A 70733-nucleotide genomic window follows, 5' to 3' on the forward strand; every position below is an offset into this window, starting at 1 on the left:
TAAATAGGAACATTTAGTGTGAATATCCAATGTATCACTGTGTGTTTAAAACTAACATTTTTTAAATAGATCATTCTTGTTGTAGAACTGTGGCATTAAGCTACTATGAAGGGGGCTCAGGGTTGTTGTAGTTCCTTATATGTGGTTTTTTTCTCCTGTTTCGTAAATTATGCTGCCATATACTCTATTAATTTCTATTTTAAGTATATTTTCAGCAATTCGTAAGTGCTGCTTCAGTGTTTTCTCTGTCTGTTTGATTCTAACAGTCTCTGTATTGGTAACAGTAGCGGGTTTCTGTAACTTCACATGTAAATGAAGCTGATTTCAGGCTTTGTCAACCATCAGAGGATTTAATCCATGTACAATCTGTTCATCAGGAGTGTTTGGTGACTCAGTGTCAGTGACGGAGGGAGATTCTGTTACTCTAAACACTGATCTTACTGAAATGCATGAAGGTGACAACATACTGTGGAAATATGGAGCTGAAAAGAAAACAATTGCTAGAATGAACAAAAAGCAGCCAAACTTCTCGTCTGATGTTCTTGATGGGAGATTCAGAGACAGACTGAAGCTGGACAATCAAACTGGATCTCTGACCATCACAAACATCACAACTGAACACGCTGGCTTTTATGAGCTACATAAAAATGGAGCAAAAACGACATCAACAACATTCAACGTTTCTGTCTACGGTGAGAGAGAGATCATTTGTCAAAATGTTCACATATTCTATTTACATAGTCAAATATTTATTTATTTTATATTTTGAGATGACAGACACATTCAGTGACCGTCAACACACTAAACACTCACTCAACACTAAATCTACAGATTCACTACAATTCACAATGTTGAAAATCAGAGAATGTGTTCATATTCCTCTTATTCTCTCGTTTTCAGCTCATCTGCCTGTTCCTGTCATCAGCAGTAACTCTTCACAATGTTCTTCATCATCATCATCATCATCATCATCATCATCACAGCAGAATTGTTCACTGCTGTGTTCAGTGGTGAATGTGGGTCATGTGACTCTCTCCTGGTACAAAGGAAACAGTTTATTGTCCAGCATCAGTGTGTCTGATCTCAGCATCAGTCTCTCTCTACCTCTGGAGGTGGAATATCAGGATAAAAACACCTACAGCTGTGTGCTCAACAATCCCATCAGCAACCAGACTCAACATCTGGACATCAGTCAACTCTGTAACACATGTTCAGGTACAGCAGCGCTCATATATGTGTTTATTCATTGAGCTGATCTCTGTCTTCTACCACGGTCTCTCTTTTATTCTACTTCAGTTCCTCCAGTTTCTCTGATAGTGTTGATCTCTGTTTCTGCTGCTGGATCTCTGTTGATTGTAGCTGTAGTTGTGATCTTCTGCATCTGCAGGAAACACAGAAAAACTGATCAAGAAGGCAAGTATTATCTTCTCCTTTTAAACAGGTCAAATCAGAAATAATTCTTCAAAATTATGTTCCAAGTAGTCCTAGTCCTATTTTATAATTTAATAAAAATTATTCTCATACTTTTCATTGTTATGATAAATGTCTATGTGTGTATAATGACACTGAGCGTCCAAACTTTAATAATCTCACTCGTACAAAGAAAAAAAAAAAAATAATTTCTTAATCTGCCGAAACAGAAACAGATACTTTGTTCATTGTATCTGATCTTCATTTTATGAACATAATCTTACACGTGTAAAGGTGTAGTTGGTGCTGTAAAATGTATATGAATGATATCTTGTGTTGTGCTTGTTGAACTTAAGTGCTGATGAAATACAAAGATTGTAAAATACTTTGCTTTGTTAAACATCACATTTGTGTTTGATTTATGTATAAATTAATGTGTGATTTATGTGTCTCTCTAGATGTAATGGTAAACACTCTTTTAGAAACTATTTGTGTTATAGGCCTATTGCCTAATGGCTATAATTCAATCTCTTAACGCCACATTAAAAGTTTTTGTTAAATTTGAAGACACTAATAATAACACATAGGCTCTGAAGAACCAGAGTTTTGTTTTAATTCATCTGTTTTTGTTAAAACAGCTGAGACTTGTGAAGTAGAGTTCACTTATGCCGAGACGGCATTCTACAAAAGAAGCGCACAGAAATGGGTAAGACAATTTACTGTTAATATGTTGAGTATTTGTATAATTGGTAACACTTTACAATACGGTGTCTTTTGTGAATATTAGTTAATGTATTACCTAACATGTACAAACAATGAACAATACTTTTATGACAGAATTTATTAATCTTTGTTAATGTAGGTAATAAAAAGTACAGTTGTTCGTACTAACGTACATGTTAGCTCACAGTACATTAACTAATGTTAACACAACTTTTAATTTTAATAATGCATTAGTACATGTTTAATTTAATATTAACTAAGATTAATAAATGCTGTAGTAGTGATGTCCTTTCTTAGTTCATGTTAACTGAAGTAGTCAAGTAATGTTAACTAATGAAACCTTACTGTGAAATGTTATTTTATCATTTTAGCCGAGAGTCCGAGATCAGTGTGTACTTTTGATTTTGTCTGGATAGTATTTAAGTCCATGTCCACCACATGAGAAAAAAATAAATAAATCATGCTCTGGTAAATCATAAAAATGACAGAATTAGTAATGCTGGCATACTAAATTGAAATTCTGAGATTAAAAATTATAATTTAAATGATCAAATATACAAAATTTAAATAATGAGATTATTATTTAAAATGTCAAAATTATGACATGCTAATTTTGATTTAAGTGGAAGTATCTGACTTAAGTGGAAATTTTATCTCAATTTTTACTTTGTATGTCACTTTTTGATTATGATTTATCAGAGCTTTATTTATTTTTTTCTTATTTGGCGCTTAGGCCAGTCATATTAACTACTTATTGTTGGGCAATGTATTGTCCCAGAAATAATTTTGATATTGGCATTTTCAAACCACTTTATGCCACTGAATATATAATGATAATATAACAGCATACTAATGCAAGTAGTGCATGCATAATATTGCATGCACAAGATGCTACAAAAGATAGTCAAACACATCCATCTAATGCACATTTACATAGAAAAACAGCACAGAAAAAAATGCATTCACTCGATTGTGAAAACCCCTTTACGCTACCTATGAAAGAGCACTATTTTGCTCTGTTACATTTACATATGCACCAGAACAGTGAATTGCAGCTTTGGGTTGATTTGGAGATATTCTTCCATACTGGAGTCTGGAGTTGTAAGGAAAACACTATAACGCTTTAAATTATGCCTTTTTTTCACCTGCCGATGTCCGCTCTTTCCATATACAGTATTGTGTGACAAGTTGATATACTGATTATTTTGACAAGCCGCAGAAATGAGCTTTCATAGTATAATGATCTATCACATGAATCTCACAAACAACTGCATCATGTGTTTATAAAATACTTATTACTGTTATTAATATAACTATTATTATATCTTGTGTTATGCTTTTTTTTACAGAAAGTCGAAGAGGAGAGTCAAGTGGTATATGTACCAATCGTGATGAGATGATGACCAAATTTCAGTGTTATTCTAAGTACAAATACACTTATTGTCAGATCATTTTCATTCAGCAACCAGCATTCAGAACCTCTAGCAATGCCCTCAGCCACTGTGGTCTATGGATGAGCATTTTCATGCTTGCAAAACATAGATGCAAACTAGTTGTTAAAAGGTGACAAAGTGAACTCTGCTGTGGTCTGGATTATTTATAACTCTACAGAAATGTGGTTTGATCTGTGCATGAGAATGTGTTTACTGCTGGATGCTTGTATTCGATGGCAGGTTGTTAGTGTGTGACTAAGGTGTTAATAGTGTCTGTTTGAGTGTGTATCTGTGTCTGAGGTGTCAATATTATTTTTTGTGTAAGCGTGTGCCATGCGAGTGTATCTGAGGTGTCTATAGCGTGATGGTGCGAGTGTGTCTGAGGTGTCAGTCTGTGTGATCAGCATGTCGTTGCAAGGATTTTTCATTTATGCTCACACGAACCCGTTGTCTTCTGCTCTACAGGGAAGCCACTTTACTTCAAAATACAGAAAATCAGTAGTGCAGGTTTTTGACAAAAAAGGTCTCAAATCAAGTGATATTAGTATGAAAAAATAAAATATGATATACTTTGTGTGTTTGATGATCTTATACGGTGATCCTACAGTTAAGCAGTTCTACACTCTCATAAGAAGGTACAAAGGTACATTTCAAAAGGTTCACCTTTGTATTTTATTTACCCTTTAAAAGTGCATATTAGTACCTAAATGGGCAAAAAAGGTAATGTACAAGTGAGAGCTTGAACCTTTTTTCTGAGGGTGTAGATTCGATTATTTCTAAGCAGAACTATTCTTGTTTTGTTTTGTTTTCTTGCCAGTGTCTGGGTCATTTATAGAATAAATTCAATGCATGATTTACAATTTATGATTTGTGTTTGATGGTGGTTAATCATTTATTTTATTTGCATCAGCTTTGATGAGATACTAACAAACTAGTTTTTTTTTCTTTCAATAGCAAATCAGGGCTCCTGTCCATAACAATGCTTGAAATTTAGAGTATCAGATTAAGATCATAATCAGACAGAAAATCTCACCTTAACTTTCCACGGATAATGGTAAAGATCAGACACAAATGCGTTGATTGTTAAAGATATCGGCTCCTGCTCCAGTTCCAGCGCTGTAACGCCGCCTGAGGATCAGGGAACAAAACATGAGTGATGGGGTGTAGGAGTGTTATCCAAAAAATGATGCAAACCACTTGTCTTTTTAATTGTAGTGGGAAAAAAAGTAAAGCAAATATGTGGCTATAGTGCTGTGTTCTGGTAAATTGTAGTAGGCCTACCTATGCTAGTGTGGCTAGGTGGATGTTTACTAGTCAAAAGAGCCCAAATGACTGATATAATAGTCTCTGTCAGGTCTGTAGAAATGTCTCAGAGGGACTTTTCACCTGATTCCTCGTCCAGCAGGAGTAGTGAAAACCACAAGTCTGGCCACTTGAAATAACAGCACACCTCTCCTCAGGAACACAGGATGGTGAATCATTTGTGTCTGGAACACAGGACTGAAACTTTTTGCAGTAAGCTGCGTTCATTACGAAGAAAAAATGACACAAAGATGCTATTTAGCCGAAGCCGCCGAGTTTATGAGGTCCCACAAAATATCTCTCAGTCAAATAAAGAGCACCATGTGTCGAGGACTTCACGCTACATGATAATAAAACATTAATACACGTCTGCAGGGACACTAAATGACCCTCCCTGATGTTTATACTAGCACTAGCACTAGCATCGATTCGTCTGCTCGGAGATTTGGGTTTTGTATTTATAAAAACAGGTTGATCTGCAAAGCTGTCGTGTTGTTTAAATGACATGCAACATCAAATCAAATGTATGTGTCTCCACCTAATGTTTCTGTATTATAAACATTAAACCGCCCTTCATGTATAGAAACTCATAGAAAGTAGATATAGCCTACACACCCTCAAAAACGAAACTAAAACAGCATTTGTCCACTAGAGGACGAGTCGAGTTCTTCTTCTGGGGTTTATTTGCGGCTGGCGCATTACCGCCACCAACTGCTATGGAGTGTGGACCAGATTCTAACTTTTTTATATATAACATCTTTTGACTCAATATCTTTTAAATCACACCGAGTTTTCAGCTTTCCTAAGTTTTGTATCAAATGCTTTATTATTATTATTATATTTACAAGAACAGCATCCACACAGTGTGCCCTTGTTATAAATGGCCTGATATTTTAATAAAACATAAAGTGTGCACACCACAAACAGCATGCATACTGTATTAGAGTATCATCTAGTGACATATCTAAGAATCCATCATTCAAATAATTCAGTTTCATATCTGAAACGCAAACCAATACAGCTTTAGGATTTTTTGCTAAGTAAAAAAACAAACAAACTATAAAACCTTCAAATCTCTTCGGTGTCAACACCAAAAACAAATAAACAGGTCATTTTAAATCACTTCATGGATAATGGTACACACTGTAAAGTGCTATGGAAATATTATTCTTTAAATCATACAGACAGAGGTGTTCGTAGAGATGTCATGATGCCACCATCGATACTGTCATTGTGTTTTAGGGCCACTTACATGACCATGGCATTTTAGGGGCCTGAGTAAGCAATGGTTTGAAAATGGTTTGCAAAGTGCGAGTTTTTGAATACAATACCTTCATATTTTAGTTCAAAGTAGCCTGTAGTGGCAGTGGTTCTCTTATGCTTTTTAATGGATTCATTTTCTTTCAAACTGTTATCAGCTATGTCATAATAGCAGGAAATGTTCCACCTACAAGCTAATCATACATGCACAAGATTTCTGTCCAGCTAACAGATGGTGCCATGTTTCTGGGGAAATCAAACCGCAGAAGGTTTCAGTTTGACTCAGGAGTTGAACTTGTAGTGTCACAATTGAATAAGATGGCAGGTGATTCTACCGGTTTTATCACTGTCTATACAACTAAATGAATGTGAAACCTCCTAATGCACACACACAGCATGTGTGTGTGCATTAGGAGGGCCAAACTCTGTTGTGGGAGGATTCATATCAGCTTGAGTGTTTTCAGCGGATATATGATTTTCAGATCAGACACTCAATGGAAAATGTTCCACATGCTCGTTTTGCTCTGTTTGTTATGGAGACAGCTGCTAGGTAAGTTACAAAACCATTTTTAGGTATTCATTTCTTTGTGTTTCAGAACATCAATTGCTGCTTCTGTTCAAATTAGAGATTTGCATCTGCTTTTCCTCTCAGATCAATCAAATCAAACGGAGATTTACTTTATATCCAGAAGATTAGCAAAATTAAAGTTATTGTTTTACGAATCTGAAATGTTGATTTTCCTCTACTGGAGATAACTTAAAACAAACAAACACACGCACACACAAACACACACACACACACACACATGTTGGTTTTTGTGGTTTATGGCAGTGCTAATTTTGGCAGGCATTTTTGATTTAGTCTTAGTCTTTATCTTGAGACGAAAATGCTTAATAGTCTTAGTCACATTTTAGTCATTTGAGTCTTTCATAGTTTTAGTCTAGTTTTAGTCGACGAAAAGTCATTGCATTTTTGTCAACTTTTAGTCAAACTGCAGTTACCAACATTTATTTTGGTAGCTATTTTATATGTAGTATTTAAACAAAAACAGTCATCAATTCTTCTCTCTTTAGACCAAATCAATTAAGCTTAGTTATGAGAAATTTATCAAGGATTGAATTTGGAAAAACTGGAATAAATTTTCATTTTTTGGTAGAGATATAAATTAAACTCTTTTTTCAGATACAGTAGGTTTACTTAACAAGTATACATTTATTTAACATCTTTTGGTGGTTAACATTTATGACAGATAATTAGGAATGCTGTCCATTTAAGACGGAAGGTATGCATGTAATAGCCTACTGACATACATTCAGTTTTCACCCACCTGTTTAAGCACACTTAAACCATAACGGACTGTATTTCCGTGAGATACTCTACATGAGAGACATGTGGACTGCTGTGTGTATTTGAGCGCTGAGAACTGATCGCGCGCTGTATGAGAACTGAAGAAGTGGAGCGCGCGCGAGAGAGAGCACTTCTATCAGCGCGTTTCCGCCTATCGCACCTTCACTGACTTTAAGTTAATCGACAATGAATTGTGACTCCCGGGAAAAACGGGACGTCTGGTCACCCACTCCCTAACCCTTCGGGTGCTGAGGCCATTGTTTCAGATCGCTAGTTCGCGTATTGGTAGCCTATCCGTCCACTGCGGCTGCCATACTGAGACTAGATAATGCAAACGCACCTTATCCAATGACAGAGACGCACATTTTGAAAGACAAGTCAGTTAACTTAAGGCCGTTTCTCAATATGCGTACTTGTCTGTACTTGTGGACTTGTGAAACGTCATCAGTCGCTGCCAAGTACTGTTCCAATTCAAAGTTCACATCTAGCCAAGTCCAGTTCAAATCCGGTCCGTGTACGTTTTGATAGTTTGTTTTCCAATTTGAAACGAAATAAGCAGAAACGAGAAAACGGCACCTTTATTCGTTTTTTCGTTTTTTTGAAAAAAACGAAAAAACGAGATTTCGGCTTGATTTTTCGTTTTTTAGTTCAGAGGCATAAAACGAATAAATGACTTCAAAATTCGTTTTCCACATGTGGGCGGTCCTGAGACGCACCCTTCCGCCGATTGGTCAAGCAAATCTGAGCATGTGACGTCATCAGTAGTCGCTCAGGTCTATTCAACAAAATAATAGTCCTCTAACGTTACTATGGCTACCGATTCTTAAACTGTACAGGGCAGGTCCTGTTGGGCTTTCTTCTGTGCAACTTTACGCGTTTCACAGAAATCTTTACATCAGAAATATTAAATATTAGTCTGCCACCAGCCCGTTTTATTTAGCTGTGCAGAGTTAAATCTGTGTGGTGAAGCTGCGCTAGACAGCACCGAGCGAGAGAGGATCACTGACCAGTGTTCAGTCATTTCCAAATATATTTTATTTATTTGTTATAATATGGGTATTTTATGTCACCCGTCTTATTAGTTTGATTATAGTAGGCTATAGGCGAGTTTTTTTATTGTACTATTTTACTGTTGTTTTTTAATTAACAATATATCATAACAATTTATAAAGATCAAAATCTACAGAAGAGATTAACAAATAACATTGGTGTTGTCATAAGTTAATTAATCAATGGGAAAATTTCCTCACCGGCATTCTTAATGTTGGCTACATGTTACAGATTTAATGTTGAGCACATAATGTTAAAGGCTTCTTAAATACCATTACACTCGGTTGAAGAGTCAAGAAGGATGTGTTAATTTACTGTAGATTTCAATCTGTCATTAGTTGGTGACCCGGTGTAATTATAATAGCATAAATAAAAACAAATACACGTAATAGGCTATGTATGCCAATAGGCAAAACACATCTGCTTTTCCTCTAGATCACTTTACTATGGAAGCCCGTTTCCGCCAATGAATAAAAAATAAAACAAGGTAATTGCGACTTTTTATCTCACAATTCTGACTTTATAACTCGCAATTCTGACTTTATAACTCGCAATTCTGACTTTATAACTCGCAATTCTGACTTTATAACTCGCAATTCTGACTTTCTCGCACCATAGCAAACCACTCTCCGTGTAAGGCTTTTGGACGCGGTTGGACAGTAGCCTACCATTACCGCCGGGCTTTCAGACACAACATTCTTCATTTCTTTATAGTTCTGAGTTTGAGGCAGCTTCTATCACGTTATTTTAATAACAGCTGTCAAGTAAAGCGCGTATTATTGTAACACGAGAGTGGATATATATGAATGCACGCAGGTGGATTTCCTTCACTCTCGCATAAAGCGCGCTTTCATCTCTATGCTCTTGCTATAGAATTATCTTATCTCCTGTATTTAATGTTGTAAGATATCAAGCAAGACATCCCCAATGAAAATTATAAATAAATTAAGGATTCATTAATTTGAAATAAGTTTTTTTTATTATTATTATTATTTAGTCAATTATATATGAAGAGTTCAGATGCAAAAGCCTCTAAGTGCCATCTGAAATTTTATTATAAAATGAGCATTTTTCTCAGGTACAGGTTCTTTTCATTGTCATTAAAACCCTCTGATTGTTTACGGGGTCTTTTTTTACCCCAAATGACTTTTGCTCAATTTTTAAAAAATGTTCCCTTTGTCCAAATGGTATGAAACCTTCTATGGCTCTCAACACTTTCTAGATCTACAAAAAAATAATAATTGGAATGATATCTGTTTTTATGTTAGCGTGACAAAATTTGTGACACTCGTGGCTTCCGGGGTCTCTGGAGACCCCGCAATCAAAATAGACAAAATTCATCATCAAAATCAGAAACAACGCAGAACACATGGACAGAAATGGCACAAATAAAGTGGCACACTTCCACCAATGCAAAAAACATCCACAATGCTAAATTATATTGCTCACAACACACACACACACACACACACATAGAGGAACACATTTTTGAGACTATAAAAACTGTTCTCTTATCATTTGTAAAATAAAATCATCCAAAATGCAGTAGGCTACCACCACAAAAATAAATTGGTGACACTGACACATTGAAAATGTGCACACTCACACACACACACACACACACACATTTGTAAGGCTATAATTTGTCAAATAAAATCATCCAAAATGCAGAACCAACACAAATATAAAGAGGTGACACTGACACCGACAATGTGTACTCACACACTCTCTCTCTCACACACACACACTTATTGTTCCTCGTTGTTTGATTTCTTTTACTAAATTTTATCTTTTTACTGCTTTATTTGCTCACTTGTTATTGCTGTTCAGTTCATGTGTTCATATGTAATATAACTGTTAATTTCTGTTCATTTTTGTTCTGTTACAGTTAGTAACTGAAATATTGATTAAAATTGTAGAATTATATTAAAAATAGATAATTGAAATAAATGATAAAATCTTAAGACTCCAACATTTCTCTTTGTAACATTTTGTTCAGGTTTGATTCTAATCATAATGTAACATTATTGAAAAACTGGGGGTTTTTCAGTACAAAAAATACTAAACTTTGACAAAAAAATATTTTATTTTTGTTATAATTGTGATTTTATAATATTTAGATATGAATCCAACTTGTGAAAAGATATCTTTCAGGTCTCTCAAATAGCAAATAGCATATAGTGGAGCTCTATGGCCATCTAGTGGTTAAAGTGATATTTTTTTATTTTAAAACTGCATTTTCCAAAAAATGGGTATAAATGTTGCATTAAATCATTTAAAATGATCCATGTTATCCCCATGAATGAAAGTTAGAAATCTGGGCCTTTTATAAAGTGAATTTTACATCAAATGCTGTTTTTTTGTAAATTTGGAATTTAAATAAATATTTATTTATTTATAGAAATGTAAAAGATATCATAAATCCTCCAAAAAATGCACAAATGTTGAGTAAAAACATTAACAAACAGAGTAAAATTACATTTGTAAAAAAAAAATGTTACTTGTTACAAAATTAAATGTTATTGTCTGGGGTCTCTGGAGACCCCAAAAAAACTATAGGGTACAGAGATTTAAACCATCAGAGGGTTAAATTAAAATAACTGAATATAAACGAAAAATACTAATTTTAGAAGAGAATTTCAGATGGCATTTAAGCTTTTGCATCTGAACTCTTCATATATAATTGACTAAATAATAATAATAATAAAAAAAACTTATTTCAAATTAATGAATCCTTAATTTATTTATAATTTTCATTGGGGATGTCTTGCTTGATATCTTACAACATTAAATACAGGAGATAAGATAATTCTATAGCAAGAGCATAGAGATGAAAGCGCGCTTTATGCGAGAGTGAAGGAAATCCACCTGCGTGCATTCATATATATCCACTCTCGTGTTACAATAATACGCGCTTTACTTGACAGCTGTTATTAAAATAACGTGATAGAAGCTGCCTCAAACTCAGAACTATAAAGAAATGAAGAATGTTGTGTCTGAAAGCCCGGCGGTAATGGTAGGCTACTGTCCAACCGCGTCCAAAAGCCTTACACGGAGAGTGGTTTGCTATGGTGCGACAAAGTCAGAATTGCGAGTTATAAAGTCAGAATTGCGAGTTATAAAGTCAGAATTGCGAGTTATAAAGTCAGAATTGCGAGTTATAAAGTCAGAATTGTGAGATAAAAAGTCGCAATTACCTTGTTTTATTTTTTATTCATTGGCGGAAACGGGCTTCCATAGTAAAGTGATCTAGAGGAAAAGCAGATGTGTTTTGCCTATTGGCATACATAGCCTATTACGTGTATTTGTTTTTATTTATGCTATTATAATTACACCGGGTCACCAACTAATGACAGATTGAAATCTACAGTAAATTAACACATCCTTCTTGACTCTTCAACCGAGTGTAATGGTATTTAAGAAGCCTTTAACATTATGTGCTCAACATTAAATCTGTAACATGTAGCCAACATTAAGAATGCCGGTGAGGAAATTTTCCCATTGATTAATTAACTTATGACAACACCAATGTTATTTGTTAATCTCTTCTGTAGATTTTGATCTTTATAAATTGTTATGATATATTGTTAATTAAAAAACAACAGTAAAATAGTACAATAAAAAAACTCGCCTATAGCCTACTATAATCAAACTAATAAGACGGGTGACATAAAATACCCATATTATAACAAATAAATAAAATATATTTGGAAATGACTGAACACTGGTCAGTGATCCTCTCTCGCTCGGTGCTGTCTAGCGCAGCTTCACCACACAGATTTAACTCTGCACAGCTAAATAAAACGGGCTGGTGGCTGACTAATATTTAATATTTCTGATGTAAAGATTTCTGTGAAACGCGTAAAGTTGCACAGAAGAAAGCCCAACAGGACCTGCCCTGTACAGTTTAAGAATCGGTAGCCATAGTAACGTTAGAGGACTATTATTTTGTTGAATAGACCTGAGCGACTACTGATGACGTCACATGCTCAGATTTGCTTGACCAATCGGCGGAAGGGTGCGTCTCAGGACCGCCCACATGTGGAAAACGAATTTTGAAGTCATTTATTCGTTTTATGCCTCTGAACTAAAAAACGAAAAATCAAGCCGAAATCTCGTTTTTTCGTTTTTTTCAAAAAAACGAAAAAACGAATAAAGGTGCCGTTTTCTCGTTTCTGCTTATTTCGTTTCAAATTGGAAAACAAACTATCAAAACGTACACGGACCAAATCCCCGGATGTGTTCTTGATCCGCCCCTTTTACCGAGGATGCATCGAGAGGTGACTTGTGCGGACTTGATACGGGCCATAACCCAGAATTCAGTTCGTCCTCCCGTCCTCGAGAGTTCGTTCTTCTGAGTCGAACTTGGCAAGTCCAAACTCGAAAGGACGGAAGTCCAGACTCTGCGAACTTGGTATTGAGAAACGGCATTAGCCTATAGGATGTATTTTGAATGTCCGGTAGTCCTCAAATAACATTTTAGTCCCGTCTCGTCTTGTTAACGAAGACGCGCATAAATTTCGTCATAGTTTTTATCATCAGATATTAGTTTTAGCTCGTCAACGTCTCGTCTTAGTCACAGAAAAAAGGTTCGTTGACGAATATTTTTCGTCGTCGTCTTAGTCAACGAAATTAACACTGGTTTATGGGGACTCTCCATAGGCGTAATGGTTTTTATACTGAACAAACTGTGTGTGCTATTGCCCTACACCAATCCTACACCTAAACTTAGCCCTCACAGGAGACTTTGTGCATTTTTAGATTTTCAAAAAAAACACCATTTAGTATGTTTTTTAAGCCTTTTGTATTACGGGGACATAGGCAGTGTCCTCATAAACCACCTTCATATTGTAATACCTCTGTCATACCCATGTCATTATACAAATTTGTGTCCTCATAAACCACATAAACATGCACACACACACTCACACACAAGTTAAATAATCTGTCCAAGCTCATCTGTCCAGTTATTTAAGTGATATTTGATCTTTTGTGTCTGCTGTTCTTCAAATCACATTTCAAGTTTAGAAACTGATTTCAGGGTTTTTGAACCAACAAGAATCAAAGCCTCTTCATGTTTTTAGGTGTGTTTGGTGCTGAAACAAATGAAATACAGTCAGTGATGGAGGGAGATTCTGTCACTCTAAACACTGATGTTACTGAAATACGTGAAGATGATTATGTATTTTGGACTTATAGAGATGAAAAGTCTCTTATAGCTAAAATCAATAGAGAGATTCAAATGTCCTCCATATATGACGATGGTCTTGATGGGAGATTCAGAGACAGACTGAAGCTGGATAATAAAACTGGATCTCTGACCATCATGAACATCACAACCCAACATGCTGGACTCTATAAACTACGGATAAGTGGAGTGAAACTGATATCAAAAACATTCAATGTTTCTGTCTTTGGTGAGTATCATTTTCCCTGAGGTTCACATTTTGGAACTATTTATAGTGTAAAATACAGAATATTCACTCAATAAACCAAACATCTGTTTATTCTCTGATGTTCTGCAGCTCATCTGCCCATTCCTCACATTACCAGAGACTTTTCACAATGTTCTTCATCATCATCATCATCACTGCAGAATTGTTCATTGTTGTGTTCAGTGGTGAATGTGAGTGATGTGACTCTCTCCTGGTACAAAGGAAACAGTTTATTGTCCAGCATCAGTGTGTCTGATCTCAGCATCAGTCTCTCTCTACCTCTGGAGGTGGAATATCAGGATAAAAATACCTACAGCTGTGTGCTCAACAATCCCATCAGCAACCAGACTCAACATCTGGACATTACTGAATTCTGTCACACATGTTCAGGTATGACAGCGCTGATGTATGTGGTTATTTACTGACCTGATCTCTGTTTTGTTGCGAAACAGATGCATTCACTTATTTTTATCATTATAGCACGAGTCTCTGTGATAGCGCTGATCTCTGCTGGATCTCTGTTGATTTTAGTTGCAGTTGGGATCTTCTGCATTTGCAGGAAACACAGAAAAACTGATCAAGAAGGCAAGCATTAGCTACTGCTTTTAAGAAAACACTGGAAATAGTATATGTGACTTCTGGGTTTTGACAATTTCTGTGGATTACCCGGCATATCACAATTAACTCATCTCAGTTTCTACTTTCAATTAAAATTTGCAACACATGATGTAATTACAGTCCAGTTTTTAATGCATGGTTTTTATTTTTATTTGCTATAGTTCTCAAAGTTGACGATGCAACAGTTCAGAATCACGATGAAGAGATCGTTTACACTCATCTGACATTCTACAAAAGAAATCCACCAAAAATGGTGAGTTATTGTGCTTTATATAATGATCTGACATGCACATTATCCTAGATGGAAATAAGATGAGTCAGCTAACCATATGTGACCCTGGACCACAAAACCAGTAATAAGGGTAAATTTTTCAAAATTGAGATTTATACATAATCCGAAAGCTGAACCAGCTATCCAGAATGGATAGAATAATCTATCCATTGATGCATGGTTTGTTAGGATAGGACAATATTTGGCCAAGATACAACTATTTGAAAATCTGGAATCTGAGGGTGCCAAAAAATCTGAATATTGAGAAAATCGCCTTTAAAGTTGTCCAAATTAAGTTCTTAGCAGTGCATCTTATTTATCAAAAAATAAGTTTTGTTATATTTACAGTAGGAATGTTTATGGAACATGATTTTTACTTAATATTCTGATGATTTTTGGCATAAAAGAAAAATCAATAATTTTGACCAATACAATGTATTTTTGGCTATTGCTACAAATGTACCCCAGCGACTTAAGACTTGTTTTGTGGTTCAGGGTCACATATAATTTTGCTTAGTTAGGTTAGAAAAATAAATAGATTTTTAAAACACATCTGCCATCTTTTGTTGTTGATGTCAACAGGCTGTGTGGCAGTCTTTATTCACTGTATAGTATTTGGGGCAATTTCATTGATGCTGTCTAATAATAATAACATAATATTTGGCAAAGTGTTCATTTTAGCCTGGCAAATCACACTTTATGCTGTTGTTTATGAACTATGTATTAACAATGAATGGTTAATTTTATGTGCAATTAGAAAATGTAATTTTATTTTTGTATCTTGTGTGCTGTTTTTTTTTTTTAAGAGGGCTACAGAGGATAATCATGTGGAGTATGCACCTATCTGCATAAGATGATGAAACTTTCCTGAGTACAAGTCCCTTTCACTAGATGTTTGGATTCAGTGTGTAATCTCTGATCTTTACAGAGAATACAGAGAATTTTTGGGATTGTTGAGAATCCAACCTGATGTGCAGGGGTCTGAAAGCCTGTATTCTGGAACAAAAATCTAAACATTAACATACATGGTATTATGATATAAAAACTACACCCATCCCACTGAGCAGCAGCTGTTTGAGAGTCTGAGTGAAAGCTGTTATCATCTTGCTCATGTTATTATGCATGTGCATAAGTGCCTATTATTGAACATTTGTGGTTTCCGTGCATTTGAGAGGAAGAGCGTCTGCTCTTTTTTCCGTTCCTGGCTCCTATTCTGAAACTCAGCATTTACCACAATATGCATGATCTAACAGATAATAAATTATCTCAAATCAAACAGTGATTAACTGTGAAACCTCACTGTGTGAAATGTTCAAATGTTATGTTTTTCTTTTTGTAAGTGAGAAATTAAATATTTAAGTATATGCTTGCATACCTCGCTTTTAGGCTGCTTAGTTTTTGAACCTTTGGTTTGGTTTCCAAGGCGTCAACAAAGGAATCAGTAAAGACCAGTGTCATTACAATAGGCTAGATCAATCAAAGTAATTAGCATTTTTTTTATTTCATTTAAATTTTTGATCACAAGGTGGTGATGTCACAAAACTTTTTGAGGTCCTTCAGGGTATCGTACCACTACATATCAAGTTTTGTTCATTTATAAAATATAGCATTTTATGACAAAATTCTAAGTGGCGTCTGAATAACATGAGGGTGAGTAAATTTTCATTTTGGGTGAACTAAACTTTGAAGAAAAGAAAAACATCATGGTATGAGAGAAAACGCTTTATCAAACACTAACATTTTTATATTGTTCAGACTTACATGGAAAAACCAACATGGATCTGTGTTGCCTGTACTGGTTCAAAATTAATTTTCCATCAAGAATACAGGATACACTTCATTTCTGAAGAGATTTATCTATGTGTGAACACTAGAGGGCATTCAAAGAGTTCTGGTAGAGTATGAGTAAAAATGGATGGTCGGGAAAGAGTTCCAAGGATTTAAAGAAAATGTTTTGTTGTTATGTTGTTATCCATAATTTAATAGAAATAAAATAACTATTAAGTATGAACAATATTGCAAACAGTAGGCTACAGAAGAATAATTGTGCAAAATATAAGAAAATTGCAAACATTAACAGAACAACCTGTATTTTTACAGAATAAAACTGTAACTTACAAAAAAAGCTATATTTTAAAGCAGTAAATACAAATATATGGAATGTGCACAGTGCCATACACACAAACATGTTAACACACATGATACTAAAATAATGCAAACATTCATTAAACAAATAATGTTTCATAAAACCATAATGTATTCTGGTAATGTCAACGAAGGGGATTCTGAGAATGTCACTTAATGGCTTTTCACAGTATAATATATTTGTTCATTTTAATGCCAAATGGAAAATTATATTAGCTCTATTACAGTTTCCATATATGGAAAGGGAACATTCCATTAACCAATTAACATATCTTTCAAGTCAAAATTACAATTATTTTTAGTGCACTGTAAATGATACTATATATTCCTCTGTGCAATTAAAGACCAGTTGTTCGATTTTTTAGTGAAGGATACGGGACACCCTTTGTACAAGCAAGTTTTCTATGCCACTTCCCTATAAGAAAAAAAAAACAGATTGACATTAGATGAACATAAATACTTAATAACTGAATTACACCGGTATTGTCCATACTACAGTAATACAATATGACTGAATGCTGTTTCTGATGCTTTGTGATTAAAATAATCACAAAATATTCAGGATGAACATTGATGTTTTTAGAAAATGCCTGAAAAGAACAAAACAGCATCATGTGACTTTGCAAGTTAAATTCATTTGCATATGACCGCCTCCAGAGCAAGACACATCACACCATGCTGACATTTGCCTACACTGGATGTGAGTGCTGCGTCAAAAGCTAATAGAAGCCATTACAATTAGTGCCACTGTCTACACTGAACACATTAGGATACAGTGCTCAGTTTCTGAGATACTCCACAGCAGAACAAATGAAGAGTGAAAGAACACTGGCTTTGACGCGTCCAGTTTATACAGTTTGTTTGCAGCTCTGTACAGACTTCAGAAGTATCCCAACGTCGAAACAAGAGGATGCTTTATTTTAATGGTGTCACAGATTGCGTCAGAGGATTATGTTTGTTCAGAGAATTTGACATTGGACTGTTTTGTAACGCTTTGTCTGTAAATGATAATTTTCACACCGATAATGTTTACAAAACACTTATTCGCATACAATAGTGAGCGACCATTTGATACTGTTTCCTATAAACAGATCCTTTCAGACAGATGTCAGAATGAGGGCTGGAAATAAAGCTTTTTTAAAAAAAAATACTTTATTAAAATGATAACTGAACATGAAGGAACATATTAAAATAAATAAATAAATAAATAAATGTCATGACGCCCATTAAAAACCCAGCTATCTTCCCTAAACAACTTGCACATCACATAAACAACACACAGAAAACCAGAAAATCTCACCAGTTACTCCTGCAACCACCAGCATAACACCAACACATACTCCTCCTATACCGAATACATACACAATCCAACCTGGAATTAAAAACATAGTCATTATTACTAGAGATCGACAATTGTTTTTTGTTTTAGATATGTACATATATTTCCACCTTCATCAGTTACATGATATTAAATGAACAGAAATGGCGCTATCTAGTGTTTATTGCCTAAAATGTTATTACAGTGCTAAGGGGTAAACTAATTTATATTATGAATAATGATTGTAACTTTCAACCTGTGAACATGCATCTAGTGTGACTTTGTCAGTAATAGAGATTAGTTAGGCCACACGTTTCAGACAGGCTACAGTGAAAACATAAATACACTGAATTATATTCTAAACCTTATCGATGAAAGTTATCTGAATGTTTGAATTATACTCACTCGTGACATTCTCACTATGGCTCTTTTCACTGATAATTCTGATGCTGTGCTGACGGTGGATGCTACTGCTGTTGGTGATGATCTCAAGATTATAAAGTCCAGAGTCTGTGGTTGTGGTGTTTGTGATGGTCAGAGATCCAGTCTGATGGTCCAGCTTCAGTCTGTCTCTAAATATCTCATCACACTGATCCTCTGTACAGATCTTACTCTGATCCCCAGTGATTTCAGCGATGAGAATGTCATTAAAATACCATCTAATCAGATTATTTGGGTTGTTTATGACACCAGGATCAAACGTAGCAGTTTCTCCCTTCTTCACTGACTTAGTCTTTGTTTTATCCGCCTCTGCAACATCTGAATCACAAATAAACATCTGCTGTATGAAACAAGAAAGAACTGAAAGCATCTACAAGAAAATTAGCATTAAAGAAAAAACCCATTCAAAGCTTAAATTCAATATGAAATATCCAGTTTACTGTTGGGAATGTGTCGTGTCACATCCAGTGTAAACAACATCACTTTTTTTTTCCTGCTTTGCACAGTATGCATTTAGTGGAGACATAGTGTTACACTACAAAATTGAAAATGGTGAATATATTCATACTGATAATTTAGTTTTCCTTTTAATAATTTAATAATGACAGAAAAATCTAATAAAATAATTCATCAAAGAGATATGCTTAGGTCTACATCTGAGTTGCACTGCTGTATATAGGCTAATTTAACAAAAAATCAAATCATAATAATAAAATCATAACAGCAATAACTTATGAGTTCAGATTTAATGATTCTGCTCAACTGGATAACAGGTTAAAATTAATGCAGTTGTTTGAAATGTAACTATTTAATCTATTTCTTTCAAATTATAACTATAATGTAAATTATGAATATTAAACCAACAAAAACATCCCATTGAAGGAAAAATCTTTCCCCAATGGTCCCAATTTTTCATTTCAAAACAAAAACGATGTTTTACGCTAGTATCACATAGCTAGACCTTCAGACTGATGGGAGAAGGTCTGGACTCCAAAGCAGCTTCACTGGCCAAGGACCACCCAGAGGTTGTCTGATTGACACGTAAAGCAAGCAATCGCAGTTCATTATGTTTAGGGGTGTGTAAATGTAACATTAATGTCTCTACAAAAACAAACTGGTGTGTAAAACTCTTGGATATATTTTAAAAAGTCTGTAACGTGATCTTCACATAATTCAAATACTTCGGAGAATCCAGCATTCAGTTAATCCCGATAAGCATTAAACACAACAGCGTTTCTCTTCCATGAGGGGGTCTGGCATCACAGCAGCTTTGTTTCCAGGTGTACTGTTAAAGAGCACGACACGTGCATCTCTGGGAAATCCTGTAGAAATCAACCAATCAGATGACGACTTTTGAAACCATTTCAAATTCTGTGTCCCATATGCATTCAGCTAACAGTCTGCATGACATCTGAGATATAGCCCGGTCTCAAATGGCACACTTCATATGCACTTACTGTCTTGTAGACGTACAAGGGTCACTGTGTATGTGTGTCAGTTAAGTCCACAGGACTGCAGGGCATCTCATTTGTCATTTCAGGTTTCTAACAGAAGCTGCAGTAACGCAATGACTTTATCAATCAGCAATTGGCTCATTTACTTGTCCATCCCTGACCTGAATTATTTGATTTTGCAGTCAAAGCAGCCTTACGTCATGAAAATGCGAACTCGCAGGAAGACCAGCATTTATGATACATTTATGATTGGGACAAGGCATATGATTTCTGAGACTAAGATTATAGTGAGGCAGGCAAGGAAATGGAACTGGAAATCTATTTGAAGCGAGTAGTGAGAACATTGAACATAGTTGAGGAAGAACATTGCACAACTTACAAAACAATACTGGGCATCAAATTGAGGGCAATTATACACAACAAAGCAAGGAGCTAAACAAGACAAAGGTGAAAAAACAAAAACAATGAATTCCTATGATAAACAACTAGAACAAAAGATTCAAGAGTTTTATTTGTCACATACACAATTATACCGAGTATAACCAGCAGTGAAATGTAGGTAACAAAAGAAGCAAGAATGAAACAAAGGAAAACAATGGAATGCAAACTAAAGGTTGCTAGAACAGAAACTGAAATTGAAACCAAATATGCTGAAATGCACTGCGGTAAAAATGAAAACACTGTGACTAAGCATGTATAACCTTAGTCTTTAAACATTCATTAATGACTCACCATAAACAGTGATACTAAAGATCCTTTCACTCACGCTGTTGCTGCTGATGATCTGTAGTTTATAAACTCCAGAGTCTGTGTTTGTGATGTTCATGATGGTCAGAGATCCAGTCTGCTGATCCAGTTTCAGTCTGTTTCTGAATCTCTCAGTACCTTTATTACACTGAACATCTGTACAGACCTTACTGAGATCTCCACTGATTTGAGCAATGCGAGTGGCATTAAAAAACCATTTAATCTTTTCATGATGGCTTGTTTTAGCATTTGTGTTTAGAGAGACCGAATCTCCCTCCATCACAAACACTCTGTCTGTATAAACACCCAATGCACCTGGAGGAGAAACAGATTAAACCACTTCAAAAAAGTATGTTTTTTTTTTGTTGGCTTGATTATGAGATATTGCATCAAATATATGTGTTCACACGTGATGAAAAATTACTACAATAGGCCTACAGTGTAAACAACAAAAGTGCCATTGTTATCCAGAGGGAACTGTGAGTGCAGGAACAAAAAACAGTCTAAATCCATGTTTGATATGTTCAGAGTCAGAAATATATCAAATAAACTACAGTACATCGAAAATAAAAATATGTTAAATGAATTATACCATTGATTAAAGCTACAAGTCCGTAACTTTGTGTTCAGAATTTACAAAATTTATATAATAAGCGAGTACACCATGAATCCATTTTCCAAACCGTGTTTTTGGCTTGTCCTGAATCACTACGGTACACCTATAATAAGTTTATATACTGACTATTTAGACTGGTTCGGGTAGTTACCGCTGCGGAGTAATCCAGTACCTGCGTGATTCGCCATCGACATAAACAGAGAAAAGTAGTTCCGGCGACAATGTTCTTCCGCAAATTCTGTTTAAAGCACTAGAGCGCCAAAATATACGGACTGCAGCTTTTAAAAGGGTACAAAACAAAATATGACTTCATTTACTCTAACGTTCCTCTTAAACGCGTAAGCAATTCTGCACTTCTTTAGTGTTTCGAAAGCTAATTTTTCACCCCGTTTTTTATTATTTATTTTATTTTTGAAGTCTATACCTATTATTGCGTTCATAGAGCGGGTCATTCACAGTTTAAGGAAGTTACACAATAAAATAGTGTTTTATAGGAAGGGCGAAACCAAGACAACAAACGAAAGCAGTTGTTTTGATAATCGCTGTAATCGAAATCGAAACTAAAATTCGAGTTTTTTTTTTTTGCACAGCCCTAAAATCTCTCAAGACGACATTACACAACAGTAAAACACAAATAAATGAAGGCATGTCCAGTGTTATACAAGAAACACATAGCCTATACTTACCAGGCTGGAAACCCCACATTGGGACGAAAATAAAAAGGTGAATCATAACCATTTCTCTGAAAAACAAATGCAGAATCTGTGGAAACTTCTCTACGTTGACGCCATCTCAAAATGTGTGTAAACAGCAGTGGAGGGCGTGGTCTTCTGTGATGCTGCTACTTTCTAGCTCTGCATTCTGTAGTATAATGCTCTTGTGCTAAAATATTAACTACATGGCTCATTCGAACTCCTTATCCAATTATTTAAACGGGTTGCCAGCAGAAGGCAGGCTGTAAAAAACTAATTGCGCTAATGCTTAAAAATGCGGCGAGGATTCCTGCCTCATACAGTCATTGGACAAGGATACAAAACAGAAAAATTGATCAAAAATACCTGCGTCTATACAAAAGAAAAGCTCAAGGCATGCATACTTGGTGTATACAATTTTGTACTTTGAGGTGTCCAGGACATTGGATGCCAATAAATGTCACATCAGCTATTCAAAATGTGTAAACAAGTAAACACACACACACACACAAAATAAATGCACAACATATATATAACTCTAATATAAAATGTCTAAAAATAAATACAAAAAATTATATACAAAATAAAAAGCACATACAAATACAATAAATTATAAATAAATAAATATAACTCTGTGTTTGTCTGAAAGAAGATAGTCATATACACTTAATTTTCCACTATAACAAGGAAAACATAAAAATGGCTATAAATATTCAACCCTTAGTCTAAAAGACTTGAAATTTGACATGCAGTGTCCAAGACTGCCTCTGAGGACTTTCACATATCTTGAAAACCACAGTCACCGTCCACCAATATTTTGAGCAGCTATCAGAAGAGGTTAATGGAGGCCGATCAGAAAGATATTTGCTGGTCCTGTTTGACTCACGGCCCTAGAGGCCTTCTGAGAAATTAGAAAGAAATCAACAACCGGGGAGCGTCTTCGCGTTTTTCATCATGTCCTAATTCTCTTCAGTGTCCATTTCAATCAAAGTATCAAAATTTATGATTTTACATTGTTTTACGTTTAGTCTGATTTAAGTACATATCCTTTTCCTCCAAATGAATGCTATCCAGATCAGGTGGCAAGATATCACAATATATTCTCCTGTGAGAAAATACAGTAATGAGGAGGCTTGATGGTTAAGTTGACGTTTTAACAAAAAAAGAGACATATACTGGGATTGTATAGAGATATATACTGCTATCAAGACAATGTCTTTCATGGGAAGTCCATGGTTATTATATCAAGACAATGCCAGCACTCATTCTGAATGTGCTTCAACAGCATGGTTTCGTAGACTCAGAGTGAATGTGCTAGACTGGCCAACAGATCTGTATCCTACTGAAAATGTATGGCTCATCATGAAAAGGAAAATCAGACAACAACAATCACAGACTGCTGAGCATCTGAAGTATATATCAAGCGAGACTGGACAAAAACTTTGCTTGCAGAACCTTAACGATTAGTATCCTCAATTTCTAAACAATTACACATTGTAATTAAAAGGACCGTTGATGTGACACAGTGTCAAACGTGCCTCTATCCCAACTTTTTTGGAGTGTGTTGCAGCCATCAAAATATGTTCATATTTACAAAATACATTTACATTGGTCAGTGAAAACTTCGGAAATATTTTCTTTGTAGTTTTGTCAGTTAAATAAAAGTTAGAGATTGAACAAATCACAGATTCTTGATTTTATTGCATTTTACAAAATGTCCAAACTTCTCTGGAATTGGGGTTGTACTTCCAGTATTTACTTCTGATTATTTTATATTTAGAATTATATAATAATGATATAAAAATGCATTCATTCCACTGTTCTTTTAAAGGTGTTTATGCACAGTAAATCTCATATCTTGTTAAATCAGCTGTATTTAATGCTCACATTCTGTAATACTGCTTTATGGCTCCTGTGGCGATGATAGCAAAACACGCCAACAGCTACAGCTGCAGCCACCAGCAGAACAATAACAGCAGAACATATTGCTGCTATTTTACATAGAGACAGACCTGAACCTGGAACAGATAAAAGCAGACAGGCATTACTACTAGACATTTAGAGACATTGGGGGGAGACCCACACACATACACATACACACACACACACGATTGTAAAGTGCTTTGGGTGTACAGAAGTACACAATAAAGTACTATATAAATGCATCATTCATTCATTCGTTCAAATGATAATACATCCGAACTAATAACAGCAGCTAAAACCGCATCAGCACTGTGCGCTCAGAACGAGACATCAGGAAAACTAACATTATTCATTTTTAACGTTATTTACATCAGTCAAACGTAGGTAGCTTTTTAACAGTCCACAACCAATAAACAATAAAAAAAATTTAAACTGCTTTTAAAAATTAAAAGGAAAAAGCATTGAATGGCTGAATTATATACTCACCAGTGACAGTAAAACTGAAGCTCTTGATCCTCATAAAACTGAAGCTGTTGCTGATTCTCAATTCATAAAGTCCAGAGTCTGTGGTTCTGATGTTCATGATGGTCAGAGATCCAGTCTGATGATCCAGCTTCAGTCTGTCTCTGAATCTCTCATCACACTGATCATCTCCACAGATCTTACTCTGATCTCCAGTGATTTCAGCGATGAGAATGTCATTAAAATGCCACGTCATCACATCATTTGGGTGTTTAATTACACCAGGATCTAAAGTGACAGATTCTCCCTCCTTCACTGACTTTATTTCATCTCGTTCAACAGCAGAAACACCTGAAACACAAACCAACAGCTAAAGGACCTTTTTGTGGTAACATAAGGTGCACAATCCCTTTCAAGCATATTTGGCATGCTGTCTTGAAGGAGGGCTCCGAGCCCGGAATAGAGCATGAACCCAGAGAACTCCCCCCATCCCTAATAAGGGATGAGAATAGTTTAAGCGTGAGGAGTTGGGGTGGAGGAGGGATGCCGGAAAACTGTTATGGGACAGAGGTAAGTTGGCTGTATATATATATATATATACGTATATATATATATATATATATATATATTGTGACGAGTTGGCTGCCTCCCCCTTATTATCAGCACCACCCCGTCCCGTATTCGCCACCCTTCACCAGGCTCCCTACGGGAGTGGGTGTGTGAGAGAGGAGGGGCGCTGAAACAGCCAGGGCTGGCGGCGTGTGATGAGGCGCACCTGATCTGAATAGAGCCTCATCACCGCCGCCGTTTAAATCCCGAGCGTGCCTCTCCTCGAGAGACCGATCTCTTCCCCGTGCATGCACGCTGGTGTCCTCGTGGGTCCAGGAAGGGAGCGTCGAGGAGGGACCGAGTTCCACTCCCGCAAGCCTCTCCAAGGCCTGACACCACACCCACTGTGTCTGTCGTTTGCTCTTCCCGCCACTATATATATATATTCATTGAGTTAGTTAAGATGATTAACTAAACAAGCTCCAACTGTGCCAAATTGGTTGACTATCTGATCGTGCTCCTACCAAACCTTGTTAATATAACATAATTTAAAAATATTAATAGAAGCTGATCAGAGATGGAGTGATTTCACAATGTCAACTCCATCAGAGCTCATCTGCAGCTTCTTATTAAAGACAAAACTGTTAAAAGAGTTTGCTAATATTATGATTTAGTTTTAAGTTATAATGAGCTGTTTAATGATGTAAAGTGACATGATTCTACAAACTGCACAGTAAAGAGACTATCTATACTGTAAGTGAATTAATATACAGGTTAAGAAAATAACTCAATGTTGTAAAAAAGTCAACACATTAACAATGTGCTTTAAACATCTATTTAAACATTCATTAAATGACTCACCAATGACAGTAACATTGAAGATGTTTTCACTGTCACTGCTGCTGAAGATCCGTAGTTTATAAACTCCAGAGTCTGTGTTTGTGATGTTCATGATGGTTAGAGATCCAGTTTGATGATCCAGCTTCAGTCTGTCCCTGAATCTCTCAGTGCCATTATTACACTGAACATCTGTACAGATATCACTGACATTTCCAGTGATGTGAGCAACGAGAAAGCCACTGAAATACCATTTAATATCCTCTTGTTGGTTTGTTTTAACACCAGTGATTAGAGTGACTGAATCTCCCTCCATCACAGACACGGACACTCTGTCTGCATAAACACCAGACACACCTGGAGAAAAAATGTATAAACCAAACAAAAATATACATTCCATGAAGATTTTAGAAATGATGACTGTAGAAATGATTCAGTGTGGTACTATATACCAATGTTGTTGTTGTTGTTCTCTGTATTTGTATTTACCTTCTGTGGATTTATTAAAGACTGTCTATACCTTCACCATCGTGTTCGTGTACAACACAGTTCTGTGATAATACATCCCCTATGTGTTTTTTTTTGGAATATATGTTTTATTTTTATTTTTGTAGTATTCAATGGAAGAAAGCATGGTTACTTCCAGAAAAAAAAAAATATATATTTCTAACAAAATAAGAGAGGTACACTAGTCTACATAATGTGTATGTAACCAACTTCCAAATTGCTTTTTTTTTTTTTTTTTTTTCTTTTTTCTTTTTTCTTGATAGACATAGTGTTTTATTTTTTTCTGGCAGTGACTATGCTGATGATTTTGTCAATTACTTTGTGTTGCCTTGTAAATGTTTTATTCACAAAAACTAATTTTGCCAGATTCTTGCCATACCTTAGAGAGGTATCATGGAATGTAATTGCAACAACATTTTTAACACAAATGGGTTATATTGTGAATATAGATTTTATTTAACATGTACAATTTTATGTAATTGTTTTAAAAAATACATATTTTGTTATATTTAAGAAAAAACTTGTGTCCCCCAAATTCATGTCTGTGGCGTTACAACGATGGATGTCGCCTCTTTAAGAAAAGGGGGGATTCTATTTGGACTTCTTCCTGTGTGTAAAGATCACTGCAGGTGCTGGTTGATCTGAGGGGTGCATGGGGACTACATTCTTTCTTATTAATTTTCTTAAAGTTAGCTAAATTTCTGACAATTTCATGCGTCACACTTTATTAGTGTCTGTGGTGTTATGATGATAACTTGCAGATCTGACATATTTTTTAAAACAAATTGGATAAATACATAATTAATATTTCTAAAATGATTAGAACGACAAGGCAAGAAGTAGGACCGGTGTAAATATCGGATCAGATTTCCAGCGCTGGACAGAACTCAAGGAGCGGAAGGCCTGCGATTGGACGCCAAGGTTGCTTTCCTTCTTCCCGATAGGTGAGTAACACCGTGTCTACAGCTCGCCGCAACAGCTAAAGTCTGCCTACACTGGACGCGATAAAGTGACCGTTGAAAATAATTTGAAATTTGTGTCAGCACGTCATAAATAGAATGTGGCAGCAGTTTTCTGTCTGAGATTTGTCGCGCCGCGCAGCATCCAGTGTAGACAGCATCACTGACTATCAGAATCAGAATTAGCTTAATTGCCAGGTATGTCTGCACATACAAGGAATTTGAAACAGAAGCTCCACAGTATATTATAATGACTTCTATAGTATTTTGCTGCGCCGCTTGCATCCGGTGTAGACACGGTATAACATTGGTTTTGCTTTCACAGAGCTAATTGTTGCCTGGGTTGCGTAGGCTACGTATGTGTGGGGCGAAGCTATCAAAATAGGGGCGAGACCCTTTTGGGGTAGGGGCGTGTTTGTTTTGGTGTTTTCAAATATCAACATTGGCTTTGAGAAATCTCTTACCCCACCTTTTAGGTTTGTATACCACACAGGCATAATGTTTGATATTCTGGATATTACAGGTACATGTCAAAAAATGTGAATATCGTGAAAAAGGACAATATTTTTTGTCACTCATTTCAGAAAGTGAAACCCATATATTATATAGATTCATTACGCATAGAGTGAAATATTTCAGGCCTTTATTTCTTGAAATGTTGATGATTATGGCTTACAGATAATGAAAACCAAAATTTCAGTGTCTCAGAAAATTAGAATATTACACAAGATCAATAAAAAAAAGATATTTTAAACAGAAATGTCAAGCTTCTGAAAAGTATGTTAATTTCTATGCACTCAATACTTGGTTGGGCCTCATTTTGCATGAATTACTGCATCAATGCGGCGTGGCATGGAGGCAATCAGCCTGTGGCACTGCTCAGGTGTAATGGAAGCCCAGGTTGCTTTGATAGCGGCCTTCAGGTCATCTGCATCGTTGGGTCTGGTGCCTCTCTTGACAATACCCCATAGATTCTCTATGGGGTTCAGGTCAGGCGAGTTTGCTGGTCAATCAAGCACAGTAACACCATGGTCATTGAACCAGCTTTTGGTACCTTTGGCAGTGGGCAGGTGCCAAGTCCTGCTGGAAAATGAAATCAGCATCTCCATAAAGCTTGTCAGCAGAAGGAAGCATGAAGTGCTCTAAAATTTTCTGGTAGATGACTGTGGACTTCAGAAAACAGTGGACCAACACGAGCAGATGACATGGCAGCCCAAATCATCAATGACTATGGAAACTTCACACTGGACTTCAAGCAACATGGATTTTGTGCCTATCCACTCTTCCTCCAGACTCTGGGACCTTGATTTCCAAATGAAATGCAAGATTTACTTTAATCTGAAACGAGGACTTTGGACGTCTGAGCTTGGTAACTCTTGATGCACTGACTCCAGCTTCAGTCCACTCCTTGTGAAGCTCTCACAAGTGTTTGAATCAGCTTTGCTTGACAGTATTCTCAAGCTTGCGGTCATCCCTTTTGCTTGTGCACCTTTTCCTACCCAAATTCTTCCTTCCAGTCAACTTTGCATTTAATATGCTTTGATACAGCACTCTGTAAACAGCCACACCTTTCAGTAATGACCCTCTGTGACTTACCCTCTTTGTGGAGGGTGTCAATGTTCGTCTTTTGGATCATTGCCAAGTCAGCAGTCTCCATTATTGTGGTTTCAAAGAACAAGAGATACCCGGAATTTATACTGTAGGGATGGTCATTAATTGAAACTCAAATGTAAATATTCTAATATTTTGAGATACTGATTTTTGACTTTCATCAGCTGTAAGCTCTAAGCATCAAAATTAAAACAACAACAACAAAAAAAACTTTTGAAATGTTTTACTTTACATGTAATGAATATAAAATATATGAAAGTTTCACTTTTTGAAATAAGCTACAAGAAAAAAACTTTTTCACGATATTCTAATTGTTTGAGATATGTATATGGTTCAGTATAAATATTGAATAATTTAAGTGATATATGTGTACACATACAAATTGTAAAAAAAAAAAAAACAATTTTCTATATTTGGCTTAAATTTGGCTTAGTTATAAGAGTCAGAAGTGGTAGCCTACTAAGAGCCGTTTGGGAGCCAAAACAGCAAACTCTTTTTGCTGAGCTGAGCCAAATCATCTGGCTCATTAAAAAGAGCCAGAATTCCCATCACTAGTCTGATCCACTGCGAGAACTGAACTGTCTCCATCTTGCCTGCACTTTTTTCACTCCTCCCATGACTGCAGCCAACTACTCGTGCCTACATGGCCGTTTAGGCCTACTTGGTCACACAACCTAACACCAGTAAAGAGACTGTATAAATGTCTTACCGTGGTAGAGTAAAACCAAAATCCCTGTGAGTAAATTAAATAGAAGCTTCATTTTCACCACTTTTCCCCTCAGAAAACAAATAAAGATTCTGATTCATGTGAGTTCTGCTCTTCTGCTTTAGCTAATGGCGTCGCAGATTTTTTGCAGAAGTGAAAGAACCAAGTTCCTATTTACAGCAATGACAGTAAATGTTCCCGTTTATGCAAAAACAAAGCATTTTCGTAATTTTGTAAAATATTGTGTAAATATACAGTGACCTCCATTTTTATTTTTATTATTTATTTATTTATTACAGGGACAATGCATATTAATAAACATTTCTGAATATATGCCAAAATTAGCCAGAAGGCAATTTTCACCTGCAGTCCCTAGACAGATGGTAAAAGTCACCCTAAAAGAGAGTAAAATTACATGTTTGTATAACAATATAATAATTACAGTAAAAAAAAAAAGTCCTATAAAGCTAATATGTACAATAGAAACACAACAGACCAACAATCAAACATCAGAAAAATACTTACACAAACACAAACACACATACAAAGCAAGATGCCAGGTAGGGGGCAGTGAAAGCAGGTCTAGTAGTAAGCTAATGTTGACAGGTCTGATTATCAACGAGCCATTTCTTTAACTGGATCTTAAATGTACTATATGTGTTTAGATTTCTGATATGTATGAGTGTGAGGTTCCACTCAGCAGCCGCTCGAACAGAAAAAGCTGTTTGGCCAAATACACTTTTACTAAAGGGAATGATACAATCTCCCCTCGCTGCACCACTGGTTCTACTATGATCAGCTGTTCGGATGTTGACAAACTGGTGAAGATGAGGGGATGATAGACCATGAATCATTTTAGAAACAAGACATACTGTAGATTTGCATATTTTACCATATTTCCCCAGCTGAGTAATCTGTATTTTTGTAATATTGGACAATGATGGGAAATGCTTGGTTTCTTATCCAGAATTAGAAACGATTCCTGGCTCTAAGATCATGAGCTGTAAGCTCTAATGATCTAAAGCTCTAAACTTTTGAAAATGTTTTACTTTATATGTAATGAATCTAGAATATATGAAATTTTCACTTTTTGAAAAAAGGTACAAGAAAAAGGGAAAGCAAGAGCTGATAAAGCAGAAAGAAAGCTTTTTAGAGCTGATAAAATGTAAAAACTTGAATGCAATGTAAGTCGCTTTGGATAAAAGCGTCTGCTAAATGCGTAAATGTAAATGTAAAAAATGAACTTTTTCACGATATTCCAATTTTTTGAGATGCACATGTATGTCCAAACACCTTGTAAAAGTGGATTTTGCAAAATAAGAGCCTTTTAAGTATTCTAGATTCCTATGATCCCTCAGCACGGTAAAAGGCTGCTGTACACCCTACAAACAAAGCCTCCACTCCTCAAGTGCAAGCTTGATAGCTAGGAGTTCTCTGTTGCTGATGTCGTAGTTCCTCTCTACCAGGGTGAGTTTCTTAGAGAAGAAGCTGCATGGATGGGTTCCTCTGTTGCTGAGATAGCACCACTCCTACCTCGGTGGATGATACATCCACTTCCATGACGAAAGGTTTGCTGGTATCAGAGTGAATGAGGAGCGGTGCATTGGTGAAGGCTTGGAAGGCTTCTGTGGCAGGTGGTGTCCAGGACAAAGACTTGGGCTTGTTCTTGAGCAGACTGGTAAATGGATTGGTGATGGAGATGTATTTCCGGATTAACCACCGGTAGAAATTGGCAAATCCCAAAAAGTTTTGGAGTTCTTTGATGGTGGTAGGTGTGGGCCAGTTCTGTGCAGCTTCAACCTTCCCTTTCGTTCATCTGGATACCACATTTGCTGATATTATAACCAAGGAACTGCACTGAAGACTGATTGAAGGAGCATTTTTTTTTCAGCTATCCGGAACAGATGGAGCTCTCTTAGGCATTCCAGGACCTCGGCAACATGCTGGTGATGTTTGACCATACTTTGGGAGTAGATGAGGATATCATCAATGTAGATTGCAAAAACTGGTGGAGGAACTTCCGGAGCACCTCATTCATGAAATCCTGGAATATGGCGGAAGCGCTGACCAATCTATAAGGCATGATGAGATATACATAGTGGCCAGAAGGGGTCACAAAAGCTGTCTTCCACTCGTCCCCTTCACGTTTCCAGATGAGTTTATAGGCACTGCAGAGGTGCAAGTTGCTGAAGATGGTGACTCCACGGAGGTGTTCTAATGTGGCTGGCACAAGGGGAAGTGGATATCTTAACTTCACAGTTACTTTGAGGCGGCACAATAATCAATAAAAGGCTGCAAGCCTCTGTCCTTCTTTGACACAAAGACAAATCTCGAAACAGCAGGGGACATTGAAGGGTCGATATAGCCTTGATGTAAAGCCTCTATGTACTACGGCCTTCTGTTCAGAAAGTGAAAGGGGGTAAATCTTCCTTCTTAGGGCAGAATACATCACTGAAGGGGGCGTAGCAGACTGGGATATCTACAGATTGCTTCTCTACTGGACTCTCGATAGAGATTGAGTTGACAGCGAGAATCTGGTGTAGACGAGATAGGTTGAGGAACTTGAGGAAATCATCCATGGAAGCAATCATCACCCCACTTCAGGACTTCGCCAGTTTTCCGAGAGATGACAGCATTGTGTAGCACTAACCATGGCTGCCCTAAAATCACATTGTAGCAAGTTTCAGAGTAAGGAAGGAAGAGGACAAGGTTGGCATAAGGAGACTCGTGTGGTTCATTCAATAACTCAAAATCACAAAACAAAGGTCGCCCTCTCGGCGCATTTCACCAAAATCTCAGCTCCCACAATTACGCAATTCCTATGATTTCTCCAGTTCCTAGACCAGTCAGTACACGCGAGTCTCTGTCCCGTCTCTCTCTAACTTCCATGTTCGTCAGTCGCTCTTTTATCCAGTCTCTCCACACCAATTACTGCAATCAGACACAGGTGTTCATCATTTTGCACTTGACCTACTTACTCACCACTCATCTCCCGATGCTCTCTCCTGCTGCAGACTTCGCTGAACCACGCCCCCCTCACCACACACATCAGCAGTGGAATACTCCAGAACCAGGAGATGAATGGGTTTGGAGTGCAGTAGGCCAATGCATAGTTGGACAGGTCCCACACGGAAAGGCAAACAGTTCTTTCACATGTTTTTTTTCTGTTGCATTGGATCATACCCTGGTTCTGGAGCACTAGTGAACTAGTGGTCGATGGTATTGGGAGGATTGCTGGCCCTGTTAGTATTTCAAACATGACTGCATACGATTGGTGACACTGATGGAGAGCTGGATGAACTGTTTGAAGCCGATGGAATCATTGAATGCAGCAAGATGCAGACGCAACATGGACTTAAGTCCCTGCCAGTAGGCGGTGAGGAGCCAGTGCTAGTGCCAGCAGATGGCACAGCAAGAGTTCTGAACTTAATCATTAATAGACATTTTTCCTTGGCAAAGATGATATAATTGATCACCAACAGAAGTCTCCTATGGGCTTTGCCAAAGACTTCAAAGAAGTGATTGACGAAATTATCCAGAGACTGAGTTATTGAACCAACCTGGCCACAGCTGGGCCTAACTGGTGAGTATTCAGTTCAAATAGGCTGAGTTGAGTGAATATGGGTCTATAACAGAACTTTCCATTTTGCAGGTGCATGAGATCATGGATGGCATGATACTTTCCCACAGGTTTGCAGACAGAATACACAGGGGACACAAAAGAAGGGCAGACATGCTAGACATAATCGCTGGAAATAGGGTAATTAATCCCCTTTGCACAAATGAGACCGGACAACATATTACTGTAAATTGGGGGACACTTAATATTCAAAATGATTATTGATCTGACTGCGCTGACATTATTGTATGAGATGACCTGAACTGAGTTGGACGATGACATCACCATTTTCTCCAGAGCTGCTGTATAGATGAAATGAACTAAATTAATAACCATTGATTTTTACAACTGAACTGAATCAACTAATTAAGCTGAACTTTTCCTGTTATCACTGTAAAGCTGCTTTGAAACAATCTGTATTGTAAAAAGTGCTACATAAATAAAGATGACTTGACTTAATATGTACCTTTAATGTACTAATACGAACTCCTAACATTTTAATAAAAATAAAGACTTTTTTAATCCATTAAGAACAGTTAAAATCTTAAGGGTTAGATGAACTATAACATTATATATATATGCAAATGCTATGTGTGAACTAGGAGGGTCAAACTCTGTCGTGGGAGGAGTCACACAACACTTTAACAGTTCTGCTGTTAGATCAGATGCTAAACCGCTGAAGAAAATGTTTCATGTGTTTCTTATGTTCTGTTTGTGCTGCTGGAGTCTCACTGGTAAGGTGTAAAAATATTTTTATGGCTTGTTTTTTTTATTTTTATTTCAGAGTAAATTAGAATTAGATTATTCCGAACTGCTGCTATTTACCAAATTAATTATGAATATTGTATGAATATAATACAAGATCTAATAACATTGAATTCAGGTCTCTTTTGGGGTTAAGAAGTTTACACTGAAATTTCCAGGTAAATGTTCAGAAAGTGTAAACTTTCCATTAAGCTGCTTTCAAATATCAGGGCTTTTTTGTCCTTTTAAAAAAACATTTCTAAAAATTCTAAATTCCAAAAATACATTTCTTTCTTTCTTTAAAAATACATGTGAAAGTGACCATTAACATCTACAAATGTCATGGAAATTAACTAGTTAAAATATGTAGGAACCTATAGTGCATAGGAGACTATCCAGTGATATAATAATCTAAATGTCTCATTTATAATATATCTCTCATTTATATATATATATATATATATATATATATATATATATATATATATATATATATATATATATTATTTAAAAGCACTTTTATAATCCAGCACTATTAAAACTGTATTTTCTGCAAAAGTTATCATGTATTCATTGTCAATAAGTTATGAAACTTTAAACACTGATATAATACTCTATACTTTTAAACAAATTATAGATTAAAAATGTTGCTCCAAAAACAATAAAGGCTAAATCTAGACTAAATCACGGTTTATCTAATACTTCTCTTGAACCAAACTTTGAAATAAGCAGACTTACATGTACACTATTATTATGATCCCAGTGTTACTTTGCATTGAAGTTGATTTAATTTTAACCCTGTTTCTTTACATTAAACTCCTTAATAAAATCAGTAAAAAGTTGTAGCTGTTTTTGGAAAACTGTTTGCTTTGAGTTTATATTCAGGGTTCATGCATTTATGTGTTTAATCCATTGTCAGCCTAGAATGTGAATATCCAGTGTATTACACATTTGTGAAATATATGATAATAATAATTCCTGTGGTAGAAAACACAGTTGTTTTTAGCTACTATGAATTATTGTTACAGTTTTTTTTATGTGTGGTTATCTGTCCTTTTTTCATAAATTATGCTGCCATATTACTTTATTATTTGCTACCGTAAATACATTTCCAAGCAATCCGTAAGCCCTTCTTTAGTGTTTTCTCTGTCTGCTTGATTCTAACAGTCGCTCTGTAACGGTAGCCGTTAACAGTTTACAGTAGCAGTTTATGTAGACATTTTACATGATTTCAGGCTTTGTAAACCATCAGATGCTTTATCTAAAATCTGTTTATATTCTCCAGGTGTGTTTGGTGAATCAGTATCAGTGATGGAGGGAGATTCTGTCACTTTATACATTGATGATGCTGAAATACATGAAGACGACTACATACTGTGTAAATATGGAGCTAAAAAATCTCAAATAGCTAAATTTAAAAAAAAGAACCAACTCTTCATCGCATATAACAGTACTGATGGGAGATTCAGAGACAGACTGAAGCTGGACGATCAAACGGGATCTCTGACCATCACAAACATCACAACTCAACATGCTGGAGATTATCAACTAGAGATAAGTGGAAGAAATGAAAGAATAAAAACATTCAGTGTTTCGGTCTATGGTGAGTAGAGACATCATTTGTCCAAACATTCACTTATTCTATTTACATATTATAGTTTGAGATGACATTCAGCGACCATCAACACACTAAACATCACTCAACACAAAATGTATTACACCAATTCACTACAATTCACAAAACTGAACAATTACTGTGTTCAAATTTTTTTTATTCTCTGATGTTTTTCAGCTCGTCTGCCTGTTCCTGTCATCAGCAGTAACTCTTCACAATGTTCATCTTCATCATCATCATCATCATCATCATCATCACAGCAGAATTGTTCATTGTTGTGTTCAGTGGTGAATGTGAGTGATGTGACTCTCTCCTGGTACAAAGGAAACAGTTTATTGTCCAGCATCAGTGTGTCTGATCTCAGCATCAGTCTCTCTCTACCTCTGGAGGTGGAATATCAGGATAACAACACCTACAGCTGTGTGCTCAACAATCCCATCAGCAACCAGACTCAACATCTGGACATCAGCAAACTCTGTCAGCCATGTGAAGGTACAGCAGCACTGATATGTGTGTTTATGTACACATTTACTTACATTAATGACTGTCTCTCTTTTACTCTCCTTCAGTTCCTCGAGTCTCTTTGATAGTGTTGATTTCTGCTGGATCTCTGTTGATTGTAGCAGCAGTTGTGATCTTCTACCTCTGCAGGAAATGTGGAAAAATTGATAAAGAAGGCAAGTGTTATCTTATCCTTTTAAACAAGTAATATAAGAAACAATTCTTCAAAATTACGCTCTAAATATTTTAGATAAATGATAGCCCTATTTTATCATTCAATTAAGATTATTCTCATAATTTTCTACTAAACATTACACTCAAGTCATAATAAATGTCTATCTGTACATAACACTAAATGTCGCTCTTTACTTGCTCACTCCCAACATGCAAACACACACACAAAAAAAAACAAGTTCTGCTTTTGTCAAACTGCATCAGCACTGGAAATGCAAAAACAGATATGTTTATATTTGTTCAAAAAAAAAAAAAAAAAAGCTTTCTCAATTGTATAATAAGGTATAAAGATGTGGCTGGTGCTCTAAAATGTATATGAATAATGCATTTTGTTGTGCTTGTTGAAGCTAAATGCTGATTAAATACAAAGAACACGTCCCAAATGGGTTTGATTTAAGTGTAAACTTGATGTCGTGATTTGAGCTCTTTGTGTGTGGAAAAGGTTAATGGCCTAATGCCACAATTAAATTTGTCAATGCCATTTTTACAAGCTTTGAGTGTTACTTTGGTGTTAACTTTGAAAGCCCTAATAACTCGCATGTTGTGACAAACCTAATCTAGTTAGGATCGAACTTTGTGGTTTTAATGCATCTATAATTTTTCCAACAGCTGAGACTTGTGAAGTAGAGATCACTTACGCTGAGACGACATTCTACAAAAGAAACACACAGAGATTGGTAAGATAATTTATTGTTAATTTGCTGAATATTTGTATAATTTCATCACTGAGCCTGATGTAGATGAGTGTGTGCTTTTGATTTTGTCTGTAAATATTTAAGACCATTCCCACCACCTAAGAAAAAACAACCTGTTAAATAATAATTTTAACAAGTCAAAATTATGATTATTAAATTATTAAATTTTGAGATTAAAAAGTCATAACTTAAAAAGTTGAAAATATCACATACAAAGTTTAAATAATGAGATTGAAAGGTTCAAATTATCACTTTAAATATTGAAGTTATGATATAGTAATTTTGACTTGAGTATAACAATCTGATTTATGTTATAATTTAGAAATGTTTAATCTCATAATTTTGATTACATCAATTTAATGTAGATTTTTATTATTATTATTATTATTTACCAAAGCTTTATTTTTTAGTTTGACCTGTCACAACAACTACTTTTTGTTGGGTGATATATTGTCTCAGAAATAATTATGATAAATTATATTATTGTCATTTTATGCCACTGAATGATAATATAACAGCATAGCAATGCAAGTAATGCACAATATACAGCAAAAGTTGGTCAAACAGCACAAGTGGAATGCAAAAATGCATTCTCTCCCTTGTGAAACCCCTTTAACGCTAGCTGTGAGAGAACACCATTTTGCATCGTTACATTTATATATGCACCAGAACAGTGAATTGCAGCTTTGAATTTATTTGGACTTATTCTTCAATACTGGAGTCTGGAGTTGTAAGGAAAAACACTATAAGGCCTCAAATGATGCCTTCTTTTCACCTGCCGATGTCCACTCTTCCATATATTGTTTGATAAGTCAATATATTGATTATTGCGACAGACCTAGTGGCGGTAATGAGCTTTCATAGTATAATGATCTATCACACAAATCTCATACACAACTGCACCATGTGTTTATAAAAGAAAAAAAAAAATCAAATTCATTATCATTATTCTTTTTTTTACAGAAGGTTGAAGAGGAGAGTCGTGTGGAATATGCACCAATCAAAATCAGAAGATGATCAAACTTTGATGGTGTTCTAAATATAAGACACTTATTGTCAGACCATTTTCATCGGGAACCTCCAGCAACGCCCTCAGACTCCCAGTCTATGGTTGAGCATTTTCATTGCAGCATTTCCATGTTTGCAAAACACAGATGTTGCAAAACTAGTTGTCAAAAGGTGACAAAGTGAACAAGCTGTGGTATCGATTATTTACATCTGTACAGAAATGTGGTTTGATCTGTTGGGTAGAAAAAACAGTTTGTGCACGAGAATGTGTTTACTGCTGGATGCTTGCATTCGATGGCAGTTTGTTAGTGTGTGTCTGAGGTGTCAACAGTGTCTGTTTGAGTGTGCATCTGTGCAAGTGTGTGACTGAGGTGTCAATATAATGGTTTATGTAAGCGTGTGCCATGCGAGTGTATCTGAGGTGTCTATAGCGTGACTGTGCGAGTGTGTCTGAGGTGTCTATAGCGTGACGGTGCGAGTGTGTCTGAGGTGTCAGTCTGTGTGATCAACATGTCATTGCAAGGATTTTTTCCATTTATGCTCACATGAAACTGTTGTCTTCTGTTCTACAGGGAAGCCACTTTACTACAAAATACTAAACTTATTTCTGTTGATTTTTGACAAAAATATCTCAAATCAAAAGTGATATTAGTATGAAAAAGTGAAATATGATATACTTTGTGTGCTTGATGATCTTACACAGTGCTCCTGCAGTTAAGCAGTACTCTCAGAAATAAAGACAGTTATCATGTGCAATATCTTTTCAAAAGGTACACCTTTTACCCCTTAAGTGTGCATATTAGTACCTAAATGGGCAAAAAGGTAATGCACTAGCAAGAGCTTGTACCTTTTTTTCTGAGAAAATAGTTACAGTAGTTTCAATTCTTTCTAAGCAGAACTATTCTTGAACCCAATTTTTTTTTTTATAAAGGTTTTTGTCTTTAAGAATAAATACAATGTTTTATTTACAATTTATTATTTGATGGTGGTTTTTTTATTATTTATTATTTGATGGTGTTTGATGGTTTGCATCAATGAGAAACTAACAAACTAGATTTTTTTTCTTTTTTCAATAGCATGACAGGGCTCCTGTCCATAGGTAAAACAATAATCAGATAGAAAATCTCACCTTAAGTTTCCAATGGTACAAATATGTGGACTGCTCAAGATATTGCTCCAGTTCCAGCTCTGTAACGCCGCCTGAGTATCAGTGAACACAACATGAGTGATGGGGTGAAGGAGTGTTATCCAACTAACCACTTTTATTTAAATAGAAAAAAAACCATTAGCAATTACGTGGTAACTGAGGTGTTCTGGTAAATGTTAGTATGCTAGTGTGCTCTGAGTGGGTGGTTGTTTACTGATCAAAAGGGCCCACATGACTGATATGATAGTCTCTGTCATATTCTGGTCTGTAGATATGTCTCAGGTCCCTCGTTCAAATGTGTGCGTCTGAGGGACTTCGCCTGATTCTTCGTCCAGCAGGTGAAACCTCCTCAGCAGCACATGATGAGGAATCATCCGTGTCTGGAACACAGGACTGAAACTTTTAGCAGTAAAGTTGACACACTAATAAATACACCTGCGTTCATTATAAGAAAAATTACGCTACTTAGCCGATGCCGGCTTCACACAAAGCATTATTTCAGTCAAATGTGTCGAGGATTTCACATGATAATAATAAAACAATATATGTGTATAGTGACAGTAAATGACCCACTCAGTTGTTTATAACACACGAATAGCACTAGCATCCGTTGCGGTTCGTCTGCTAGGCTTATTTATTTTGCGTCGGTCTGCAAAGCTGTCACGTTGTTTCCTTTTACATACACACACACACACACACACACCCTCAGAAGTGAAACAACCGCGTTTGACCAATAGAGGACGAGAGTCGTGTTTCCACTGCTTCTTCTAGGGTTTATTAGTTTATTGGCAAACAACACATTGGTACATTACCGCCACCAACTGGTATTGAGTTTGGACCAGAATGTCAAGGGCTAGATCAGTCTCAAACTCAATTCCTGGAGGGCCACAGTTTATCTCTATGGTTTCTAGTAATCCTGCAGACCTTAATTAGCTGGATCAGGTGTGTTTGATTAAGAAGCTAAACTGTGCAGAGCTGTGGCCCTCCAGGAATTGAGTGTGAGACCACCGGGCTAGATACATTTTTCTAAAAACAAATACTTAAATTAGTTTCTCTATTGAAACAATACATTATAACACCTTTTCAACATCTTTTGACTCCTTTTGCAATGTTTTTTTATTATTATTATTTACAAGAACAGCATCCACACAGTACTCTTGTTATAAATTGCCTGCCATTTCATTAATGCATAAAGTGTGCACACCACAAACAGTATGCATACTGTATAAGAGCGTCAGTGGCATGACTTGCAATTCAACATTTATAACATCAAAGAATTCAGTTATTAATTGAATCAGGTGTTTTTAATGTTATCACATGAGCATGCATACATATTATTGTTGCTTGTTTCAGAAAGAAACTTCATATGCAAAGATATTTTACAATATTTCAACAGTTTATTAAAATACTGGAAAATTTGTGTTAATGAAACAAAATCATCTATGTCCAGCTCTTATTGATTTACATTTGGCCGATTTTAACTCTGATGTGACAAAACATTTACATGACAAAAAATCGGTCATGATGCACTTATAAATATACCTAATTCCTGGTCTCCATGATTTTGCCAAGTAAGACATGTTCAAAAGACGTTGATTCCGGCTCAACATTATTATCCAAAAACACAGACCTAACCCTTTCCCTACCCCTAAACCTAACCCTATGCATAATTTATCCCTAAAATCAGATAGTTGAATAACAAGGGTGTAGAAGCAACAAGGATGTTGATCCAGGAACATGTTGCACTTGCACTTGAAATCACATTACCTTAAAAAGGAAAACTGTAAGTCAACACTGAAGGCAAACATAAATAGTAATAATAATAATATAGTGATGTTATGCCCATGCGTATTACATGTTCAGTCTAAAGGAGCATAGTGTTTCTTTAGTAACATAACCATCTACTGGCCTGGCAGGATAAAACAGAGTTTTTAGTCATTTTCGCCGATCTGTGTGAACGGGGATCATTTTGACAATGCTGTCGTCTGTATGCAAACCTTTTCAAAAACCCAATTCATTCATTCATTCATTCATTGTCTCCGCCAGTAATGGGTCAGCATTGACATACAGCCAAGTTAATGAGATGAAGGGAGTTTATTGAAGGAAGGGCATATAAAAAGGGCTTAAAGAGGTCATGACATGAGAAATCAAATTTGCATTGACCTTTTAGCATATAAGAGGTCTTTGTACCATTAAAACTTCCTTCAAGTTTCATAGCTTAAAACATCCTCCTCATTAAAGGCATTTATTTAATCAAGTTCCAAAATCGGCTTGTTTTGGATTCGAGGGGCAAAGTGACGTCACCTGGGCACAGTCATTTGCATAAACACCGCCTTCAGAGCAAGACTGCTAAGGCTGCTATTCATTGACTATAGCTCAGCTTTCAACACTATAGTCCCCATCAAGCTGGCATCTAAACTCACTGACCTCGGCCTAAACTCCTCACTCTGTGACTGGATTCAAGACTTCCTCACCGGCAGACCTCAAGTGGTGAAAGTTGGCCAGTTCACCTCAAACTCCATCACTCTGAACATAGGAGCCCCACAGGGCTGTGTCCTGAGTCCCCTGCTCTACTCTCTCTACACGCATGACTGCGTGTCCTCTCACAGCTCCACATCCATTGTTAAATTCGCTGATGATACTGTGGTTCTGGGCCTCATCTCCAACAACGATGAGACCGCATACTTGGATGAGGTAGAGAGACTCACATCATGGTGCCAGGACAACTGTCTCTCACTGAATGTGGGGAAAACTAAAGAACTGATCATGGACTTTAGGAAGAGACAGCAGCAGCCCTACTCTCCTCTCAGGATCAGTGGGACCCCTGTGGAGAGGGTGAGTAGCTTCAAGTACCTCGGCGTAAACATCTCCGAGAACCTGACTTGGACTACACACATCCAATCACAGGTTAAGAAAGCCAGGCAAAGACTGTACCATCTGCGACAGCTGAGGAAATTCAGGGTCTCACCAGCAATCCTGAAAACTTTCTATTCAGGGACCATAGAAAGTGTATTGACTCAGTGCATCTCAGTGTGGTATGGAAACAGCTCCAATCAGGACTGCAAAGCACTACAGAGAGTTGTGCGCTTAGCTGAGCGCATCTCAGGGTCTGCTCTCCCCTCTCTGCAGGACATCTACCTCAAACGCTGCAAAAGTAGAGCTGTTAAAATCTTCAAGGACTCTAATCACCCTGGTAACTGTCTATTCACTTTGCTTCCATCTGGTAAGCGCTTCCGTAGCCTGATGGCAAAAACTGAGAGACTTAGGAGGAGCTTCTTCCCCCAGGCCATCAGGCTCCTAAACTCTAACTCTGTGTCATAATATCACTTGACTCCATGTAATATCACCATATCAACAAGTTATTCATTCATAATTTTTTCTCCATGTAAATATCATATATCAATAAGCTATTCATAATTTTTCTCTACCTCATATTGCTGCTATTCAAATACCCTGTACAACTTTTTGCACATTATTTTTTGCACATTCCTCTCATTACTATTTGTCAACAACATACTGACCTGCACATTTATATTTATATTTTTTATCCTATCTTATCTTATTTTATCTTATCTTTTATTTTATGTTTGTACTTCTTCTTAATATTTGTATACTTTATAATTGCACTGTCCTTGGAGCGGACCTGACCTACATTTCACTGCTGGTTATACTCTGTATAATTGTGTATGTGACAAATAAAACTCTTGAATCTTGAGACGTTGACAAATAGTCTTCTTCTCACCATAGGCCCCACCCATTGGCATTCAGCCGCTAATGGCTGGCACTTGATTACGCTGAATCATAACAGTGGCTTCTTCTTCTTCTTAGTGTTTGCATTGCGTGCCCAGCCACAGAACAGCATCTTGTTCAGCCAGGTGTAGAGCCTCGAGTCCGCTGTTGAAATGAGTCAGCGGACACTTGTTGACAATGTGCTGCATGGTGTCTGGTTCCCCACAGCTGCAGTTCAGATTGGTGGCTTGGCCCCACCGACAGTGGCCGATTACTGAGAAGAAGCCTTAAAAGACCCACCCCTTAAAAACAGGTCATTTTAGAGAGAGGTTCAAGATGAGGGTTAAAAATAATCAGTTTTTCCACATATTTATTTATTTTTTGTTGTTGTTTTTTTGTGCAAAAAACTTTAAGATTATAAATTAAGCAAATGAACATATTAAAATAATAACAATAAAAATCCATGTCATTACCTCTTTAAATGCAGCCTCAGAGGAAAATCATGAAAGTTCAAGGTGACAAAGTACTGATTCACACATAAGACGATCATTTGAGACCACCTATTGGTGTAACTTTGTAACCAGCAAAATGGGTCACTGAATGAATTAGTGAGCAAATCTTGTGTTATTCATTACATCTTTTACTGCACTTGAGTAATAAACTATTATATTAGACATCTCTATTAAATTACAAGACTACACATTTAGAATGATAATAAATAAAATTGATGATATTATGGTTTTATTGAAATCTAGGGCAATAACTGCTAAGAAAAAAATATTTTATATTTGATTTTATATGAAACATTCTTATTAAATCAATGAATTCTACCTTGGTGGACAGACATGTTTCTTACTTGACAAGTTTTTTCAAATGGTATTTTAATGGATTCATTTTATTTGACTGTAAAGTTGTTCTACAGGAGGGGCGTCAGACAGCAGGTTCATGACAGCAGGAAAAGAAAAACCCCTTCACCTAAAAACTGAACATGCATCAAACAAATGACCGTTTTAATGCACAAGCTAAATGTCTACCCAACAGTTCAGATCAGAATCAAACCGACCGCAGCAGTTTTTCGTTTGACCCAGAAACTGAGCTGCTCATGCCTCACATTACATCACGCTCTCCAAAACAAAAGTACAAAAGCTGTCACACGGATGATACCCTTTAAAAATGTTCTAATACTAGCCATGTATGTACTAATATGTAAAACCATTGGTACCAATACGTACCTTTGAGGTACTAATATGGCCTATTTAGGTACAAAGGCCTATAAAGGAACAGCGTTTTTACCTTTTTTTCTGAGTGCGCAGTAAAACTGACAATAATATGAGTCTGTAGATAGTCTTGACATTTGCAATAACTTCCATTAGATTTATTTTATCATTAAATTTAGGTTGGCTAATCCAATTTTCTACTTGTTCATATTTGCCACAGTCAAATGCTGCCTTTCCATCAATGTAATGTTTTCCAAATTGTTTTTGATCCAGAAGAACATGTATAAGAATATATATATATATAAAATGCATGAACTAGATTGCGTGTTAACGAGTAGGGTGGTCAAACTCTGTTGTGGGAGGATTCACACTCCAGCTTTAGTGCTATCAGCAGGTCTTATTAGATCAGAGATTTAGCTGAACAGCTGAAGAAAATGTTTCACACGCTCCTTTTGTTCTGTTTGTGTTGCTTGATTGGTAAGTTATAAAAGCATTTTTAGACTTCGTTTATTTCCATTTCAGAAAAAAAAAGATGGAAAACGATTCTGTTCGAAATAATTAGAGGATCTGCATTTGCGAATTCGCACATATCATCGCAAGTTCTACTTTAGATTCAAGTCTCTTTTCAGTAAGCCAGCTATGCAACTATTGAGAGTGTCCAGCAGAATTAACTGTAATTATGTATGCAACTTGACATTTTTATTTAAGTCTACAAGCAGATAAAACATGTTAAAGATTAAATTACTGGTTCACACAAATCTGTCTTTTCATATATGCACTTTTTATTTATTTTGATGTGTTTGCTGCTGTTAAAAGTTGAAAACTGATCCTGGGCTTTCTAAACAAATAAGCACATTGATCTGCGTAAAATCTGTTTATAAGGTGTGCTTGGTGGTTCAGTGTCAGTGACGGAGGGAGATTCTGTCACTCTAAACACTGATCTTACTGAAATACATGAATACAACAATATTCTGTGGATATATGGAGATAAGACGTGCATTATAGCTGAAATCAACGCAAAATATGGACTCTTCTTAACACATGAGGATGTGCCCGATGGGAGATTCAGAGACAGACTGAAGCTGGACAATCAGACTGCATCTCTGACCATCAGAAACATCACAACTGAACATGCTGGACTCTATCATCTAGAGATAAATGAAGAGAAAGAGACATTAAAAACATTCAGCGTTTCTGTCTATGGTGAGTAGATACATAATTTGCTTGAACACTGGCGTATTTCTGTTTTATTAAAATAATCATTGGTTCAGTAATAAAAAAAAAAGCTTAATCCACAGCATTTGTGCCATAAATACTACAAAAACAATTTTGACTCATCAAAAAAAAAAAAATCAACGATGCGCTTACAGCGAAAGTCATTTTTTAAGACATAAAAGTAGAAAAGTACAAATGTCTAGCTTATGATTTGACAAAAACAATTATCTTATGTCAAAATTGTAAAGCTATTTACAAAATAAGAATTTAACTTTACTCGGTACCGAAACAGTATTTTAGTGTTTACAGATTGACCCTATTGACTTCCATTGTAAGCAATTCATGTTAACCTACATTTTTATTTTTAAATAAGAAAACAAATGGCGAGGCATACAGTGCACAGCATCCATCTCGCTTGAAATTAATACTTTCCGTGGGATCCAATACTATCAAATATTTGTGCAAATATGGCTTATTGGTTTTAAATTAGATTAGTGAGAACCAAAGGCAAAGTTGGAACTAATATAACTATCTAATATATAATATAACTAACAAAACAATATAAAATCAGGGTGCAAACATTAGTACACCACAAAGAATGTGTTCTAATCAAACATCACACATGTGACCAAAGAATAACTGACAATTAATTGACTTTGACAATTTCATATCATATATATTATTTAATAATATATTTATTATAAAAAATATGTATCTTTATTATCTGCTGTTTTCCAGCTCGTCTGCCTGTTCCTGTCATCAGCAGTAACTCTTCACAATGTTCTTCATCAAATTGTTCGTTGACGTGTTCAGTGGTGAATGTGAGTGATGTGACTCTCTCCTGGTACAAAGGAAACAGTTTATTGTCCAGCATCAGTGTGTCTGATCTCAGCATCAGTCTCTCTCTACCTCTGGAGGTGGAATATCAGGATAAAAACACCTACAGCTGTGTGCTCAACAATCCCATCAGCAACCAGACGAGACATCTGGACATCAGCAAACTCTGTCCCACATGTGCAGGTATGCTGATATTAATATTGATTTACTCTCGGTTATACAGTCTTGATGTTTGATGGACATATTCACTCACACTATTGGCTCATTTTGTCCATTTCAGATGAAGGCCTGCCTTTACTTAACATAGTGCTGATCTCAGCTGCTGCCTCTAGTTTTCTGTTGATTGTAGCTGCAGTCATTGGGATCGTCTGTATCTGCAAGAAAAGTAATAAAACAGGTCAGGAGAGCAAGCAATTATACTGTAGAAATATTGATCTTTCTAAGACGCGAATATTGAAAACTTTCTTGTTTTAATACATCTGTGGTTATCATTAATGCAGTCCGGAGACAGAAGGAAGACAGAAGTGATTCAGCATTGCGTAAACCAAAAACACGACAAAAGGTAAGAGGTTGCAAGTTGTTGCAGTCAGTTAGTGTGTTTGAAGTTTGCAGCATCAGACGATCAGTGAACAGACGTGGGTGGTTTATAAACTCAACTGTCATCATTATTACCTTTAGTAGGGACTAAAAAGAAAGGATAGTTTAAGGAAATGCTAGATTCACTAAATTTGTGTTTTGTTTGCACCTCAGTGTTGTCAATTTTGCACATTTTTTGCCAAAAATGTGCCAATTTTTGGATTATTATCACATAGACAATGTTTTATAAGATGTATCCAAACAGTAATTTAATAATATTTTATTACTGATAAATAATTATACATTATACGTTTAACATTATAATGGTTTCTAAAGGACCATTAGCATTCATCACGTTTTTCCCTACAATAATAGTAAATTATAACCTTCTGTCACTAATATTCTGACTTTTCTATTTTTACTTTGGTCATACACAACACAAGCCAAATGACATTCTACCAACTGTGGTGCAAACCCAAAATTGCACTTTAAAAAATACCACCAAAAATACTTTTCTCAGCTTGTAAATATGCTTAGAATTTGAGCGCTGAAGCAACGCGGCATGCTGACATATGAGTCTTTTTAATGCAAAGACATCTGCTTAGATAAGAAAGCCAATACATGCAAATAAATTACATTTGTTACGCTTTTTAAGGGGCATGTTTTATACGATTAGATTTTCACTGGAAAGAAAGTAGGACACGAAGTTGTTACTCAATATGTGCCGAATTCTGTTGTCGAGCTGCAGCCGCTCTGCGGTTCATCTGAGCTCAAATGGTGCTTTAGCAGTCATCGGTTTCTTTGTAGACATGCTGCAACTTCAGCTTTGCTGTTGCCTTCGCGTGAAATGGCAAACCTTCAGAACTCACCCTGTTTGATGATATAACTACTTAAGTCATGATAAGTCATTTCCACTTGCTGCTCCATGTTAACATCTGTTCTGTAGTAGTCTTTCAAAACAAAACAAATCAGTATTTGTAGATTAAGATTTGGACTAATAAGGTGTTTTAAGAGAGTAACAAGTTTATTCAGAAAAATATTGTATATTAATTGTGTTTCCTTTCAGAAATCGAAGGAGGAGGCTGTGTATGAAAATATTCCCAAAAAACGCTGATCAAATACTGCAACTAATGGAAATGAGTTCCTACAGGCCACTTTTGGTTCGGTTCACATTAAGGTTTTCACTCTTTGTGTCATATCTTTTAGTGTTATTGTGATGTCAGAAATGTTGTTTTAATTTAGTGGTTTATCAGTAGAGCATACAGAAAATGTTCTAGTTTATCATATGGAAATTTACCTAGCGTTCATTATTAAATATACATTTCAACCTTAAATTTGCCCCTTTGTCATTCATTTAGTGTTCTTGTTTTATTCTTATTGCAAAATGTTATTTACAGTACCGCACATAATAAGCTCTCCTGGATACTTGGGCAGATGTTTCACAAACACATCAACGCTCTCTAGTGTCCAAAGCAGAAAATCACATTTTGAGAATTGCACTCTACTTAGAAAGGCCATGCTGGTCTCAAAGCCAGTTTTGGCAAAGACAGCATTAATCTGGATTGGTATTTTACAGTAACATTTCTAAAAGGAAAATGCAGTGGATTTATGATTCTCTAGTTGATAATCTGATGGTCAGAAATCCAGTCTGATTGTCCAGTTCTAAAACAAAACAAACCAAAAAAAGACTAAACTTGTAGTGTTAAATATGATCATTGTGTTTCTATTGTTTTTCTGTCTCTGTGTCAAATACAGTTTCTCCTCAAGTGCCTGTAGATTAAGTTGTTCATATAGTAGCAGAACAGGAGGAAACTCTTCACGTACAAACTAAACACACAAACTACGAATTCTCATTTGCATACGAGCTGTTGGTCCACCCAACAGATCAAACCACAATTCTTAAGAAACCAAACCACAGCGGGTTTCAGTTTGAGTCAGACGATGAACGGCAGTAAACTGGTACTGTGAGATCATCCACTATTTTAACTCTGTACTTTTCCCCATCAGCTATAACGGAGTGCACACAACCATTTTAAATCACAAGAGGTTTTACCATGACGTAGTTTTGATATGACATATAACATTCATGTGCGTTTGCATTAAGGAGGGCCAAACTCTGTTGGGGGAGGATTCACATTAGATCAGTTGGGCTTTCATAGATAGTGACTTTTCACTGAACAGCTGAAAATGTTTCATATTTTGTTCTGTTTGTGCTGTTGGCATCTGATCGGTAAGTAAACATATTTCTGTCATTTATTCACATCTCAGAATAATAAGATCCTAAGTATGAAATATTTAAGTGTGTAATTTCAAGCTGTAATGACAGGCTACAGACCGATTTCAGGCTTTCTATACCAACAAGAGCATTAATCATTGTAAAATCTGTTTGTTCATCAGGTGTGTTTGGAGATTCAGTGTCAGTGATGGAGGGAGAATCAGTCACTCTAAACACTGATCTTACTGAAATACTTGAAGCTGATGACATATTGTGGAAATATGGAGCTGAAGAGTCTCTGATAGCTGAAATCAAGAGAGATTATGGATTTTTCTCCACATTGTATCTTCCCGATGAGAGATTTAGAGACAGACTGGAGCTGGACGATCAAACTGGATCTCTGACCATCACAAACATCACAACTCAACACGCTGGACTCTATCAACTAGAGATAAATGGACCTATGTGGTCAACATTCATTGTTTCTGTTTATGGTGAGTAGTTAAGTCATTTTTGTCCTGTGCTTATTTTATTTACATAATGAAATGCCTAATTATGTTATAGCTTGAGATGACAGACACAATCACTACTTATTATCACAATAAACACTCACTCACATGTTCAGATATGACAGCACTCATATGTGTGTTCATGTACTGACCTGATCTCTTTTGTGGTAGACGACCGACACATTTCTCCCACTAATGACCGTCTCTCTTTAGCCGTTACAGTACCACCGACTGTTTCACATTCTTCTCCACATCCTCCAGTCTCACGCTATCAGATAGTGTTGATCTGTGTTGTTGCTGCTACTGCTGGATCTCTGTTGGTTGTTGTTGCAGTCGCGATGTACTGCATCTGCAAGAATTGTAGAAAAAGAGGTTTGGAATTCAGTTATTAACTACAAATATTAACTACAATTAATGCATTTGAATCCGATATACAGAATTCTACATATGCAAGCTCTGTTGTATTTAACTCATCTGAATTATTGTTCATGTAGTCACGACACAGGAGGAAGACATAACTGATTCAGAATTGTGTAAACCAACAATACAAAACATGGTAAGATCCTTCATGATTGATATGCAGTCAGTTAGTCTGACTAAAGCGTATTTACAACGATCGCTGTGAACGCACGTTGCTCCTCCTTCTCTAATTGCGCTATTTTATTTACCACACAAAAAAAATAGTGGAAATAACCTATACGTGAGCACCTGAACACTGGGGAAAGCTGACATTTGGCCCAGCATTTTAAAGTGCAAGATGTGAATCTGTTTGTAAACAACAGTGTGTTCTCTCTTAAAGCGATAGTTCACCCAAAAATGAAAATTCTGTCATCACTTACTCTCCTCCATGTCGTTCCAAACCTGTAAGACCTTTGTTCGTCTTTGGAACACAAATTAAGATAATTTTGATGAAATCTGAGAGCTTTCTGACCCTGAATAGACAGCAAAGCAACTACCACATTAAAGGCCCAGAAAGGTAGTAAGGACATTGTTAAAATAGCCCTTGTGTCATAAGTGGTTCAACTGTAATGTTATGAAGCTATGGGAATACATTTTGTGCACAAATAAAACAAAAATTATTTAACAATACGGTTGAACCACTGATGTCACATGGACTGTTTTAACAATGCCCTTACTATCTTTCTGGGCCTTGAACTTTTCAGTTGCATTGCTGTCTATTGAGTGTCAGAAAGCTCTTGGATTTGATCAAAACATCTTAATTTGTGTCCCAAAGATGAACAAAGGTCTTACGGGTTTGGAACAACATGAGGGTGAGTAATTAATGACAAAATTTTCATTTTTGGGTGAACTATCCCTTTAACACACAGCAAGTTCATTCACATGGCGATAAGCCTATCAGTGAAGCGACTTCATTCATTTGAGTTACCAATTTCCGCTGATACAGCCTAGTTCAAACATTAAATCATTTAATAAAATACATTAATCATTTCAAAACCATGACACGTTTTGATCTATCAAGCTCAACCTGTACTATGAAAAGCAAGGCTACACCGGATGTTTGTGGTGTATCATTATTTGGCGGCTAGATCACTGCCATTTTATAGTGGTCTAGTGCAGAGGATCCCAAACTTTTCCAGGAGAACCCTATTTTAATGTTTAAACATCTTTGTAGTTGCTCTGTACTGTTATCAGTGCAAAAGCTGTCATGGCAAACCTTCAGAACTTACACCTTTAGTGTTGTTGCAGCGGACCGAGTTGGTAAAGAAAATGATTAAATGTTATATTTCTGTTCCTCTGCCTTAATAAAGCCTGAAATCTGCTAAGTTTCAAACCTCACAGCTGTGCATCTCTTTGCTCATTCAACTGTTTAAAAAGTCATGTGATGCATATGGCTTTAATGTAGGCTGTGATGTCATTTCCTTGAGCTGCTCTTCGTGTGCTTCTGTGTTGGTGCTACAGTTCTGTAGCTAAACATTCAGTTAAAGAAAATAGGAAAAACAATTTTTTTTTCTGTTCAACAGTGAAATTGGTCTGCAATTAATTTCCACTCTGAGTAAATTTGAAGCAGAATTATATTAGCTTTAAACTGTCGCATTTGCAGGTTCCTGATTGAGTTTGTGTTTTCTTACAGAGATGGATGGATGCTTTGCAAGAAAATGTTCCCAAAAAACAGTGTGTAGGTGTGCGTTTCTCTTATTTTTAGATCATTGGCTTTACGCCCTTGGTTCTTGTACAGATTGAAAATAAGATGCAATGTTCATACCTTTGAAAATAAAGCGGGATATTCTAATCCATTTATTGTGCATTTCTTTGGTCAAAAACAACAAAACTGAAGAAAGAAAAACAAATGGTTACATTTTCAATAAGATGTTTGCAGTTGGGTTGTAAAGGTGTTTTTATGAACGTTTGGTCTGAGCTTTCACTACATTTAAACCATTCTGGCTAGCAGGAAAAGCTTCGTTTTCCCCATCAGTAAGTTTTATTCACACTGAGCATATCCACGATCATTTCTGATAAAACATACAAAAAATATTTTATAGACACACAGATTCCAGCCATTATGAATGAATCATATGTTTTAATAATATTTATCACATACAAAGGTCTTTCAAGCTCATTTCCTTGTTTCAGAAATGAAAATAGTGTTTATTCAAGGCACTTTTTCCCCCTTTGGCTGATGGTTGAGGGGAATAGAACATAAAAATATTCTGGCTGTATTGCAAGGAACACAATAATAACAGCTTACCACATTTAGCAATGAGAAAACAAACATTCGTGTCCATTTTGTATTGATTTATGGTAAAAAAAAAATAAAAAAAATATTGAAAATAAAAAAATCTTGCATACATGACTAAGAAATATTTACCTGACATAAATAATCCTGATGCTATTTGCACATTTAAAATTAGCTCCGGACAAAAAACAAAAACAAGGGACACACATTGCATTACATATCCAGTTAAAGGCACTGAACATCATAAATACTCTCAGCAAAGTGTTTCATCAACTTCAAAATAAATCAGTGAACTTCCAGGCATCTTTAAGGCTGGTGGACATATAAAAAGCCATGCTATTCAGAGTTGGTCCAACCTGGGTTAGTGTTAGTGGCTAAGCCATACACATTAGTAACATAATCATTTCAGTCAAAAACGGTAGAAACATGTTGAGTATCACTAGTGCAGACTATGAAAAGCACTTGTGTCCTCCACTATAAATACTGTGTGAGGAGTGACATTTTTGTATAATGCTCTTCTTGGTGAGGTAATTGTGGAAAACGCATTCATCGTCTCAGTTGTAAGAGAATATGAACAGGCAAGACAAAACAATTGATGTTATAACAGATTAGCATTATTATGTCTTTGTGCAAAAGATAATGAAGAGATAATTGCTCATTATTCCTGTCTAGAACACTTCAGCAGCTTTGAAATGCATTCACTGAAAAACAAAGCACTTGCTGATCTATTCCTAGTGACGTGTTGTTCGGTTTCTTCCATTATTGCTCATATATTGTTTAAGTCTAAATGTTTTAATGCATAAAAAAAAATATAACAAATCAGTTTTTAAATTTAAATCTGGACATTGCACAATTACTCTGAAAACAGTTCCAGCAGATCCTCTTCTCTCCATCCCCCCCCCCCCCCCCGCCCGAATTCTCTTTAGTGTCCCTTTCAATGAAAGTATCAAAATGATCAATTATGTTACATAGTTTGTTAGGCAGCCTCGGCCTGAGACTGATTTAAGAATGGCCTGTGTCCCTCAAAGCAATGTCTATATTAACATTATTCTCCTAAAAAAAAAAAAAGACTCATAAATGGAAAAAGTAACTGACGTGTCAGTTACACAAGCAATGAAAAAGGTTAACTTTCCCTAAATATTTCAATCAGTGTCTATCTTCTCTGTATTACAGCAATACAAATTTGAATTATTGTGATTTTAATACCACATCTAAAATGCTTGTATTGCTATTTTCTTTTAAGACACTTGCTCTTTATGGTATGAACTTTATGGTTTTTTAATTATTATTTAATTTATTTGGGAGTTGTGACCATTTTTGACAACACATCCCTGGTGAATATTTGCTTCTGTAGCAGTAAAAATAAAGGACAAAAAAGTACATTTATGTTTGTGTTAGGTTTTTATATTGGCCTGTTTACTTACAAGGCCATTGAAACTGATCTAGACTGCATTTCAGCTGCGTTAGGTTCCTTTTTTACCATTAACACCGTTACACAAATTAAAATCTGCTGGTCAGCTGAGGCTTTAAAAGTTAAAATGATTTCAACAGCGTGTTTCGTTACATCTCTCTTTGAATGGATCAGCAGTTTTAAACGTGTAGTTCAATGAATGGTTTAAAGCAGTGGCTCCAATGAAAGACAGTCCCTTGCCGCCACTTTGTTGTTAAACAATGAAACTGCACTGACTAACAGCCCGTCTAGAACAGTGGTTTTCAAACTTGCTCCTGAGGACCCACAGCTCTGCACATTTTGCATGTCTCCCTAATTTACACACCTGATTCAGATCACCAGCTCTTTAAGAAAGAGCTCCATGAACTCAAATGAGTGTGTCAGATAAGGGAGACATGCTTTAATATTAATCTTATAAAGGAATATAATAGCAAAGACATGCTAAGGTAAATCATGATACCCTACCTCATCAAGATACCCTACCTAGGCTATGCTAATTAACTGGATGGGGCTGGGGTGGTCTGATCTGATCAGGGGTCAACTGATCCCAAAAGCAACTATGGTTGCAGGTTCTGTCTTAGCTAACAATGGTTTGAGTAAAAAACACATTTAGTTTGTTAAATAAGCTACACACTGATTTCCGTGGAAAGCGGCGATAATAATCCTTTTAATTAATGGACGACGTGTTTTATTCCTATCAAATACACATTAAAGTTTACTCTGTTTTTCACCCAGCTAACTGGCCACTTACTTTCATGTATTTCGGGAGAAATAGGTGAATTTACGTGATGTTAATCTGACAGATCCACACGGCAGCGTCCGGTGTACATTATCAACATGGTCATTATTGGGCCTGCATGCACGTCGCTATGGAAATAATAAAATGATATGCATGGATTATTTAATATTGCGCTTTCTTATAAATCCCACTGTCCATTGACATAATATATCATGAATTAAAATACAATAAAATAAACTGTCATTTCATGTAGGCTACTCTTGGGGGCCCTAAGCAGCCGTTCGCTTATGCCTTGGGCCAGTTCTGACTCTGCTGCTCCAGATAAACTCCAGAGTTTGCATTTCTCAGGAGCAGCTAGGCTATCATGTTACATTCCAGTCTGTGATGAATGTGCAGAACTAGGTAGTGAACTTTGTACTTGGTAGTGTTTTGCTTCTTTTTGTCTGTGTCACAGGATGGACAAGCAAACTAGAGGAAACAAGTGCTTCATAATAAATCTAACCCTAACGTGATCACAATATCTGCCTAAAATCTGAGGTCTTGGTGTGCGAGCAAGCTAAACTCTGGTGTTTATTTTCCTTGGGCTGTGAATCGATACTGTCACGACAAGGAGGAAGCAGAGATGCAGGTGAAACAATTGTAAGTATTTATTAATAGTCAGATGACACGAACACAGCACAGTCTCTCGGATGGGATGGTGGCGCAGGGACACGATGAACAGCGTGCTGGTGAAGAGTGGCGACGGTGAATCCAGTGCCGGTGAATGTCCAACGAGTGATGACGGTGAATCCAGTGCCGGTGAACATCCAGACGAGACGAAACCCACGAAGACTCCAGACAGGCGATGACCAGGAACACTGAAGCAGACGGCACACGGGGAACGACACAGAGGACATCAACAACGATCTGACAAGGAGAGGAAAGTGCGGTGAGACTTTATAGGTGAGTAGATTGGCAGCAGCTGGTGCAGGAATTGAGATCAGCTGGCGCGCTGATGACTGGAGTGAGCGGTCACACCCACACACACACACCCACACACACAGAGAACAAGCTTTACAAGCTTTTTTGAGACTTCTTAATACTTGACTTTGCCCACTTTGACGATTGAATTTTTCCATTTCTTTTCTTTTCTTTTCCCCGTGAGGTTCACATGGTACTCAGCAGCCAACAGGTTGCAACAAAATACACTATAAACCTATTTATTATGATCTTTTCCAATACACACACTAACAAATCAGCATTAAATACTGAACTGAACTAATCGCATCAAACAAGCTCTTTAAACATGCAGTATAAAGAGTACAGTAGCTACAGTAAGCCCCTTTCTTGATTTTAACACTAAAAAATGAAGACTACTGTTGCGTTTAAAAGGAAGTTTATTATTTTAGTTATTTTAAAAATAAAAAAAGGTTATTGTTCTGCTTGCAGTTCCAACTGCAAGCAGAACAATAACATTATCATGCAGCCTAAACATTAATCTATCACTGACACACACAGTGGTAGAGAAAGACCTTGAGTCTGGGCTCTGGCCTAATAATCTTTACCCAGTTTTAGAAGAAGTGTGAAAATGTGTATAGTGATTTATGATATGGTATGGTAGTCTGTAATTTTGTATTTCAATATTCTTTTGATATTTATTGTTCAAATTTCTTTAAAACGTTTCAAAATTTGAAAGCTGAGACTTTGTTTCATACCTAAAGTAACCTGCTTTGTCTTGTCTGTCAGTGAGTTGGCAGTTTCCTCTTTGCTCCGCGATGTATTTTTCACTGCGTGAGATCATGATGTGAAGATGTGATCATCATATAAATAGCGACAAAGGGGGAAGGTCTTTCTTTATTAATGTATACATATTTAATTATATATATATATATAGAGAGAGAGAGAGAGAATACATATAAAAATTAAAAAATTAAAACATTCTGTTCACCTGCTTGTTCCAGTGCCTAGTATCTGCCATGCCACCTGCAGCAGTAAAGACAAAAAACAGGAAGATCTCAAATAGAAAGGAAGCACTTCATTTAAAAATGTCACAACTGATTCAGAAGTAGAAATGACAGCCAGCTCTGTTTGGACCAAGCATTTGTGTGCATGTCAAGTTATTTATTAATTGTCATTCTAAGCATTTATGTTTTTATTTCAACTTACTTATGAATGCTGCTGTTGGATTTGAATGCAGTGTCTTTCATTACACTGCCTTTCATTGCCTTTCTTTCATTACTTGCTTATAGCAGCCAGGAAAATGTCTGGTGCATTGCAGTGTTTTATTTAGCTGTCAGTCTGTGAATGTTATCAAAGACACATGATAGGTAAGTCTAGATTGTTAGTTACAGTAAAAAAGAAAAAAGTCCATCAAAAACAGTCAAACTAGTCCTGTGTCTCTAATTTGACTGCATAAAAGATTCAACATTTTATTACGACATGTTTTGTGAAGGTAACAACTGTGCAATTTATAAAAATCAGAAAAGGAATAAACTCTTCACCTACAAACTAAACATGCATACACTAAATGGTCTGTCCATCCAACAGATCAAACCACATTTCTAAAAAAAAACTGACAACAGGATTCAATCTGACTCAGACGATGAGCTGCTAGTCCTGTGTGAGATGACAGATAGTATTAAAAGGATAGCTCGCCCAAAAAATAAAAAAAAATAAAAAAGTAATAATTTACCCATCCTCCTGTTGGTCCAACCCTGCATGAACATCTTTCTTCTCATAAACACACACACAAAAAAATTAAATAATTATATATATATATATTGAAGAATGTTAGAAACCCAATAGTTGCTGTTCCCCATTGACTCCCATAGTAAAAAACAAACAAACAAACAAACAAAAAAAATTCTATGGAAGTCAGTGGCTACCAGCAACTGTTTGGTCGCTAACATTCTTTAAAATATCTTCTTTTGAAAACGTTCAGTGTTAAATGATAGAACGGAGAATCTTTATTATCATATAGACTTAAAAAGAGCCAGTCCAGCATTTATTTATAGCCATACATCACTAGCAAAGTGCTTGTGCATTCCACCCACTATAGGAGGGTCAAACGTTTCCGTGAGAGGATTCACACAGAAGTTGAACCGCTCAAGTGATTTACAGCAGATTTTTCACAACTGAAGAAAATGTTTCATGTGTTTGTTTTGTTCTGTTTGTGTTGGTGGCATTTGACTGGTAAGTTATAAATATATGTTTTGGTGTTTTTTTTGCCTTAATATCCATAAATTTATTCACAGATGTCACGGAAAATAATGGAAATTGATATGAATGTAACTTTAATTTCAAGGTTTACAAATGCAAATCCTGTCTAAACATTGTTTTAAAAGTATTTTGCTAGTAACCAGTATACTGATCTAAATGTCCCATATACAAAATAAAGAGGTTATAACAATATCAAGATTATTTGTTTCATGTCGTAATTGACTTTGTAGCTTTATACATTGTGTTCTAGTAGATAGCTGAATGTTCAGAATTTTTCGATTCACATTTATTTACAAACTACAGCTGATTTCAGGATCTGTAGACCACCAGAGGCCTTAATCTGTGTAAAATCTGTTCATCAGGTGTGTTTGGTGAATCAGTGTCAGTGATGGAGGGAGATTCGCTCACTTTAAAAACGAATGTTATTGAAGTACAACAAGCTGATGATATACTGTGGAAATTTGGAGCTGAAAAGTCTTTCATAGCTAAAATTAAAAAACAACAGCAAATCTTCTCCACATTTGATGGTCCTGATGGGAGATTCAGAGACAGACTGAAGCTGGACAATCAAACTGGATCTCTGACCATCACAAACATCACAACTGAACACGCTGGACTCTATAAAGTAGATATTGCTGGAGTGAAACTGTCATCACAAACATTCAGTGTTTCTGTTTATGGTGAGTAGAGATCATTTGAAATGACCTTAGGCTTCGATGCTACAAATTCTGTCAACTGAGTTTAATTGGTAGCTTTTACTGAAATATTACTGAATATTCCTATAATAACTATTGAAGTGTGTCATCATTTTGTAGTTTTAAATTACAGAAACACTCAGTGACTACACCAAAAATAGGATTGTTCCCTAGATTTACCTTTATTCTCATGTTTCCAGCTCGTCTGCCTGTTCCTGTCATCTGCAGTAACTCTTCACAATGTTCTTCATCATCATCATCATCATCATCATCATCATCATATTGTTCATTGTTGTGTTCAGTGGTGAATGTGAGTCATGTGACTCTCTCCTGGTACAAAGGAAACAGTTTATTGTCCAGCATCAGTGTGTCTGATCTCAGCATCAGTCTCTCTCTACCTCTGGAGGTGGAATATCAGGATAACAACACCTACAGCTGTGTGCTCAACAATCCCATCAGCAACCAGACTCAACATCTGGACATCAGCAAACTCTGTCACACATGTTCAGGTACAGCAGCGCTGATATTAACATTGATTTACTCTCAGTTATACAGTGCTATTGTTTGATAGTTTTGTTGTAGATAAGACAGACAGATGCATTCACACGAATGGCTTATTTTATTCATTACAGATCAGGGCCTACCTTTATTGTACATATTGCTGATCTCTACTGCTGCTGGAGGATCTCTGTTGATTGTAGCTGCCCTCGTGATGTACTGCTGGAAACACAGAAAAATAGGTCAGAAAAGCAAGCAATTAATGTCTACTTTGAAATAATTATATCTTTTAAGGCACACATTTCAAAATCAAATTGAAAGCTTTACTGTTTTAACATGACTGTGATTACTGTTAATGCAGTCGTGATCAACGAGATATACGGACATTTTTCAACACGGCCTAAACGGAAACCATGAAAAACGGTAAGATTATTTATGACTGTGATGCAAGATGATGTTGCAGTCTGATTAAAGCTTGATGATTGAAGTTTTGTATGTAATATGACAGACAGTGAACAGATAGGGTGGTCAGGCTTGACCATATTACCTTCAGTAGGGACCAATAAAAAAAATAAAAAAAATAATGCTTTTATTCTATTGTTGCACCTATAAATATTAACATATACAGCATTTCCTCAAATTAATTTGCATTTGGCTAGATCACTCAGTGTTGTATTTTTAGGCTGTTATTATTGATAAATTATCATTTATTGTCTTAAAGTGCTCACAGTAAGCTTCACTCACCATTAACATTAATTGCACATTTTCCCCTCATTACTTTCAGTGTCCCACCACCCTTTGTGTTTCCCGGAAGAAAGTAAGTCTATCTCCATCTCGGGTTAAACGGTGCATTTACGTGTTTGCCGTGGTCGGGGAGACGATATATATATAAAATAATAGCCTTGTCCTATTAGGATATGACGGTTGTACTCAAATAGGACACGGTGTTGCATTATCAATAACTTTTAGAACTATTATTTTGCAAGTGGTGCTCACTGCGGAGCTAAATCCTACACCCCTTCTCTGGACGTAATGGGTGGAGCTTAACCTAGTTCAGCTCAACCTCTACTCCACCCACTGACTCGAGATGGGTATAAACGGAGGTCGGAGCCAGCCGCAAGTGGGCGGGACTTAAGCTGCAAGTGGGCTGTACAAACCAACAGAAGATTTTGATTGGTTTGTTTAATGTCATGTGGGTTGTAGCATCGGTTCAGGCTCCTGGTTGCGGTAGTGGACGAATTTGTTGTTTGTTTTATAAAAAGTATCACAAGCTGTGAAAAGTGCATTTTCTTGGTGGCTTTTGTAGAACGTTTTCTTAGTAACACACAATCTGTAATGCGCCTGACAATATCTTTTTTTTTTGTACAAACAGCAAATTTGCTCTGCAGGTTATGGATACCGAAGACCATAAGCAGGTAATGTAATTGCATGTCATTTTGGTAACACTTTCTATAAAGCCCATATTATATGGGTATTCTTATAATGAATCCATAATGCATTATAAAAGACCTTATAATATATTATATCATCTTGTGAATATAAGAGCAGTTTTAATGTAGGCTATTAGTTTAGTATTATATTAGTATTAGTATTATAATTGTAGGATATTCTGTGCGCAGTTGGGTGGTTGGAACTCAGCTGGCCTAATTCTTCGATTAGAAAGAACTGCAGCTACTCCAGAGTGAATATGTCCAATCTCAATATTTATTGATTTGTGTGGATATGCACAAAATGTGGTTTCTGTCAGAGAACAAAATAACTCTGATAAGTATACATGTGATATTATAAATGACAAATAAACAAAGATAAGATATATACTCTATAAGAACCCCATAGAGAATTGTATAATTGTCTGAAGCAATAGTAAACATGACTAAACAAGAGCTTATATTCATATGAGCACTAAATGCAGCTTTATTAAACAGATCGGCGCTGTTGCTGCTTCTAGCATGTGGTGTCATATTGCACTGATGTGTGCGCTGTTATAGCGCTCCCGTGTGCCCTTTCTAATCAATACTGAAATGCCGATCGGAGACTGAATAAATAAACACACATGACAGTGCTCTATTATGGCAAATAAGCATATCTGATTACAAAACAACTGGATAATTCGTCAAATACCGTTGACGTACAGCTACTGATGCTATAAATTTCCTGATGTGAATTAAACTGAATTACGCTATGACGCACTCTAAAGCAAATCTACAATGATAACAAATACAGTTACTTACGGAGTTATTAACGCACAGCAATACCACACAAGGGAAAATGGACTTAGGAATAAACAAAGCCAAGACAACTCCGTATTACTCTACAAGGCTGAATGCGCTGCCGAACTCAAAACTTTATGCGCGTGCACCAGACAAGTCTGGACAAGTTCAACTCACGCATGCGTGAGGCGGGTCAATTTTGTACAATAATATTTACTTCTTAGTGGTTATAGCTTAGCTTAGTGATTCACTTTCACTTTCATTATTTTGATGGTACCCTTTAGACAGCTGTTGTTAAGTAACTCTGCAATACATGTCAACTAGCAGTCATTGGAGTATAGTAGTATGTTGTCTGCTAAATATATGCTAACACTTTATTTTGATGGTTCCCCAACAGACAAACTGACTTTAAGCAACTTTGCAAGTACGTCACCGTTATACCTACCCTAACCTCAACCTAAGCCTGCTAATACTCTAATGAGAGTTAGTTGACATGTAGCTGCGTCTAGTCAATAGTCTAAGAGGAAATCAAAATAAAATGCATTTTTTTTCAGTTGAAATTATTAACTAATTCACATCAAAATTAATATTAGCCTCACATTTAAATAACACTCCACACCTGACCACTTACAAGATGTACTGTAGTAAGATACTGTGCAGATCTTAAATAATGTCAAGATATATAGTCCATTATCAGTGTAAAAGTAGATTTAATATGGTGTTCATTGTGTTATAAATAATCATAATCTTATAAGTTATACACACAAATGCGTAAGCATTATAATGTATTAAAATTGACAATATAACATATTATACGATTTTTTTTATAATCAGAATAAGAATCAGAATGAGCTTTATTGGCCAAGTATGTTTACACATACCAGGAATTTGTTATAGTGACAGAAGCTCCACAGTGCAACAGAAAGACAGGACACAGGTAATAAAAACAAAATAACAAGAAATAGCCAATAACCAATGTACAAAGCAGCAAAAAAACAAAAACACAATATATAATATAGGCGACTATGTATGTACAGGTCAAGTATGCGCAAATTAGAAATGACTGATAATGCATTATGCATTCATTATAATGCCTTAAGAATACCCTTATAATGTATTATAAATATGGGCTTCATAGAAAGTGTTACCAGAATTTTTTTTTACATTTTGGACTGCAGTGATTTATAAAGTGTAAATGTATTAGATGTTTGTAAATAGATAGCTGTTTTTATACAGTCTATGATAGATACACTGTAAAAAGTGAACAGTTGGATCAACTTAAAAAAAAATACTTCAATTGGTTACACCTAAAATATATATTTATATATATATAAATATATATTTTTTCAACTTAATTTATTACAAATAAAGGTAATAAATTAAGTTGAGAAATAAAACAAAAAATAATAATTAGGTGTTTCCAATTGAAGTATTTTTTTTAAGTTGATCCAACTGTTCACTTTTTACAGTGTAGTTTTCTAAAGAATAAGGTACATTTTCAAAAGTATTAGAACACATCTCCTAACCTCCTAATCCACAATGTAATATATTTAAAACATAGTTTAAATAACATTTTCTTTTTATTTAGTAATAATAATCAATAATCAGTTTTTTTGTAAATTAATGGTGAATAAACTAGCGTTTGATCTATTGGATTTTAAAAGAAATACTTTGTTTAAAAATAGTAATAAAGACTAATTTTCTTGGCCTAATGTCGTCACTTAAAATTTCTGGACACCATTTACTTGCATAGCATAGACCTACAGAGCTGAGAAATTATTCTTGAAATGTTTGTACATATTCAACAAGAGAATAAAGTCATGCATATCTTGAGAATAAAGTCATGCATATATGGCATGGGGAGAATTTTTAAAATTTGGGTTAACCCTAATGCTCATTGTGCTATTTGTGTACCCACCAGGTTATGTTGGAAAGGACAAGCGAGGCAAGCTCCATGGAATTTACTCCGCAGCAATGCATCTGTGATTTTGCAGTGTCCACTGCATGCAAGTTTATTGTGCTGAATGAATGATTATACATAATTTGATTAATCAGAAATAACATCATTTACCCAGCCTGAGATTTCAAATAATACATTGATTTGTGTAACATGTTCTGAAGAACATTAGTCTGTCATTTGCTGTAATTTGATTTTAAAATAATATGCAAAATAAAAATGTGCAGTACAGGCAAATGGTAACTACATTTTCTTAACAGTACTCAACATTTTCTTTACGTATCACACATTTACCTCCCAAGTGCAATTGCATCTCACTTTAATGTTCCTTAAAAGGCTACTGTAGAAGAATTGTTGAAGTAAAATGTAATATCCAGAAATTACTACAGTTAAATGATTTAAAATGATACCATCACTAAGCATGGCAAAAGGTGTAAAGACATTATTTCAGTGTTAACAGTGAATGGTATTTCATACACACAATGACAAAACTAAGAATTTCAGCTTAAACTACTATGAAAATGTGTTATATTTATATCCTTTTAAACTACAATGAAATCCAGCCTACTTGCGGCATAAGCTCCTCCCACTTGCTATTCTCAAGCTCCTCCTACTTGCTGTTCTTGGCGTAAGCTCCTCCCACTTGTAGGTCTCCGGGCTGCAGTGATCACTACATGATTGACATATTCATTCTGAGTGAATTTTGAACAACATTATTTTATTTTATTTTTTTAACTGTCTAATCAACATCATCTGTTTTTTTTTTTTTTTTTTTTTTTTTGCACATGCACTCTCTTCATGTCTAAAATGTTGTTGCTCTGTTTTAGTTTAATTGTGTGGTTATCATAGCATCAGAAAATCATGTAAATGTTCTGTTTTTAGCTAATCACCCATGGAAATCTATAACTTTATTAAAATTTATCTCACCCTTGACCGTGTTCTGTATCTATCAGTGTCTGCTCCTGGTTAAATACATTTAGGACAATTTTGACTCATATTTACACCTTTCCACTGGCATCATTTTTTATTTATTGTACTGAGTGGCGCCATCTGGTGGGCTTTGAATGTTGGTGTGATTACTTGCAAATATGAAAGTGAAGTGAAAACAATTGAGATTTCTCCAAGGGCATAGCATTTAGTAAGGACGCTGGCTACCAATATCTAGTGACTACTTAATTTTTCCCTAGCAATAATGTTGTACAAACTATATGTAACTGCTGGTGTAATTTCACCGATACCGAGATTGAGCCAACAGAAGATGATGGGGAAATTGATTCAATTGATCTAAGGTTACGAATTCAGGCTGCGACAAACTGATTCAGGATTAAACCAGGGGTGCCCAAACTCTGCCCTGGAGGGCCGCTGTCCTGAAGAGTTGCAACCCTAATTAAGCACACCTGAATTTAACTAGGTAAATCACAAGAACATTTAACCTTCATTACATATTGTTAGAGTAAGCTGCTCTTTTATATCTTTTATGTTTTATCATTACTTGAGATCACTTGAGAACCAAATTAAGAAGCTCTAACCTTTAATTTAGTTATTTAAGTCGGGAAGTCGTGGCCTAATGGTTAGAGAGTCGGACTTGTAATCAAAAGGTTGCGGGTTTGAGTCCCCGGCCGGCAGAGATTGTAGGTGGGGGGAGTGAGTGAGTGTGTGTCTGTGTGTGTGTGTGTGCGTGTGCGCGCATTTGTTCACTACTCACTGCTGTGTGTGTGCACTTGGATGGGTTAAACGCAGAGCACCAATTTCGAGTATGGGTCACCATACTTGACAATACGTCACGACTTTACTTTACTTTTTTTTTAATTGTATAAAAACTCAGATTCTGCAGTTGCTTGCTGACATTTTTATTATCCCTCCAGCAGTTGTGGGGCAGTCGTGGCCTAATAAAGTCGTGAAAAAAGTTGTGACGTATTGTCAAGTATGGTGACCCATACTCGAAATTGGTGCTCTGCGTTTAACCCATCCAAGTGCACACACACAGCAGTGAGTAGTGAACAAATGCACACACACACACACACACACACACACACACACCGTGAACACACACCCGGAGCAGTGGGCAGCCATGCTGCAGCGCCCGGGGAGCAATTGGGGGTTCGGTGCCTTGCTCAAGGGCACCTCAGTCGTGGTATTGAGGGTGGAGAGAGCGCTGTACATTCACTCCCCCCACCTACAATCCCTGCCGGCCGGGGACTCGAACCCGCAACCTTTCGATTACGAGTCCGACCCTCTAACCATTAGGCCAAGACTTCCCCCAAATGGATAGAGAGTTGTAACATGTAACCTGACTTGTAACCTTGTAACCTGTCACCCTGTACCTGCAAGCAGTGGGCCTTGATGAAGCCTCGGATGCACGTAAGATTGCACTTCTACATACCGTCACGGGACCACAATCTATAGAGGTGTTTAACATGCTCGTGTTTGAACGGGCTGAAGATAAAGGCAAATACGACATGGTAATTGAGAAGTATGATTCACACTGCTCGACGAAAAATAATTTTTGATAGGTATGTTTTTCGTACTCATCTGCAGCAACAGGGAGAGACTTTTGACAGTTTCTTAATGTTTTTAAAGTTGAAAGCAAGAACATGCAATTTCGGACTGTTGCAAGACTCTATGATTCGTGACCAAATTGTGTTTGGCATCAATGATAAAAAAGTGAGCGAGAGGCTCTTGAGAGAGACTGAGCTGACCTTGAATGAAGCGGTGTGGATATGTCATGCCAGTGAGATTCAGCATGCTTATGGTCTTCAGACTTCAGCATGCCAAAACATTTTATGAAAGCGCAAAGACGAGTGGAAGTGACAGTTCAGCTGCAGCTGCAGTAACAGAGAAGATGCAGAGAAGCGGAATGAGTAAAGTGAAACAACAAAAGGAGAAGGAACTGTTTAACTGTAAGAGATGTGGCAGAAGACACCCACCAAAGCAGTGTCCAGCTTACGGCAAGGTCTGTGCTAAATGTAAAGGACAGAATCATTTTGTCAAGCAATGCTTTTCCAAGGGCAGACAGAGTCAAAAGGACATGAAAAAAGCAAATGGACTAGCTGCAACAAAGTTCCTTGATTATTATGCTGGAATGAGAGTATAGTTCCTAGCCATATCGGCCTAGAAAATCGCAACTTTTCATTTTCCATCGATCTTAGTACAGGATCTAACTACAGAAGAGTCAAGCTTTAAATAAGAAAATTATCGAAACTCTTTGGTTATTTTTGATGACCAAATACTAATTGTGACCATTTTTGACAACACATCACTGGTGAATATTTGCTTCTGTAGCAGTAAAAATAAAGGACAAAAAAGTACATTTATGTTTGTGTTAGGTTTTTATATTGGCCTGATTACTTACAAGGCCGTTGAAACTGATCTAGACTGCATTTCAGCTGCGTTAGGTTCCTTTTTTACCATTAACACCGTTACACAAATTAAAATCTGCTGGTCAGCTGAGGCTTTAAAAGTTAAAATGATTTCAACAGCGTGTTTCGTTACATCTCTCTTTGAATGGATCAGCAGTTTTAAACATGTAGTTGAATGAATGGTTTAAAGCAGTGGCTCCCAACCACATTCCTGGAGGCCCCCAAACACTGCACATTTTGCATCTCTCCTTTGTCTGACACACCCAATTCAGGTCTTGGATTCTCTACTAATGAGCTTATGGCGCTTGCAACGCATCCTGCCGCAAGTCACTTCAGTGAATAGTGAGAGCAGCTGAGAAGATCATTGGTGTCTCTCTCCCCTCCCTCCAGGACATCTACAGCACCCGTCTCACCCGCAAAGCCCTCCGCATTGCAGGTGATCCCACCCACCCGACACACAGCTTCTTCAGTCTGCTGCCATCAGGGAGGAGACTGCGGAGTCTCCAGGCGAGGACCAGCAGACTGAAGGACAGCTTCATACATCAGGCTGTCAGGAAGCTGAACTCCCTGTTCCCCCCTCTATTCTGGGGGAAGTCGTAATATTAATCTATTCTGCCATGTGCCTTATGTCACTTTATCTATCAATTTATTTTTTTTTATTTTTTTTTCTACAATGTCCTCAGATTGATAAGCTCTTTTTGCACTACAAATATATCTGCACAGTTTTGTTTTTATTTAACTGGTTTGCACTATCTGCCATGCGCCTTATGCCACTTTATCTATTTCTTTATTTTTTTTCTACAATGTCCTTACTTGTATAGCTATAGAGTTGTATGTACATATGTTTAAACCGTATTATCTGTATTTGAACGTGTTTAATGTTAACTGTTTACACCAAGGGTCTGAGGGTAACGCAATTTCAATTCTCTGTATGTATGTGCTGTACATGTGGAAGAATTGACAATAAAGCAGACTTGACTTGACTTGATGATCTGAATCAGGTGTGTTTGATTAAGGTGACATGAAAAACATGCAGTGTTGGGGGCCCTCCAGAAGAACGTGGTTGGGACCCACAGCTCTGCACATTTTGCATGTCTCCCTAATTTACACACCTGATTCAGATCACCAGCTCTTTAAGAAAGAGCTCCATGAACTCAAATGAGTGTGTCAGATAAGGGAGACATGCTTTAATATTAATCTTATAAAGGAATATAATAGCAAAGACATGCTAAGGTAAATCATGTTACCCTACCTCATCAAGATACCCTACCTAGGCTATGCTAATTAACTGGATGGGGCTGGGGTGGTCTGATCTGATCAGGGGTCAAATGATCCCAAAAGCAACTATGGTTGTAGGTTCTGTCTTAGCTAACAATGGTTTGAGTAAAAAACACATTTAGTTTGTTAAATAGGCTACACACTGATTTCCGTGGAAAGCGGCGATAATAATCCTTTTAATTAATGGACGACGTGTTTTATTCCTATCAAATACACATTAAAGTACGTGATGTTAATCTGACAGATCCACACGGCAGCGTCCGGTGTACATTATCAACATGGTCATTATTGGGCCTGCATGCACGTCGCTATGGAAATAATAAAATGATATGCATGGATTATTTAATATTGCGCTTTCTTATAAATCCCACTGTCCATTGACATAATATATCATGAATTAAAATACAATAAAATAAACTGTCATTTCATGTAGGCTACTCTTGGGGGCCCTAAGCAGCCGTTCGCTTATGCCTTGGGCCAGTTCTGACTCTGCTGCTCCAGATAAACTCCAGAGTTTGCATTTCTCAGGAGCAGCTAGGCTATCATGTTACATTCCAGTCTGTGATGAATGTGCAGAACTAGGTAGTGAACTTTGTACTTGGTAGTGTTTTGCTTCTTTTTGTCTGTGTCACAGGATGGACAAGCAAACTAGAGGAAACAAGTGCTTCATAATAAATCTAACCCTAACGTGATCACAATATCTGCCTAAAATCTGAGATCTTGGTGTGCGAGCAAGCTAAACTCTGGTGTTTATTTTCCTTGGGCTGTGAATCGATACAAGCTTTTTGAGATTTGTTAATACTTGACTTAGCCCACTTTGACGATTGAGTTTTTCCATTTCTTTTCTTTTTGCAGTTCCAACTGCAAGCAGAACAATAACATTATCATGCAGCCTAAACATTAATCTGTCACTGACACACACAGTGGTAGAGAAAGACCTTGAGTCTGGGCTCTGGCCTAATAATCTTTACCCAGTTTTAGAAGAAGGGTGAAAACCCTGAACCGAGGGAAACAAAATATTTATAGTGATTTATGGATATGGTATGGTAGTCTGTAATTTTGTGTTTCAATATTCTTTTGATATTTATTGTTCAAATTTCTTTAAAAAGTTTCAAAATTTGAAAGCTGAGACTTTGTTTCATACCTAAAGTAACCTGCTTTGTCTTGTCTGTCAGTGAGTTGGCAGTTTCCTCTTTGCTCCGCGATGTATTTTTCACTGCGTGCGATCATGATGTGATGATGTGATCATCATATCAAAAGCGACAAAGGGGGAAGGTCTTTCTTTATTAATGTATACATATTTAATTATATATATATATAGAGAGAGAGAGAATACATATAAAAATTAAAAAATTTAAACATTCTGTTCACCTGCTTGTTCCAGTGCCTAGTATCTGCCATGCCACCTGCAGCAGTAAAGACAAAAAACAGGAAGATCTCAAATAGAAAGGAAGCACTTCATTTAAAAATGTCACAACTGATTCAGAAGTAGAAATGACAGCCAGCTCTGTTTGGACCAAGCATTTGTGTGCATATCAAGTTATTTATTAATTGTCATTCTAAGCATTTATATTTTTATTTCAACTTACTTATGAATGCTGCTGTTGGATTTGAATGCAGTGTCTAACATTGCCTTTCTTTCATTACTTGCTTATAGCAGCCAGGAAAATGTCTGGTGCATTGCAGTGTTTTATTTAGCTGTCAGTCTGTGAATGTTATCAAAGACACATGATAGGTAAGTCTAGATTGTTAGTTACAGTAAAAAAGAAAAAAGTCCATCAAAAACAGTCAAACTAGTCCTGTGTCTCTAATTTGACTGCATAAAAGATTCAACATTTTATTACGACATGTTTTGTGAAGGTAACAACTGTGCAATTTATAAAAATCAGAAAAGGAATCAACTCTTCACCTACAAACTAAACATGCATACACTAAATGGTCTGTCCATCCAACAGATCAAACCACATTTCTAAAAAAAGACTGAAAACAGGTTTCAATCTGACTCAGACGATGAGCTGCTTGTCCTGTGTGAGATGACAGATAGTATTAAAAGGATAGCTCGCCCAAACATCAAAAGAAAAAGAAAAAGAAAAAAGTAATAATTTACTCATCCTCCTGTTGGTCCAACCCTGCATGAACATCTTTCTTCTCATAAACACACAAAAAATAAAAATTAAATTATATATATTGAAGAATGTTAGAAACCCAATAGTTGCTGTTCCCCATTGACTCCCATAGTAAAAAACAAACAAACAAACAAAATTCTATGGAAGTCAATGGCTACCAGCAACTGTTTGGTCGCTAACATTCTTTAAAATATCTTCTTTTGAAAACGTTCAGTGTTAAATGATAGAACGGAGAATCTTTATTATCATATAGACAAGAGCCAGTCCAGCATTTATTTATAGCCATACATCACTAGCAAAGTGCTTGTGCATTCCACCCACTATAGGAGGGTCAAACGTTTCCGTGAGAGGATTCACACAGAAGTTGAACCGCTCAAGTGATTTACAGCAGATTTTTCACAACTGAAGAAAATGTTTCACGTGTTTGTTTTGTTCTGTTTGTGTTGGTGGCATTTGACTGGTAAGTTATAAATATATGTTTTGGTGGTTTTTTTTGCCTTAATATCCATAAAATTCTTCACAGATGTCACGGAAAATATATTTGATATAGTGAAATTGATATAGTGAATGTAACTTTAATTTCAAGGTTTACAAATGCAAATCCTGTCTAAACATTATTTTAAAAGTATTTTGGTAGTAACCAGTATACTGATCTAAATGTCCCATATACAAAATAAAGAGGTTATAACAATATCAAGATTATTTGTTTCATGTCGTAATTGACTTTGTAGCTTTATACATTGTGTTCTAGTAGATAGCTGAATGTTCTGAATTTTTCAATTCACATTTATTTACAAACTACAGCTGATTTCAGGGCTTGTAAACAACCAGAGGCCTTAATCTGTGTAAA

The 70733-nt window shown here is 36.3% G+C and overlaps 7 protein-coding genes and 1 long non-coding RNA gene across 18 annotated transcripts in view; 4 read left to right on the top strand and 4 right to left on the bottom strand.

Annotated features, from left to right (window-relative positions):
• Window positions 1-333: 333 nt before the first annotated feature.
• LOC306875115 lies at window positions 334-5527 on the bottom strand. The gene is made up of 3 exons (XR_013784698.1): window positions 4953-5527; window positions 4600-4694; window positions 334-1381 (listed from the first exon to the last, which is right to left on the bottom strand). It is a non-coding gene; the product is annotated as an uncharacterized lncRNA (long non-coding RNA).
• A 994-nt stretch (window positions 5528-6521) lies between these two features.
• LOC306875031 (SLAM family member 9-like) lies at window positions 6522-16221 on the top strand. 2 transcript variants are annotated; one of them, XM_079425397.1, is made up of 6 exons: window positions 6522-6678; window positions 13611-13943; window positions 14052-14351; window positions 14442-14546; window positions 14741-14832; window positions 15657-16221. In XM_079425397.1, exons 1-6 carry the CDS (start codon window positions 6525-6527, stop codon window positions 15705-15707), a joined length of 1035 nt encoding a protein of 344 aa, XP_079281523.1. In that variant the 5' UTR covers window positions 6522-6524; the 3' UTR covers window positions 15708-16221. The 2 variants fall into 2 exon arrangements, with proteins under 2 accessions (XP_079281523.1, XP_079281524.1); XM_079425398.1 differs by having other exon boundaries at window positions 6620-6678; window positions 14493-14546.
• Window positions 15656-22493, bottom strand: LOC306875076 (uncharacterized protein). The gene is made up of 5 exons (XM_079425468.1): window positions 22258-22493; window positions 20941-21270; window positions 18719-19072; window positions 18296-18367; window positions 15656-17410 (listed from the first exon to the last, which is right to left on the bottom strand). The coding sequence occupies exons 1-5, from the start codon at window positions 22307-22309 to the stop codon at window positions 17334-17336; spliced, it is 885 nt and encodes a 294-aa protein (XP_079281594.1). The 5' UTR covers window positions 22310-22493; the 3' UTR covers window positions 15656-17333.
• Window positions 22494-23937: 1444 nt separating this feature from the next.
• On the bottom strand, window positions 23938-40145 carry LOC306875074 (uncharacterized protein). Of its 2 annotated transcripts, XM_079425466.1 has the most exons (7): window positions 39954-40145; window positions 39530-39760; window positions 39363-39433; window positions 36332-36440; window positions 26059-26391; window positions 24673-24999; window positions 23938-24281 (listed from the first exon to the last, which is right to left on the bottom strand). In XM_079425466.1, exons 5-7 carry the CDS (start codon window positions 26348-26350, stop codon window positions 24130-24132), a joined length of 771 nt encoding a protein of 256 aa, XP_079281592.1. In that variant the 5' UTR covers window positions 26351-26391; window positions 36332-36440; window positions 39363-39433; window positions 39530-39760; window positions 39954-40145; the 3' UTR covers window positions 23938-24129. The 2 variants fall into 2 exon arrangements, with proteins under 2 accessions (XP_079281592.1, XP_079281591.1); XM_079425465.1 differs by lacking the exons at window positions 36332-36440; window positions 39363-39433; window positions 39530-39760; window positions 39954-40145 and adding an exon at window positions 29821-29972.
• Window positions 40146-48880: 8735 nt separating this feature from the next.
• On the top strand, window positions 48881-51932 carry LOC306875105 (uncharacterized protein). The gene is made up of 5 exons (XM_079425513.1): window positions 48881-49184; window positions 49352-49663; window positions 49892-50050; window positions 50173-50234; window positions 51771-51932. The coding sequence occupies exons 1-5, from the start codon at window positions 49142-49144 to the stop codon at window positions 51840-51842; spliced, it is 648 nt and encodes a 215-aa protein (XP_079281639.1). The 5' UTR covers window positions 48881-49141; the 3' UTR covers window positions 51843-51932.
• Window positions 51933-55186: 3254 nt separating this feature from the next.
• LOC306875112 (uncharacterized protein) lies at window positions 55187-61348 on the bottom strand. Of its 7 annotated transcripts, XR_013784697.1 has the most exons (8): window positions 61185-61323; window positions 59100-59172; window positions 58636-58785; window positions 57234-57271; window positions 56708-56839; window positions 56490-56524; window positions 56257-56328; window positions 55187-55468 (listed from the first exon to the last, which is right to left on the bottom strand). XR_013784697.1 is itself a non-coding variant. In XM_079425522.1 (6 exons), exons 3-6 carry the CDS (start codon window positions 58675-58677, stop codon window positions 55213-55215), a joined length of 405 nt encoding a protein of 134 aa, XP_079281648.1. In that variant the 5' UTR covers window positions 58678-58785; window positions 59100-59175; window positions 61185-61348; the 3' UTR covers window positions 55187-55212. The 7 variants fall into 7 exon arrangements, 5 of the variants coding, with proteins under 5 accessions (XP_079281648.1, XP_079281646.1, XP_079281647.1 ...); XR_013784696.1 differs by lacking the exon at window positions 57234-57271; XM_079425522.1 differs by lacking the exons at window positions 56708-56839; window positions 57234-57271 and having other exon boundaries at window positions 59100-59175; window positions 61185-61348.
• Window positions 57538-63354, top strand: LOC306875080 (SLAM family member 5-like). 2 transcript variants are annotated; one of them, XR_013784692.1, is made up of 8 exons: window positions 57538-57733; window positions 58123-58440; window positions 58656-58964; window positions 59088-59195; window positions 59315-59376; window positions 59738-59770; window positions 60326-60368; window positions 63085-63354. XR_013784692.1 is itself a non-coding variant. In XM_079425475.1 (5 exons), the coding sequence occupies exons 1-5, from the start codon at window positions 57685-57687 to the stop codon at window positions 59368-59370; spliced, it is 840 nt and encodes a 279-aa protein (XP_079281601.1). In that variant the 5' UTR covers window positions 57538-57684; the 3' UTR covers window positions 59371-59514. The 2 variants fall into 2 exon arrangements, 1 of the variants encoding a protein (XP_079281601.1); XM_079425475.1 differs by lacking the exons at window positions 59738-59770; window positions 60326-60368; window positions 63085-63354 and having other exon boundaries at window positions 59315-59514.
• A 6516-nt stretch (window positions 63355-69870) lies between these two features.
• Window positions 69871-70733, top strand: part of LOC306875041 (natural killer cell receptor 2B4-like) — a 13425-nt gene continuing 12562 nt past the window's right edge. For both annotated transcript variants that reach the window (XR_013784689.1, XM_079425415.1), the window contains exon 1: window positions 69871-70343. Coding sequence is in view for 1 of the 2 variants with exons in the window: in XM_079425415.1 (XP_079281541.1) it covers window positions 70295-70343 (49 nt within the window). In the remaining variant the exon portion in view is untranslated. The remainder of the gene's footprint in view (window positions 70344-70733) is intronic.

This window comes from Barbus barbus, assembly GCF_936440315.1.
Source record: "Barbus barbus genome assembly, chromosome: 9".
Lineage (NCBI taxonomy): Eukaryota > Metazoa > Chordata > Actinopteri > Cypriniformes > Cyprinidae > Barbus > Barbus barbus.

Coding starts and splice junctions, on each gene's coding strand:
- LOC306875076 (XM_079425468.1), bottom strand. CDS start 22,309: ATGGTTATGATTCACCTTTTTATTTTCGTCCCAATGTGGGGTTTCCAG. Junction 21,271..22,257: donor AATGTGGGGTTTCCAGCCTG/GTAAGTATAGGC, acceptor TTTCTCCTCCAG/GTGCATTGGGTGTTTATACA. Junction 18,368..18,718: donor CCATAGTGAGAATGTCACGA/GTGAGTATAATT, acceptor TTTTAATTCCAG/GTTGGATTGTGTATGTATTC.
- LOC306875112 (XM_079425522.1), bottom strand. CDS start 58,677: ATGACAGGAACAGGCAGACGAGCTGGAAACATGAGAATAAAG. Junction 56,329..56,489: donor CTAGGCACTGGAACAAGCAG/GTGAACAGAATG, acceptor GATCTCACGCAG/TGAAAAATACATCGCGGAGC. Junction 55,469..56,256: donor GACAAAGCAGGTTACTTTAG/GTATGAAACAAA, acceptor TCTCCTTGTCAG/ATCGTTGTTGATGTCCTCTG.
- LOC306875074 (XM_079425465.1), bottom strand. CDS start 29,872: ATGAAGCTTCTATTTAATTTACTCACAGGGATTTTGGTTTTACTCTAC. Junction 26,392..29,820: donor TTTGGTTTTACTCTACCACG/GTAAGACATTTA, acceptor TTTTTTCTCCAG/GTGTGTCTGGTGTTTATGCA. Junction 24,282..24,672: donor CTTCAGTTTTACTGTCACTG/GTGAGTATATAA, acceptor TATCTGTTCCAG/GTTCAGGTCTGTCTCTATGT.
- LOC306875105 (XM_079425513.1), top strand. CDS start 49,142: ATGTTTCATATTTTGTTCTGTTTGTGCTGTTGGCATCTGATCG. Junction 49,664..49,891: donor ATTCATTGTTTCTGTTTATG/GTGAGTAGTTAA, acceptor GTCTCTCTTTAG/CCGTTACAGTACCACCGACT. Junction 50,235..51,770: donor AACCAACAATACAAAACATG/GTAAGATCCTTC, acceptor GTTTTCTTACAG/AGATGGATGGATGCTTTGCA.
- LOC306875080 (XM_079425475.1), top strand. CDS start 57,685: ATGTTTCATGTGTTTGTTTTGTTCTGTTTGTGTTGGTGGCATTTGACT. Junction 58,965..59,087: donor ACTCTGTCACACATGTTCAG/GTACAGCAGCGC, acceptor TATTCATTACAG/ATCAGGGCCTACCTTTATTG. Junction 59,196..59,314: donor CTGGAAACACAGAAAAATAG/GTCAGAAAAGCA, acceptor CTGTTAATGCAG/TCGTGATCAACGAGATATAC.
- LOC306875031 (XM_079425397.1), top strand. CDS start 6,525: ATGTGTGTGTGCATTAGGAGGGCCAAACTCTGTTGTGGGAGGATTCAT. Junction 13,944..14,051: donor ATTCAATGTTTCTGTCTTTG/GTGAGTATCATT, acceptor GATGTTCTGCAG/CTCATCTGCCCATTCCTCAC. Junction 14,352..14,441: donor ATTCTGTCACACATGTTCAG/GTATGACAGCGC, acceptor TTATCATTATAG/CACGAGTCTCTGTGATAGCG.